A 72,089-nucleotide genomic window follows, 5' to 3' on the forward strand; every position below is an offset into this window, starting at 1 on the left:
TCTCTCGCTTAAAAATCCCACTATATTGTTGATGAGTTACAGAAGTGATCTTTGAAGGCCTAAAGTAATTTCCTAGAATCACCTGACTACAGACATATGTAACACTCCCATAAAGAAATAAACATTATGGGTGAGGCTCTCTTTTATGCCACCTGAGATAAAAGGTTAAATCAAAATGAAGTGGAGATGTGACCATAAAATAATTTACTCTCTGAAACAATGGAGTCGCATTCTGGAACACACACCTCAGAGGTGAGCTGGTGGTTGTCGAATTAAAACTATATTCAGAGTATTAATATTGGTCTGAGAATGGAAATTATTCAGGATCCAAACAGCAGTAATGATGGTATTGACTGTTATGGGCAAGATAAAGATTCTCCAAACCGCAGCACATAAACAACCATATAATTTACTGTGGGGATGAGCAGGAATGATTGGGCTCATTAAACAATAGCTCAGTAGTGTAGTGTGATGTCAGTGGGAACATGGCCTGAGCGTTTAGCCGCGGGTGGTTTGGCATGCAGGCGGGGGGTTAATATTTACTCAGAGTGGACAGTCTCAACATGGAAGAGCAAACGTTTGAAGAGAGGCCTGGCAGTGCACACTGAGGGGAAAGGGCAGGATGTTACATGGAGAGATCTTTATCTACACGTAATCCTAGAGGAAAGTGGAGACGTATGCACCCTGTCAAAGTTCATGCCTTTGTGTTGACGCTGTGCAGACATTGCTTTTCTCTTTCTAGGAAGATTTGCAAGGCAGTTCAACATTTGCATTTAAATAAATACTCAACTACTTACCATACAGCACCTGAAAATTAGTCTCCTGACACCTTTCTGAATACAAGTTAAGTCTTGGTTATTTATCACTTTCCATTCAAAAGTTATCATATTGTTAAGTTAAAATATAAAGTTAAAGTTGCAAAAAGACAAAACTGGACTTCTGCACTGATTATTAAATAAAGATGGCCTGACTATTAATTAAATATTTTCTTATTATTGTCTAATTAGGAACAAACCATTCAATGCAACAGTTGTACAGTTTATGTGTTTTATTGAGCTCTTAGACATGTCAATAATAAAAAAAAATCTAATTTATTACCATTTTCTCACAATTTAGCTAGGCCAATTTTCCCACCCATTAGGCTGCTAGTCACAGGTGATGCCACAACACAAGGAGGGTGAAGACTAGCACATGCCTCCTCCAACACATGTAAAGTCAGCCGTCACCTCTTTTTACACTGCTGCTGATGCAGCATTGCCAAGTAGCATCACAGTGCGCTCGGAGGAAAGCGCAGCAACTGAGTTCCGATACACCAGCTCACAGACGCAGCCTTGTGCTGATCAACATCACCCTAGGAATGATCAGGGGAAAGAGCGCCATCTACCCACCCAAAGAGACCAAGGCAATTGTCCTCTCTCAGGGCTCTGGCACCTGATGCCTGAATTCGAACCAGCGATCTCCCGATCATATCAATACAGTCTTATTTATTTAATCCAAAGTCTTATCTTGTCAGGTTGCAAGTGATATGTGGCATAGATTGTTCAATGCTCTTTATTGTGTTATGAAGCCCCTACAGTATGTACAAACCCTTCAAAAAACATGAACATAAAAACATTGTTACAGTGTAGTAGTAAGGCTTTCAATTAGATAAAAATTCATTGTCTCATTTGAATACATTAATATGCGCACTGAGGACAGCTTTACGAAATCTGAACCCCTTTCACTAATTTCCATAACAAAGCAGCTCTATTTGTAAAAGTGCTATTCTGGGTTGTTAAGGTTATTCTTCTTTATTGTTGTGGTTTTACAGTAGAATGTAATTTTAATTGGCCAGTGTTTCTACTGTAAATCATTACTCACATATTAACCACAAAAATGCTCAGTGCAATCAGCCTCCTCTCGCCTGCCGGAGCTGACTGGAGGTCAGGACAGGGAAGTAATGCTGGGAAAGAGAGTGAGTGGACTGTGAAAGAGAGTGAGTGGACTGGGAAAGTGAGCAGGACAATAAGTGAACTCTGATAATGACTGAGTTCATCTGGCCTGGGTGGAGCACCGGGAATAATGCTCAGTGCTCAGTGTTAAACCTCCCTCACGGCTTTATGTAACAGCTTTACTCAGCAGGGCCGACAGACGAGACTCAGTTAAGGCCCTCAGAGAGCAACCAACAGCTGCGCAACTGACCACCGCCAGGCCTCCGCTCTCCACCCACTTCTGCTTGTGGTCGTTCACTCTGGTGAAGGTTGTGAAGTCAAACAAAAAGTGGTTGTGTTCTGCAGAAAGCGTGCGAAGCTTGTGTGTGAAATGTGAGCCACGTCTCGTACACTGATAGTAAAGGGTATCCTGGATGGGAAAGGGGAAGAGACCTTTTTACAAGAAACAGGGGAGCTTCAGTCTTACAGGTTTATCAGCCTGACGTCTGACTCACACTGAGAACACAAGGATGTGTTAGAGCGTGCAGTGATGAGTAACGATTAATTCTGTCTAATCCTCTATCTCTCTTTCTGGCTCTATTATCTAATATTTGCTCAGACAACACACTTGAGTGACAGCTATGTTTCTAGCAGGCCAGAAAGTGAAAACTTTCATCACTAGCCAAATATCAGAGATGCTTTACGGCAAACAGACACTGGAAGAGTTAAGTAACGCAAAAGTAAAGTCCCTTCGATTTTCTGTTAATATGAAAACAGTAGTATTCCTGAGTTGGGAGAAGGCAAACTATTCAAATTAAAGATATCAGTATCCTGGTATGACCATCATTGCAGCATCCAATATTTTCCTCCTTAAAAGCTGAAACAGATTGGTCTGGTAGGTTTGTTAGATGTAATTGTGATGTAATCTTAATATTTTTTTTAACAGTATTTCATAAAGCCACTAGCATTGTGGACGACCCCACCCATCCCGCACACGGACTCTTCGCTCTGATGCCGCCACTACTAGACTCTGCAACAGCTTCATCCACCAGGCAGTCAGACTCCTCAACACACAGAGACAGAGCTGAACCCCACCCACCCACCACACACCCAACACACTTACACAAAGACTAAACTTCACCCACACACACAGACACCCACTCAGCACACAAAATGAAATGTCTTTATTCCTATCAGCAATATTTGCTGCTACTCCCAAAAAATATAAACTGTCTACCTCAGTAACTGCTGTGATTATTTATGTTCTATTTGTTACAGTATGTTAAACATCTCTGCACCTTATCCTCACTATGCACATTAATATACCATATATCGGTACTGCACTGTCCTGTTTTTAAATTGTCTCGTCTTTTGTATTTATTGTATTTATTGTATTTATTGTTATAGCTTTATTTTGCACTGTCGTCACTCCTGCACTTTATGTTGTATATTGCTTGTTGTTCTATGTTGCACCATGGTTCCGGAGGAACGTAATTTCACTACACTGTGTACCTGTACTCAGATGTAATGACAATAAAAGCCTCTTGACTCTTGACCTGACTAAATGAGCAAAAAAAAAAAAAAAAAAAAAAAAAAAAAAAAAATATATATATATATATATATATATATATATATATATATATATATATATATATATATATATATATAGATACTCAGTATAGATACTCACACAGCAATTTCCGTACATTATCCTGCATTAAAAGTGCTCATGCACATGCTTGGTTCAATTCTACATTCTCACCTGTGAGGTCGCCAAGTCCCCAAATCCCAAAAATTTAAGGACAGTCGCTTTAAAGTCTCATTCACGTCGATTACGAATTTTTAAGACTACAGGATAAAATTATAGGATTTTTAACATAGTCAAACCTTCACACCGACTCTGACATATTTTTGCCTTCAGTTTTATGTAAATGGGTCTCAACATACCATAGCTCAGTTTGGCCATAGCACAGCTTCAGTTTATCTATTTGCTTTCTGCTCCTTTTATTCGCTCTGTAATTTCCGCCTCTATGTGAACGAGCTCTCATCAGCAATAAAGAAGTAATAGCTTGTGCTTCTTTGTAAAACTTGAACAGGATAGGACGAACCAACGCAAAAGGCTAGATAAAGGGTTGTATTATGTTCGTCATACATGCCTCTAAGTTTTTAAATTTGATGTTTTGAAGTTTTTGATGTCTGTAAAAAAGGGATGCTTTGTGAAAAGGACTTAAAGGTAGCATTTTCATGCATGTATGTTTACTTTAAGTTACTTTAAGTACTAACGTGCTGCAGACAGCAACTATGGCTGGTTAAGAATAAAAGTTTGTAATTTTACAGCTCAAACCTCCCTTGTTCCATCACAGCATGCCTCAATCTACTTGTAGGTAGTATTCATGTTTGTTATCATTTATTGTACAGGTATATAAAAAGAAAAACTACTTATAGTACCTTTAAAAAGGTACTGAGGTACTTTGCTTGCCTCCTCTTGATGGACTGTGTTGTATTCTTACCATCCAAAAGCAGGAACCTCATCCACCAGATCCTGATACTGAGCTTCTTTAGATGGCAAATACAATTCCTGACTGGGAAGTTGCACACGAACACCTTCTCAAGCTGTAATTTTTAGTGAGAAACTGTCAGAGAATATTTGATATCTTTGACATGGTGGAGAAGAAGCCAGAATAAGTGTTGGATGGTATTTAATCCTTAATTTTAAAGCATTAGTACATGATTGTAGCATTAGATAAGAAGGTCATATCTGAACAGAGGTGGTTTCTGCTACGTTGTCAATTTATATGATATAAAACTAATATGATGGCATGTTCCTAATGGCGGTTCTTTCTCTACAGACCTTTTCTCTTCCTTAATGAAGTTGACACATTGAGCTGGTGGCTCCTAATGAAAGCAAAACATTATTTCAACATTCTTGTTTGTCTACATGAAGCAGGATGTGAAGTCCTGCAGTGTCAGTATTATTATAATAACATCAGAAGCAAATAATAAGAGGGAGTCAAAAGGAAAGTAAATGAAGGTTAAAAATGAAACCTTGGGCAAATTCCCACCCGCAGACTTCTGCATACTGATACTTCCTTTCTTAACTGTCTATCTGTGCCAGCTAATGTGGGCACTGTAAAATAGACAATGCATTTCCCTGTACATTTTACAGCAAATATTACATTATTTTTTTTTTTTAACATCCTTTAGCTGAATAGACCAAAATTTAAATTCCAGAAAATGTCTGTAAAAAGAAACTGTTACTATTTACAGTAATATTTACAAGGAAATGCATTTTCTTTTTTTAAATACACACACAGGCTGTTACTACGAAGCCTGGGAGGGGCCGTGGATGAAAAATAATTAAATCGAGTGAACAATATAGCAGTTTGTGCTCACGTTTTCTTTCATTTGAGTTTAATGATTTCTATAAATCGAGCGAACGATTTTTATGCGCACTAAGGCAAGAAACTTGGAGGTAAAGGAGCCTTTTCTGTGCTTGAGCTGTTACAGGGCTGCTGTGATGATAATCAGTTATCTACATTTATAACCTGCTGATCATTAAGTGTTACAATTAGATAATACAGTGTGCAGATTTTGCCATAGTGGTGTCATCGCCACAGAACTTATTACCATATCAAGTCAAAAATATAATGCGATGTGGAATTGCATTTTGATTCATTATTTGCTTCTAATGTTACTTATAATAATACTGATACTCCTGGACTTTAAATGCTGCTTCATGTACCCATTAAGCAACAGATTCATTTAGGATTCATTTAGGAAAAGTACATTACTGTTTTTAGAGACTTCTACAGATTTTCTGGCACCCCCGCAGTCAGAAAATGACAGTTTTTAAAGATATTTTTTCACTTTGTACTTTGTCTTATTTACAATTTTTTAAGGAAATTCCCGGTTATCTGTAGAAGTGAATACTTTCAGTATGAGCTCAGCTGTTTAACCTGCATGGAATTTTACATTAGCAGTGAGCATGTGTCCAACACTCATTCATATTCTCATAACTCATGTGTTTTATACTCACTTCTCACATAACTCTTGGCTTGCTGTTGCATCAATGACAGCTCTCAATTATTCCAGCATTTATAAAAAGTGTTTTTGTTTTTCTGGGACACATAAATATGTGTTTAATAATATTTCTCAATAGAATTACTTCTGTTAAAATGATCTCTTTTTTGTCACTTCAACCTTAAAATAAGAGTCAAAAATGTAGAAACAAAATACATTTATTATTATTATTATTATTATTATTATTATTATTATTATTACTATTATTATTATTATTATTATTATTATTATTATTATTACTATTATTATTATTATTATTATTATTATTATTATTATTATTATTATTATATTTTATTTTATGTATTATATTTTATTTGGGGTAACATTTTACAATAAGGGTATATTCATTAACAGTACTAATTATTAATTTATACTAGTTTATACATTATTCATTAATCATTAATACTTGTTTTTTTAACTAATGTTTTTTATTCATTATTGTTTACTGCATTCTTAAACATTGACATTTAGTAACGTTTATTAGTGTCTTATCTAGTGTCAAAATAAATTAACTGAGACATTTCTGAACCATTTAACAGTGTATATTACTATTGTAAGTACTGTTATTTGTGAACTTTTATTGTAAAGCATTTTTGAATACAGAGCTATAAATCTTGCTCAAAACTCTTATTTGTGTAGAGTGGTATGTCCAGTTGTCCAGTCAGGGGAATTAACCCTAATTTACATCATTATTTTATTTGTAGCTGATATTGATGATTGTGTTTTTATTGTCATTAATACTCAGTTCAGTACAGTTCTTCTTTATTATTTCATATCTCAGCTTTAGAAAGCCGGAGTCACAGCATTTGCTACAGCGAGGGTTAAGGAACTTACTCAAGCAGTCATAACCCTGTGACCAATAACCATAACACTGCTCCAACCACTGAGCCTTCTCTCATCTGTGCCTCACACTGTTCACACAGATTTTTCAACACATCACAATGTCTTAAGAAACAGATTTGTTTTTCCAATAAATACAGAAATCTCTAAATAATAAATTCATATTTCTTCTCCAATTATTATAGAAAAGTACATTTCAGATCATCAAGTGCAATTCCTGCATTATTAAAAAAATCAACTCAATTTTAGCGTTTACAAGCAAAAAACTTAAATAGTACCTACTTTTGACATGTGCATGTGCAAAAGCAAAAACTGTAAACCCATAAACTGTTTAAACTCAAATGAATTAAGCCTATTTTACATAAAAGTGGATATTTCTAAACATAATTCAACTAGTTTTAGTTAGCTGAACATTTGTGGGCACATATACATTCAAACAGAGATCTTTGAGTTGAACCAACTTATAATATCTGAGTTTAGTTTGTTGCCATTGGCAGCTTCTTTTCCATTGGTTTCTGGCACAGTCAATTTGCACATTTGGTGTGTAGTCATTCCCCTCTGGCTACCTTAGGTAAACTTGTAGATCGAATATTATGATTAACTGTTTGGTCTCTGTGTTGCAGGCTGTAAGAACAAGCATCACTTACTGAGCTGCAGTAACTCTGTGTTGGCTGTGCTCTCAATACTGTTCACTCTATGGCTAAATGATTTTGAGAAAAGATTACTAATGTAAGCTTGTTTTTTCTACTGCATCCTGTTAAGAGTCTATGTTAATGTTGGGCTATAAAAAAAACTACAATATGCATATACTGAGTGAAAACAACTTAATGTAATCATTGCAATAAACCTAAACGAGAAAGATAGACCAATTGTGCAATATTAACTTTTTCTTAAAAAGTTTAAGTTTTGACATTTTTTTATTGATTTGAGGCAACAAATTACCTCAAATGTTTTAAAAAGACTTAACTTATTAGGGTTCACAGCATATCTGTTCTTATTAAAGTAAAAAAAATGACTTAATGTCACGCTTAATGTCCTGTTCTGTGTCTCTCCTGCCTGTCTCTGTGTTTTTCCTGCTCTCCTGTTTGTTTATATACCTTTCCCAAGTTCCTTGTCTCCACCCATGTCTTCAGTGCTCCCACCTGTGTACATTTGTAGCTCTACCCCCTTATTACCTGTCCCCAGGTGTTTCCTGTTCCCTCCATGTGTATTTAAGCCCCTGTGTTTTCAGTGTTAATTGTTGGTTCTTTTGTGTTGGTTCAGGTTTTTACACGTAATGTTATGAGCCCCACATCTCATTACATTTGGCATGCAAATGTATGCAAATAGATTGTGCCAAAAGCCAATAGAAAGGAGCGGTCACTGGCAACAGACTGAGACTAAAGATGTCAGTTTAAATGTAAACAATTGTTCACATAACTCAAAATAGTTGAGTACAGTTTGGAAATATCTAAAACTGACATAAAACAGGTTTAATCTATTTGAATTCTAAATAATTGTGGGTTTAACATGTACTTTTTGTATGATTGACATTTGTATTTGTTGTAATATTATTTTAGTTCTTTGGAGTAAACAAACAATTACAGCTCAGATTTGTCGATTTTAAATTATGAGATTAGTTGTCTAAAATATTTGCTCTGTACTGTATATGAAAGAAAAGTTAGAAGCATCCGTGTTACATTAAGGGAGGAGAATGTTTTCTAACCGTGATCCACAAAAACTCACATTGTAAAAATGGGAAGATCCAGTCTGTCTGGTTAGTTTTATAGTTTTATATGAAGACAAGACAAACAGAATGGCGCTTTACAATCCGACATTTAATCCCCACAGCACATATCACTTCAGATACACCCTCTACCTGCTGCAAATTATATACAGTGCTTACTTTACTGTGCATTTTTACAGGTACTGTAATACTATATTCAGAGCTTGTCCACACTGTTTGGAATTGGGCGAACTGGACATAATTATGTTTGTTCAACGGACACCCGTGCTTTCATAAACTGATAGAGCCACTGGCGCAAATATTAAACAAGTGCAAACATGGTGTCGCTCCTGAAGAGGAGCCTGGGATTTTCTCCGCAAACAGCTGACTCACGCAACAGGTTTATAAAGGTAAAGAACAGAGCGGCTGCGGGACAGAGAGTGACGTCTTTTCAACCAGTAAATACAGTAAAACCAGGGATGAGAACCGGGATTTTATAGTTACTGTACACATATGACATGAGTTTACATAACATCCTGTATCCAAGCATCTTTTTTATGGGACAACACATGGATATAACTTAAGCTATGTTCACATTACCAGGCTGAAGTGACTCAAATCAGACTTTTTTTTTTTGCTCAATGTGACTCAGATCTAATTTTTAAAGGCTGTGTGAACATGCCAAATCCGATTTTTTTTCCAAATCAGATCTGAGCCACTTCCATATGTGGTCTTAAATCAGATATGTATCCGATCCACGGACATGCAACATTAATGTGAACGGTCAAATCTGAATTCATGCATCTTTTTGCTTTTATGCATGCACTACGTGCATCTCTTGGTGCAGCTGTGCAGCTATAGCTGCAAAAACAGCAAAAGCAAACCGCCTGGCCTTTTTACACCTCCTTGAACTGGGCATGAACTTCAGACCAGCTGTTTACTCTCCACTGCAGCAAAAGATGCTCCACATATGAGCTGCTAACTCATCCATTTCCCTTTATAAAGACGAGTTGCCTCTCTTATATGAGGTTTATTGTTGTTGGTGAAGAAGGAGACGTTTATACACATATCAATGTGAGCATGTAAGGCATTTTAAGGACAGATTCGTTTACATTAAACACAGATACAGATCACTTACTTTTGTGAATGTGAACCATCAAGATTGGATTTGAGCAATGTGGCTTGTAATGTGAACGTAGCCTTAGAGTTGCCTGTGTATAAAGTCAAGCATGGGGGTGGTAGCATCATGGTCTGGGGCTGTGAGATTCTGAAGCAGAGCATGATGACCCCCTGCTTTCAGAAACTGGGCCAGATGGGAGTTTTTCAACACAATGATGATCCAAAACACACCCCCAAGATGACACCTGACATGCTGAGAAAGCTAAAGGTAAAGGAGATGGACTGGCCAAGTATGTGTGCAGGTCTAAACACGATTGAGCACCAGTGGGGCATCCTCAAGCTTCATATTGAGAGTTTCAGCACAATTTGGACATGTTCACTGTGAGGTGTACTCACTTGTGTTTCCAGCTATTTAGAAATTAATGGCTGTGTGCTGAGTTCTTTTCAGAAGACAGTAAATCTATACTGCTATACAAGCTGTACACTGATATATACACTATAGTGTCTTTCTAAACTGCCTGGCTAAAAAAGTCACCACCAAAAGAAAAAAGGTCACAAACTTGAATATTTAGGTTTGATGGCAGCACACATTCGCTTTGCCATTGTTTTAATAAGCTTCTGCAATGTCACAAGATTTATTTTAATCCAGTGTTGCATTAATTTTTCACCAAGATCTTGCAGCAGCATTGATGATGGTAGAGTCTGACCACTGCACAAAGCAGCTCTTCTCCATCCAGCACATCCCAAAGATTCTCAATGAGGTTAAGATCTGGACTCTGTGGTGAACTCTCTGTGTGAAAATGATGATCTCATGCTCCCTGAACCCTGAACTCTTTCACAATTCCAGACCCATGAATCCTGACATTGTCATCTAGGAATATGCCTATGTCATTAGGGAAGAAAAAAATCCATTGATAGAATAACCTGGTCTATATTCAGTATATTCAGGTAGTCAGCTGACCTCATTCTTTCAGCACATACTGTTGATGAACCTAAACCTGCAGACCAACTGCAGCATCAACCAACCCCACATCATTTACTTAGTTAGATAAAGTTTTTTGGCCAGGGAGTGTATACAGTCACTATCTACAGTGTTGTCCCATGAAAATATATAATAATATATTTGCAGAACTTTTATTGGATACTGTACATGGTCTGTGCAAAAAAACTGTTCTAGTTAAGCTGGGAGTAATAACTGTGTTATTCTTCCACACTTTAAAGAAAACAATGTTTTCAAAAGTTCTCAAAAAGCTCCAGTTGTCCCAGTTGTCTTAGAGAAACATGTGGGGAACATGTGTTCTGTTACCTAGACCATATTTAGCACTCTCACGCAAGCAAGGCCAGCCAGGTCTGAGCACAGAACATCATTATTAATGACCTTTTAGAGCAAAGAAAGGGAAGTTAGGGTGAGTTAAAAAGTACTAGTCAAAAGTTTGGACACACCAGCTTGAGACTGTATGTTAATCTAAAGGCTCATACAAGCTGTATTTTGGAAGGACCATGTTTTTTGTACTGTGAACTTTTTTAGCCTGATTGAAAGATCATCCCAAGAGGTTTCCTGTAATGTTGCTAGAGTAAACAACAAATGTGTGCACAGGTGACCACCACTGAACGTGGTTTAATCTGGGTAGTGGGTCTTTCTCAGCAATGTAGTGAGCTATGCATGGCAGTGGTTGTTTAAATAGCAACGGCACTAAAATCAAATTACTTGCATATTGCTATCTTGGCAACAGAAAACACAGGTGCGCCAGTGACTGAATACAACCTAGGCAGACGTCAACAGTCTAATGTTAGCAATGTTAATTGCTATCCTGGCAACGCAGGCACACCACGCATACACACAAACTTACACGAACGTTACACACTCAAGGACACACAGCAGTGCACAAACCCAACATTTACAATCAACAATACACAGAATACAATGAGCAATTCAATTTCCTTTACTGAGAAGTGCTGGACACGTGCAGGTAGCCGCACCATTAAAACAGCAATCCACCAAAATCAGAGTGCACCTGACTCTTGAAGGGAATGGCTAGTGACACACTGATTGGTTTATTTCACATTATACCCAAAACACACCCATGATTAATTAAGGGAATTAGTACATGCCTTTTGTGCGTTTTGAGATGCACAAGGTGTACTTTTCCCGTGGTTACGATAGCAAAGACACACTGACACGCCCTAAATCAAGCTGCCTGGTGTGTGGTTGGTGGCTCCCCTACAGATCGTTAAAATAGGACCCCTGGACTGAAAATAGTCCACCAACCAGACATATCCAGCCACAGCACATCACAGTGTGTAAAAAAGTGGACTGTAAGTGAACACAGTGACATTGAGATGTTTAAAAACTCCAGCAGCACTGCTGTGTCTGATCCACTTGTACCAGCACAACACACACTAACACCTCATTCACCACCACCATGCCACGATTACTCACTGCAGTGTTGAGAATTATGACCCACCACCCAAATAATAACAGCTGCTCTGTGGTAGTGCTGATTATGCAGAATCTTTTAGCTGGTGCAATATCATAACTGACAACTGTGTCCATCAGTGTCTCTGTGTTTTTAGTCCCAGATCTTGGGTAAATTCTCCAGAATTCTTCGACGGTGAGATGGGTTTGTCACTCCAGAAGCGCGCAGGTCCTCCTCAGTAATCCCACTGTAGAGAAAAGCCACATTTCAGACACATCAGAACTTCAGAACAGATCCAGACACAGACCTAACTACATACTAACATAGACCTTCAGTAATGATAGCCCACTGATGCCATAATCTGGGCCAGTCTTAAAATAAGTGGTTCTTAAGTCTAATCCTGAGAAACTCCTGCCCTACACTATTCCTCACCCCACTACACCATATACAGCTCAAACCTCAAGACTGAATGTTCTGCCCAGTGCAATTATCTCACCTGAAGTAATCAAGGTCATCCCAGCCATTAAGACTAAGACCCTGAGTGTAGCGCTGCAGCCCCAGAGTACTGAGCAGCTCCCGTACTGTCTCTGGAGCTCCACGCAGAACCGACACCTGTGAACATCATATCAGCGGTACAGCGTCACTGTTAGAGCTTGGGAAAAGTGCATGTAACAAATAATTAACTAAAACAATGTGGAAAAGTCTGGCTTAAGCACTTTTTGTGCTTAATTTTCTTTTAAAATGTAATTTATGTAGACAATATTCAAATTCCAGCATCAGTAACAGTATTGTTTTTTTATTATTTGTCCTACATTGTAAATTAATACTGAAATAATCCAGACTATGAAGGAACACATAATAAATCATGTAGTCACTTAAAAGTGTTAAACAAACTAAAAAATACTCTGTAAAGCATTTATATGCTCTTATCTGAGGTTGGTAATAACTCTGATTATCTTATCCTGTGCAACAGAGGGAGCCCTTGCTCTTCCTTTGATCAGTTTTATCATAACATTTTTGATGGTCTTTGACTGCACTTAAGCAAAATTGCAAAGTTCTTGAAAATTTTCTTTACTTAGTTGAAACGTTCTTCACTATTTTACAACTGGTGCTCTCAAACTAACATTAAGAGACAAGAAATTCAAGTGACTAACTCTTGATGAGTTCGGCACAGCTGTTAACTAAATAAAGCTGACTGAGAAAATCCAGCCAAGATGTGAAAAGCTGTCTAATCTAAGAAAGAGGTGCTACTTTATAGAATCTAAAATATAAAACACATTCTGGTTTGTTTAGCACTTTTTTGCATACTAAATAATTCTTCAAAGTTGACTTTAGTAGAAAAAGTTAACTTTAGTATTAATCTACAATTCACAAACTTTAAAATGATGCAAAACCACGAAATAATGTAATATAATATAATATAATATTAGATAAATATAATATACTATATATATTAGAGAAGATAATCACATTTAAACCTAAACATCTAAATATATTTCAATGTTTTAATAGCCGTATTATTATAATTAATATACTCCGATCAAAGCTCTTCAAGTTATAATCTAATAACTTCGCATCAGTGTTAAAAAATATAATAATTAGATAATGATGTTAGTGGTTATACTACATTACACTAGACCAGACAGAGGCTTATCTTATCACCATTTTATGTAGAACAAATAATTTGAATAAAGAGCAAAGCAAAGATTAGCTTTACATAAAATGACATTCTTAATATTGAACAGGGCTGGCAGGGTGTGGGCCATAGTGGAGTCTGATGATGATGTTTTAGTAGTGAGGTGAATAATAAAATGGACTTGTGGACTGATGATAAACAAACAGATAATTTATTCTATCATCTTTATCTCTAAATCTACAATAACTCATGATAACAGAATGGTGATATGATCGCAGTAATACACTGAAGGTGAATGCTATAATGTGAAATACTAGCACTGATGCACTGAGGTCATAAGCACAAGGTAAAACGCCCAATATCTCATGTTATTGTATTCACTCTCATTAATTATTTCCATTCATTTTAAGAGACTCACTTTGTTGTTTTCCAGAAAAATCTACAGGGAAAAGTTTATTGCATCACCAAATTTCAGTCTTAGAAATTGGAGTGTTTTTTTATTTCCTCCCATCTAAGCAATTTTAAAGTCCTTTTAGGCCAATCTGTTCAATCAGCAGCCATCTCTGAACTGTGATTGGTCAGTTATCTTCAGTTACATGAGAACAGCCTTCCATCTATGTGAATAGGGAGAGATTGAAATGTTTGAAACATGATTTTTTGCCCTGTTTTGGCTACTTCACTTGCGCAGATCTCCACATATTGAATGATCCAATATCGATTCATATAAACCCGAATCGAATAGAAATAGCCCATTTTCCCCGTTCTTCTCGCAAGATCATCCTCGAGAGCACAGCCCTCTGGCTGGGATGAGCTGGAGCACAGGAGTCTCACTGTAGGGAGTTTCTGTAAAAATGTATGTAGTTTTCTTCTGTATTTTCACTGACTGCTGCCTGTGTTTATCAAACTAGTACATTAAACACTGTTTAAAGTTGTTTTCCAGTGTTATTTCCACCTGTACTTTATTTAAAGTAAGACCTGACTTGCTGAATCCACCGTTAGCTTAGCGGGTTAGCCATATCTCCGGGGAAGCCCCATCGGTGCTCTATATCAGCATCAGGCGGTCTTACAGTGTACCATGTTTAACTGTTAGACAGAAAAACTGTAGATTAACCTGTAACTGAGTGATTTAATGTGTAAATAATGGCGTTATGGTCGTGTTTTCTATGAAACACTGTCACTAATTCAGATTGTTTTGTCCCTAGTGATTATAGAAGGCCATAGAAGAGGCTCTTATAACGGGGAGCTGAACTCCGATCAGATCGGCTGCTTTTTCCTTTGAATTTAATAAAGTTTTCTCTCTTTACATTTTTCATTTTGCTTGTTGTGTTTTTATTATTTGAACCATCTGAACTAGTGGGTAAATTTCACACTTTTTCACACAAATAAATAAAAATATATGTAATAATGTATAGAGATGTGAAGCACGGTGTAGCAATGAACTACATTAAATGAAGAATTAAAAGAAGAATCTAACTGTTGTGTTAAGTCTATATAATATAAACACTAATATTTTAATAATGGAAGTGTTTTCCTTGTATAATTACATTTCATATTTAAACTACAATTTATATTGTAACTGAAATTTACCTAAATTAATTGATTTTGAATCGAATCGAACTGGGAAATCAGTGACGATGCCCACCCCTAGTTTATAATGTTAATACTGTACCTCTTTCTCCCAGCAGTAACTGGCCTCGGATGCTAAGGCATAATCATAACCATAATGCCTCGGCTGGATGGACCTGTAGCTTGATGGATACTTCTTCTCCGTTGGCAGAAAGTCCACCTCACTTAATGATTTGGCAATCTGTAGAGCAGTGAGTGAGTTATCACCAGTTGATGCTGCAGGTGGGTGTTCTACAACCCAGGGCACAGATGCCTCAGATCGAGGGACCCTGCTGGACATGTACGGGTAGAGTTTTGGTCCGTTGCGTGCCGGCACCGGCCGCTCCTGGTGCAACCTGGAAAAGTCTTTCTTCACCATCTCTTTGGGTGGCCTTTGAACATCACGCGCAAAGACTGAATGGTTCATGTACGCGTTCTGTCCTAACTTTTTGGCAGGTAATATGTTGAGTCCTGACTCTTGAGTTATGCTAGACCTTTGGATTTGTGAGTGGATGGAAGGATTGGACATGCTGTTCTTTTGGTTTTGGGAAGGGTTGGATGGGGACGGTCCGGGGAAAAGTTGGTAGGATGAAGCAGGTTGAGGGGTCGGTTGGGTGGACAGGTCTGAAGGTGGTGCGTAAGGTGGCAGAGAGCCAGGAATCTCGATTTCGGTGAAGTCAGACCTCCGAGCAGCTCTCCGGTCATGGCTGTGACCTCCTGTGACTTTAGGAAGTTGAATCGCTGAGTCCCTGATCCAGGCGCAGGACTCTTTGGGCGAGGGGTCGTCCTCTACTTTTCGCAACATGGGAACGCCCTCAAAGATGAAGTAGGCGGGGTTAGTGTAGCTGTTAGGAGCCACACTGCGGGGGACTGAAGGACCTCTGCAAGAGAGATTGAAAGCAGAACTGTAAAAAGTCAAAGGTTAGTAGAGGGAAGTGCTATAATGCTATGAATGAAAATGATTATGGCTCAATCCCATTTCACCTCTTGCCCCTGCTGTTCATACCTATGGGTAGGGTGTCTCGATTTTTGGGGGGGAAAGAGGGGTAGAGTGGAGTTTTAGGGCTCCATGGCCTTTAAATGTACATTTTTTAAAGGGCACACTCCAAGAAATCACAGGCAAAATGCCTGCACAAGTGGCCAAAGACACCCATAAATTTAGTATTTTCTCAAGAAAAAAATATGATAACCATTGAATTGTTGTAGTTTATTGTAGTTTCAATGTATTCTGGCCATTACTTTGCTAGTAATTTGTTTCAGTAGCTAGATAGCTGGCTATCTACATTTTCTATTCCACCCCAAATGGTGCAGCATTTACAGTGGTGCTTGACATTTAGTGAAACCTTCAGAATTTTCTATATTTCTGCGCAAAAAGTATGACCTAAAACTAAAACAAATATGCAATAATGGATCATTTCCCCATAATAAATAAGTGACGATAAGTATGATACTTTTCTCTCATTTGTTTAACTGCGTTCTCTTTATCTACTTTTGGGACTTGTGTGAGAATCTGATGATGTTTTAGGTGCATATTTATGCAGAATTATGGAAAATTCTAAAGGATTCACAAACTTTTAAGCAACACAGTACATTCTAGCACCTGAGGCTGCTGTAAACTGTATAATTCTACTACTTTTTCTGCTGTTGATTTGCAGTGCAGCCATCTTGGAATCTGAACATTGGGTTGGTGAGGCTCTCCAGAATTTACTAGTAGGAAATGCGACCTGTGGGAGTGTTCCAATTGATATTTCCTACTTGCATTAGTTACAAGGGGATGGATGACATTTAAAAACAAGAAGTAGGCATACAATTGTGAAATGGGATTGGGCCTATGTGAACACCCAGGATTTAACATTTTCAGCTCTTTTTTAATTTGCACAGTAAAGCAAGTGACTTACTGACTGATGGGGGCACTAATGGGGGCACTGACAGGGGCACTGTTGAGGGCACTGAGGGGGGCACGAATAGGCGACGATGACCATGGGCTCCTAGCTGATCCTTTATCATCCTTCTCAACGCAGATCCACTCTGTAACGGGCACATAAACACACATTTAATTTCATGCCAAGGGGTGTTATAAATAACTGAGCTGTCTGGGGTAAAAGCCAGAGGCGTACAGAGAGAGTGGCACACTCACGCTCAGCGTCCTAAAGGCCTCAGGATGCATCTGGACAAGGTCTGTTAGCAAGGAGCCAAAAGAGGAAGCCATAACAGATAAAGAAGAAAAAGAGAAAGCAGAGCAGAAACGACAGAGGAACCAAAAGAGGAAGAGCCGTGGTGGGCGCCCAGTGAGAAGGACGAATATAAGGAAGCGATAGAGCACAAAAAACTCAATGAAGAGCAAAAAGGACAAGAAGCCCAATCACCATAGACTCTCTCCCGGGTCCGGCGCCGGGTCGGTGGCACATAGACCTTAACCTGGCCTCTGATGGAACCCATCTCTTCACCCCTGTGGGTCAGACACGTCTCAAACGACTCCAGAGAGCTGCTTATTACCGTCTGCAGAGCCACACAGCATTCACCTGAAAACAAGCCAGCGGCACAAAATCTCCCATAACCACAAACAAACCCGTCACAGTCATGAGTACACGTCCAACAGAGCTGGTACACACCATATGACTCAAACCCGTCACATGACTTCACAGAAAGCAGCAAGTGCTGGTCTCGAAGATACTCCATGTCTGAAACAAGGGGGTGAAGCTGAGAAACAGAAAAGGAAAGTAAGTGTCTGAGACGTATTTTTTCCCAAGGCCACACACCTTGTGACTTCATTGTGTTACAAAATGACATAATTTAAGGCCAGATTCATAAAGAAACATCAATATTTAGTTGCTTGTACATGAACAAGGATTACTTTATCATTTATGCATATTTTATCATTTGTATGTTAGATTTATATGTATGTTAAATGTATTTACAGCACTTCAAACAAAAAAATTATACCAGAACAAACAATGTTAATTTTTATGGTATGACGCTGAGCTTTTTTTTAGTGATGGGACGATACACCTTTTTCAGCTCTGATTCGATACCGATATAAAACCGATATAAAACTGCCGATAGTTTATTATTAGTACATAGGTTACATAATAAGGTTGAAACAGACCACGCCGCCCTTTGAAAGTAATTTGCTGCAATGGCTAACAGCTAACCGGCGATGCTAACTGCATTTCCGAGCTGAATTAATTTGTTTTTTAATAACTTATTGATTTCTTAGTGTTGGTTAGGTTTGGTAGGATCTGTGGTTTGATATCCAATGTGGATTATGGCTGTAGTTCACTTGAGATAGTTACTTAATACATTCACAATGCCGGAATGCATTTGTCGGGCTAACTGTATTTCCGAAATAAATTAATCGCTGTTTTTAATAACAGATGGGTGTGTTTGTGCTGGTTAGCGTTTGTAGATCCTGTGGTTTTATAGGATATGTGGATTATGACTATAGTTTACTCCAGTCTGTAGTTAATACATTACAACATCAGAATGCAGCCCTCGAACGCTGACTGCTGTTCGGCGTTTCCGAAGTGAAAACGCTCCAGATAATTGAATTTTTTTGTAGACAAACAGCTAAAGTTTACTCAGTCAGCCACAGACTAAAGCTGCTGGGGGTTCAGGGTAAACTGTTAAACTGGAATCCGGATCAGTGTTTCAGATTAACGTTACGGCGGATTTATTGTCCAGTTCAAGCTGCGGACTGGAATATGGATCGGTAAGTGGATCGGCCGCGCTCGCCCGATATCCAGTTCGTCGAATTACGTCAATATCAGCCCTGATACCAATATTGTATCGGATCGGTCCCATCTCTACTTTTTTTTATAATGTTTTCCAACATTATATATGCTGTTGGATGTACAGATAACGAGCAGGGGCTTGCGCTTTCAAGATAGCAATGAACATCTGATGGTTGATGGTTGCCTAGTTTGTTTTCAGTTAGTGGTGCACCAGTGTTTTTCATTGCCAAGATAGCGATACGCCAGAAATTTACCTGAACACATCTCACTTACAGACCACCACACCCACCAGTGTAGATATATTTGTAAGCGTTGTTGCTATTTAAACAACATAGGTGCAAGACGTGAATAATAATAATAGGCTGTTGGCAGGGTGTAAGATAGCAATGAGCAATGTGAAGTGCCCTACACAGGGTGTAAGATAAGGCCTTTATGATCAGTTTACATTCTGCAGTCCCATGACTTTGAGCATTACAGTTTAGGATTTACTTATTGCATTTTCAGACAGAATGTGTGATTTTAAAGGCACTTAATGAACAGTTGAAGGAAGGGAAGTTAAAGTATGCTGAACCTTGGGAAGCTGTTTTGAAGACCAGCCCAGTTTGAGGAAGCCGGGCACCTCACAGCTCTGCGAGTCATTCTCCGTGGAGCGACGCGGCTCTAGACAGGAAGAGGGCAATAACAGAAAAGAAAACACGGAAAACACACATGTATCTTATGGCTCACTGACAATTCAACAAAAACAAGCCAGACAGGCAGATTTCAGCACATCTCTCCGGCTGATGGGAAATAGAGAAGAAAAGGCACCTCCTAGACAGCGAGAGTGGAACTCGATGAAGAACTTGGCTTTGCTGGAAGTCTTCACTATGGCCTCCACACTCTCCAGTTCAATCCAGGCCCGGTCTGAACATGAATCTGGATCCAAGACAGAGACGGGGCATTTGTTTAGCAAAAGAGTTGTAAAACCATTGCAATGTTGTCAGAGCAGCTTTCTTTAACACAGCACTGCCCTGTAGTGCCATGAATATCATGAATACATGAAGCATTATCAGAATACTGTGCCATTTGCCACTTAAAAATTACATTTTATATTTACACTTGGTTTTAGAGCACAATAACGGACAGTTCTGGTGGAAACAGAGGTGCACATTGAATTCTGCCGTGATTTGATCAGCCGTGGTTTTATGTTTTTTTGGATACAATCCGGGTTAGCACCCGAACATCCCTTTCAGACAGCTTCCTCTTACAGCATCCACAGTTAATCCTGTTGGATGTGGTTGGTCCTTCTTGGTGGTATGCTGACATTACCCTGGATACCGTGGCTCTTGATGCATCACAAAGACTTGCTGTCTTGGTCACAGATGCTCCAGCAAGACATGCACCAACAATTTGTCCTCTTTTGAACTCTGCTATGTCACCCATAATGTTGTGTGCATTGCAATATTTTGAGCAGAACTGTGCTCTTACCCTGCTAATTGAACCTTCACACTCTGCTCTTACTGGTGCAATGTGCAATTAATGAAGATTGGCCACCAGGCTGCTCCAATTTAGCCATGAAACCACCCACACTAAAATGACAGGTGTTTTAGTTTCATTGTTCAATCCCTGTGTAAGACTTCAGACTACACAAAAATCATATTTCCTCAACTTTCCTTAATCACTTTTTATTTAAAATTCATATTACTTGTCACGCATGTGTCAAACACCTCCCAGCTAACAGAAAACATTCCCACAACCTTAGCTAACATTATATAAAAAGTCTCTCAAAACTAAAAGCAAACATTCCCACAATAATGTTAATGTAATGTGCTAAAAACATTACACACAGTAACTTTGTTCAAAGTTCTCCCAATGTTTGGAAAAAAAAATGTTCCGACAGTAATGTTCATGAAATGTTCTTAAACTTTACATGACCTCGTTCAAAGTTCTCCCAATGTTATGAAAAAAATGTTTCCAGAGTAACATTCATGGAATGTTCTGACAACTTTGCATGACCTTGTTTAAAGTTTCCCTGATGTTCATAAAAAATGCTTCCACCATAATGTTCATTGTACATCTAAAAACATTACAAGACATTACATTACAATCTTCCCACAATAGGAATTAGAAATTAATGTAACATTATAAAGACATTACACAACCTTGTTTAAAGGAAAAAGACCTTCTTAGAACATTCTTAAAATGTTACTTGACCTTGTTCAAAGTTCCCCTGATGTTAGAAAAAAAATTCCACAGTAACGTTCACGTAATCTAAAACGTTACAAGACCTTATTCAATGTTCGCCCAATGTTAGAAGAAAACGTTCCTATAATAACATTGCTGTAACATTCTAAAAATGTTACACATTATTAAAAAAATACTTATTCCGTTTCCTTTGTGTTAGGCAAAAACATTACTACAGTAAATTTCATGAAACGTTTTTAAAATGTTACATGACCTTGTTCTAAGTTCCCCCAACAAACACATAACACTAGTTCTTAGGTTACTGCAGGCTGCAAAACAAGGTGGACAATGACAGGTTGGACAAGGAGTTCTTGTATATATTTAAAGATCATGATATTATTATTAAAACTAAATTAATTTAAAAAAGGTCTTCGAAACCAGGCAGCACTGTAGAGATGGCAAAAACCCTCACACCGTCCACATCAAAGAAAACCTGATGTAGAAGAAAATTTTCCTCTATATATGCAATAATATGTTAATTCAGAGTAAATATTGTTTTTATGCAATTAAAACACATGCTGTGAAACAAGAACAAAACATTTAAAGCAAATTCACTGATGATGTTCTCAGATTGAATTGCATATCAAGGAGAACTAAGATGCAGAAAAGGAAATTCAGTTATTCAGAGAACTGCATGGTCAGCAGCCTCCTGATAACCCTGCGGGTTCTTGCAAAATGAGGAACAGGGATGGAAAATGTGTACGAGCGTTTCAAACTGAAGTAGAAACTACAAACCTTGCCTGGGAAACTGTGCAGTCACACCAACGTGAAACGTTGCGAAAACAGGAGAATGGTCACTGGTCGAGATGTCATCAGTGCAACCTGAGATAAATGACCAGAATTATCACAGAAGAACAAATTAATCAAATATCACTAACAGTATTAACAGAACACTGTAAATAACTTTATTCCCAGTTCTAACATGCACTTTTGTGTTTTCCTGTATCAGAGAGTTGAATCCTACACACACTACACGCTCTACGAGTGACTTTGCTGAGGAGGATAAAGTGTGTGGACTGGCTCATTTTTAGAACTGCTACACAGACAGGATGTGACTTTGATGGTGGACCACAGGCCAGTGTGGCCTCTACAAACAAATTCAAAGAAAACCTTTGTAGTCTTTTGTGTTTAATTTTGGAACGCCACTGAAAGTTCAGTTCTATTTTTTTTAACCTATGATCATTTCAGCTATTTCTCAGAAACTGCAGTATCACTTTATTTGGATGGTCCACTATAGATGAAACAGAGATGCTCAACTAACTTTTAACTACATGTTTTTTAAAGCATCACTAGGTAGGATTTCCTTGATTTTTGATCTTTTTAAAGAAATAAAATTTACAGCTTGAAACTGTAACTGTCACTGCAGTGCGGCATTGAGTTGTAATAGTAATGTAATAAACCAGACTCTGTAAGTTTTCCGAGGCAGCCGCGACCAACGCTCGCGAGAACTGCGACCTGCTTTCCGACCTTTAGTTCTAACAAAACATTTATTACACTCTGCAACTCGAGCACAAAATCTCAATCCTATCTAGTGGAGCTTTAAATGCAATTTTACTGTAAGGTAAAAGTAAAGGATTCTCTGTTGAATGTAACCCTAAACCTGACTTTAATCTAAACTCTAATCTTAACATTTTACTGCTATGTTTAGGGATATATTTAATGTTTAGGTTAAGGGCTGGGTTTTAGGGTTAATTCATGGTTAAGGTTAGGTTTAGGGTAGGAGCTGGATTAAGGGATAAGTTCTATAAAAAATAATTTACATTCAAATGAGAGTTAAGTTGCATTTAGTAGACATTCAATTGTGAGGCATTTATGAGGCATCTATAATAGACCACCCAAATAAACTGCTAGTGATTAAGTGATAAAATGCTATCACTGCACTATACAAATTGAAGTGAATTTGTTCATGAAGCATATTGTAATTTTTTTCATATGGAATATTTCTGATGGTTCTCTTTTTGTTTGGTCCAGAGAACACATTATTCATTTATTTCTAAAAATATCTGGAATACTGATTGGTCTGATCACAATACACTAAGATGTGGTGGTTCATCCTAGAGTCCAGCAGAGAAGTGGATGCCACTCCTAGTTACGGTGAACAAGATTCCTTGAATGGTTTAATAATATTATTCACTGTTGTACAAAAACTATGCAAATCCAGACATCCCAAGTTGCAAAAGGTGATTTCAGGGAGGTTACCCCATCCAACACCCCGGGGGGTGAAACTTTACTTTTATATTAATTAATTTTACTTTTTTTATTATTAAATTTTGAGTATTCAGAGGTTAAATGAGTTTTATCTTTTTTCTTTCTGGAAGACCCTGCCTCTGCTTTTTTTTTTTTTTTGGTAAAAAAAACCTATATTTGACAAAAATTGACAGTTACAATATCACAAAAAATTGCACAACATCAAAAACATTTCATATCATATTACAATAATTATTAATATTGCCTCCGCCATGATCTGCTTTCTCTCACTCACTGAACAAATCCCATCCGGGAGGGGGGAAAAACACTGCCCGCCCACACTAACAACTGATTGGCTGTCTCACAGACACTTTGCAGAGAACAGGCCAATCAGAACCCTCTCTGTTTTCTCTCTCTCCTTCCCACACGCGATTAGAGAATAAAAGTCTGAATTCCGGGAGATTATATGTGACTCGCGGACATCAGGGAGCCACTACCGAAATGCGGGAGACTCCCACAGCTTCAGGGAGACTTGGTTTGTCTGCAAATCCAATCTAATCTTTCTTTTATGGGACATTGTTTTTTAAATATTTAAAGGTAACACCTTACTTGGATTATTTATTATTATGTGAATAATTTTCTATTGAATTTAACATTACACCTAACCCTAATTCTATACCTTAACAGTAACCTGTAACAGTAAAAATTAGGTGTAGGGTTAGATTCCTTTAAGAATCATTTATATTTATATTTAGCTGAGAGTTCTGTTGTTTTTAACAGGTTTTAGTTAAATGTTTCTTGAATGGTAGTTGAGAGTCTGTGAGTCCTCTATAATGAACCATCCAAATAAAGTGATATCTATTTAAATGTATGATGTGTAATTTGACTACAGGTTTTGAAGAGTAAAACTAGATTTGTTACAGACAATGTAACTCATGTTTTTTTTTTCTCTTCAATAATTAGTTTAGACTAAACCATCTTCATTAAGTCTTATATTAAAAAACAAACTAAATCCGGCACTCAGAGGGAGAACAATTGGCCTCGCTCCCTCCGGGTGGGTAGATGGCGCTCTCTCCCCACATAACTCCTGAGCTAATGTCCGGAGCCGAGCCGCTGTGCTTTCCTCCAAGCGCGCTGGCTGCTCGGTAATGCTGCATCAGCAGCAGCTCGAAAAGAAGCGGTGGCTGACTTCACATGTATCGGAGGAAGCATGTGTTAGTCTTCACCCTCCTGGTGTGTTGGGGCATTGCTAGTGATGGGGGGAGTCCGAATGAGTGGCTTGGGTAATTGGCCTTGTAAATTGGGGACTAAAAGGGAAAAATTAGAAATAAAATTATATAAAAAAAAAAACTAAAATAATTAGCAAATTGACAAAAAAAAATGTTTTGTTCATATTGTTTAAAGAAAACTTTACAAAAAAAAAGCTAAAAATTGCTTTTAAAGATTACCCGAAAGCAGCAGAACACACTTGTAGGAATTTAACTTACCATATGAAGTACACGTGATGTAAGTGTCTGGGTATGATTTCCACAGAACACGATCACACCATGACGGCCCATTCACTCGCACCTGAGAACAGAAGCAGAGATTTTAATACAACATTATCTGCCAGTGGAATAAATCACTTTCAGCTTACACACTGTTCTCAGAATGAGAAACATGAGACACGCAATGCATCAAATACACTATATTGCCAAAAGTATTCACTCGCACATCAAAATTATTGAACTCAGGTGTATAAATGAAGCAGCTAAGCATGCTGGGACTGCTTCTACAAACATTAGTGAAAGAATGGGTCTCAGGCTCTCAGGAGCTCAGTGAACTCCAGCACTGTGGTACAGTGATAGGATGCAGCACCTGTACAGCATCAAGTCCAGTCGTAAAATTTCACTACTCACTACTAAATATTCCACAGCCAACTGTCAGTGATATTATAACAGCGTGTAAAAGACTGGGAACGACAGCGATAGTGTAAAATAACAGAGCGGGGTCAGAACAGTAGAGCGTAGCAAGACTCATGGAATGAAGAGTTTACATAGCTGTGCATCTCCATCCAGGCCTCACATCACCAAACACAGCAATGCAGAGCAGCAGATATTTTGGCAATATGATGTATCTGACAACCAAAATTATTTGATCAAGAATGGGAATAAGCACAGTTTGATGTTTAGAATACGTGTAAAAATGTAACTGTAGTTTTATAATGTTTTTTTTGTTTGAAAAGCAAGACAAAATTTCATTTAAGCTAGCTAGCTACTTTATGCTTTGGTGAGAGAAGTGGTAAATCTAAAGAAAAAAAAACAGTATTCAGAATTTGATATTCAGCCAATGTTGCAGTTTGTTAGGCTTTGATTTTGGCCAAATAGTTTTAATTTGTTGCATCCTTAATTAAGTTAAAAAGTTAACAAGTTAAAATTTCTATACTTTTTAAAAAAATATCATATATATATATATATATATATATGATATTTCTGGCCTATTATTTGATAATATGGAAACATGCACATGTGATGGCCATAATGATTCTTAGATGGTTGAGCAAAGTTCACAGCGATGACTCTCTCTCCATGTTAAGATGTTCTTAATGCTATGGTGCTTTTGGTTTATTGCTGATGTTATAGTTTGCATAGCTGCCGACAGGCACGCGCTATAGGTTTGTGAACTGCTGCATGTTCAAGCAATGGCCAAAACATTGGGAGATATTACAGATTAGATTAATCCCAGGGTTTACACGCTGCCAAAGATGATCAATATTAAAAACATACCCTAATGAGGTATTCCAATTATGCATTCCACCTTAAATAGTGCAACAGACCCTGCTCTCTCTTATTAGATGATATATTGAATAATGAGTCTAACTAACAATTTAGAATAAAATCTTTTTACATGTTAATACATGATGCAAGGCTTTTAATGAGCAGAAAAGCAAGAAAACCAAGATAAGGACTGAGGAAAGTTCTACCCCACTGGTCTTGTATTTCTGCCACAGGTAGCAGTCTCTGGAGCCGCGCTCGTACCGGTAGGTGGGTGGAAATGTGATCTTCTCTTCCTCTGAGGAAAAGAACCAGCCAAAATCAGGAGGAAACACAGAACACAGACATCAGAACTGCAAATAGAACTGTATCTGACTTTACTGTGGAGTTTTCTGATATATAGAAAAAGAGTAGAGAAAAACGTACTGAAGCTGAAGAAGGCTTTTCGTTTATGTCGCTCTCTGGTTAACTGATCTGCACACATCAGCTCGTCAAACTCCCGCTTCGACACATGCTTCAGAATATCCTGCAGGAGAGACTCAAAGTTTCAGCTGTAGATTCAACATAGAAAAAATGCTGAAACAATAGAAGACATGTTCAAAAAATTACGCCATTCATTTCTATAGGGAAATAATTAACAATGGTTTCAAGAAAACTGTAAATCGGATCAGTTTATAAAGCACAAAGCATCAATTACGCTATTATTTGTATGGCTGTACCAAATTTGGTGATTGTAGCTTGAAATATAGGCTGCAGACACGTTTGAATTTTTGCCTAAAGGTAAATGCTTAAAAGTAAAGTTACTTTAGGCCACAATAGTTTTGTTCACATGTTTACTGTATAAACACTATTGCACTTATACAAAACTGTGAACAAGCACACTATTCTTAATCAGCACCTGGAAGTGTCAGAGATGGAACAGAGTCAATATCTTGAAAACTGTAAGCCGAATTAAACCAAAAATAAAGGGTAGAATAATAATAAAAAGAAAAAAATAAGTCTGCTGCAGTCACAGTAAAAAAAAAAATCCTTCTCAGAGAGCAGCCAAGGTCAGTGCAGTGGTTTAGAGGAGAGCTGGTCGTGATAACGATACAAAGAACCAAAAGAAACTGGGCTGCAAGGACGTGTACATCAATAGCACGGAGAATTAAAGGGAAAACAGTGAAAACAGAAAGGCTGAGCGACCTGAACGTCAAGGTCCAGCCGGTAATTGAGGTCTCCACACCAGAAGAGATGTGTGAAGCGAAGGCTGATGTCGACGGCGCCAAGCTGCCGGTCTCCCAGCGACAGCAGTCTGAGGATATCTTGGAAGTTCTGGTTCCTCCTGAAAGTAGAAATGAAAGAAACTGTGTTCAGCGCATTTTAGAAATGTAGATACATTTTAAGTAAGGAAATATATGGCTCATTATAAAACTAGGGCTGGGAAATATATTGTAATTATATATTTTATACAGAGAGAAATATACAAAAAAATTACCATATTTGTAATATCAATCTGTGTGTGTTTTATTTCTGAAATGAATGTGCATGGGTCAATGCAGTGGAAATGGTTTTTGTTCCAGAGGGATGAAACTCGAGTAAAGTCCTGTGCAAATTGTTATGTAGAAATACTGCAATTAAAAACACGGCATAATGACTTAACATATACATCTATATACATACACTTTATGTTTAAAGTGATCTTTTAATGATACTGTATAGTAAATTGTCATTCCTTTTAAGTATATTAAGATATTAAGTACAGTATATCATGTTTGTTGTCATATTGTTCAGCTCTAAAGTTAACTCTGTAGTTATTAAACAGTTTAAAGACATTAGTAGAGTTGATGGTAACAAAGAGGACAATTCCCTCCCTTTTGCCTTTTGTGCCTCAAAGGGAACATATAAATATATATTTTGCTAGGCCAATTGTCCCACCTAAAAGCACATGCCTCCTCTGACACATGTGAAGTTAGACTCCGCCTCAATCTGAACTGCTGCTGATGCAGCATTTTTGAGTAGCATCACAGCGCTAACGCTCGGAGGAAAGCGCAGCGACTCGGTTCTGATACATCAGCTCACAGATGCAGTCTTGTGCTGATCCACATCACCCAAGGAGTGATGAGGTGAAAGAGCGCCATCTACCCACCCAGAGAGAGCAAGACCAATTGTGCTCTCTCAGGGCTCCAGCAGCTGATGGCAAGCTGCATGAACGGGATTCAAACCCCTCTTTAAACAAGTTAGAATAGTTCTATGGGCTATACAACAAAACATGTTCATGAAGTTCTTTACACAAAATCACTCTCACATTAAGAGATCTCACCAGCTCTATTCTTGCCAGTTTTTGTCCCTTTAAGAATGAGCCATTTAAGAGCTCTGTCACGTTTATGCAAATAAGATGATGCTGGCCACAAACTCTTAAACTGACTCACAGAAAACAGATGGAAGGATTAGTTGGTGATAAGAGTCTTTATAAGGGCAGTCAAGATCCAAGTGGAAAAAATAAAAATGCACGAAAAAACTGAGGATTTTGTCAATAATTCACATATTATTGATGTATCCTTGACACTTCATACAAAATAATATTAGTAGTTTGATGTCTTTCACAGTCTTGTACTTGTTAAACACTAAAAACTGTAACACCCACGGGGGTCAAACTCCGCACCATGAGGACAACTTTATCACACCTGATTAACATGATAAGGAATGATCAAATTATCAACTTGGTAATGAATCAAATTATCCACATGATAACAAATTATAAAGAGATGTAGATGCGCATGTGGGTGCTCCAGCAGGTTGGTGTTTTTTTTTTATTAATTCAAAGTGATTTAATATAAAAAGCTTCATCATAGTGAATCCTGTTTTTTTTTACAATGAGGGTGATTAGAATTAAGGCTCATAATGTATACAACATATATAATATCTTGACATTTCATCACTATGTGACATTATTTATGAAAACAAAGGTTTAATTAACATTACTGATAATAGCAACAGCCTAGCAACACCTTGGGAACTGCTAGCAACACACACAATGCTGCTGTATGGTTCAATCATTCATCATGAATAAACCAGCAGAAATGGACAAATGCATAAAACCTTTTTACATTTTCTGATGATATTGGCTTATTTAGCTGTTATCCATTACATATTAATTTTGGAAATATATGGGTTTGTTTAATTAATTAAATTTTTTTAGCACATTTAATTTAACCACTACTCCAAATAAGGTTTAAGAGCCTTGAGCATAAGTGTACTGGGGTGCACAACTCCAGACTTGGAGGACTGGTGTCCAGCAAAGTCTGGCAGTTGCCAGAGCTGTACACCACTGATGAGCACTGTTTAAAGTTTAGGTTCATTCAGAAACTTGTAGGGTGTCTTCACCTGTTGAAAAACCTTCAAGAAAAAGTCTTTATGAGGAAATGTTACTTGAAGCACCACAGTTTAAAACTGAAGTTGAACGTTCCTATAGCAATGTATACTGTTCAGACTGAGGGACTGTTGAATAACCAGGAAAGAATTTTGGTTGAAAACGGCGCAGGATGTTGTGTGATAAGAGGAAAGTGCAGGTATGTGGGTGTGGGTAAATACCGGAGCGCTTTCTCACTGCCGGACGTCAGGTGACAGTTCACAAAGCCCATAGACGTCCCATTAAACAGGAAGGAGATGCCCACTGCCCCTTTGTTTCCTGTAAGAATTCAGAAGAACACACAATGCACTGCTTCTGTAAACTTCAGCTTAATGATCTGTTCCTTTTCTTTCAGCACATCTGGCTTCTGGCCATAAGAGTGAGCAGAGGAACTGAAGAAAAGGAAGAGAAAGGTGGGAGTGAACAGTGAACGAGAGGGTGTGTGTGTGTGTGAGAGAGAGAGAGAGAGAGAGAGAGAGAGAGAGAAAGAAATTTACAATGTATTTAAACCTTTTTAGGAATGACAGAGAAAGAAAGAGGGAGAAATAGGAAGCGGAAGAGAGGGAGTGAGGGATGGAGAGTAAGAGAAAGAGCCAGGGAGCGAAAGAGTAAAAAAGAGAGAGAGAAAGGAGTAAAGAGTGAGAACAGCAAAAAAGACAGAGAGTACGGAGTTTTTAAAAAAAATAACGCGTGACCACGACTTATTAAGATGTGGGAGCAAGATCCTAATGTGTGGCCACAACTTTTTAAAGAGTGAGAACAAGATAATTAATTTGTAGCCACAACCTATCAAGGCGTGGGAACGAGATCCTAATGCACGACCACAACTTATCAAGGCTTGGGAACGAGATCATAATGTGTAGCCATGACTTATTAAAGTTTGGGAATTAGATAATTAAGTTGTGGGGGCGACTTATTAAAGTGTGTGAATTTAGATCAATTAGGTAATGGAGATAACTTTTTAAGGTGTAAAAACAAGATAATTAAGCCCTGGTCATATAAGTCATCCACACTATTTAGTTATCTGGTTCCCATGCCCTAGTAAGTTGTACCCAGGAGTTAATTTTCACATTCCCATGCTTTAATGAGTGGTGGCCACACATAATATTTTTTTAGTCTCCTTAGGAGCTCCATAAGAGAGTGAGGGAGAGAGATGGAGAGGGTGGGAAAAAGAGGGTAATAGAAGGAGAAAGCAGGAGAAAAGAGAGAAAGAGAGAGGGAAAGAGATAAGAAAAGCAGAAAAAGCGAGCGAGAGACAGAGAAGGTGAAAAGGAGTAGAGAAAGAGAGAGTGAAAGAGGGAGAGAGAGAGAAAGAGAGAGAGAAAAAGGAAAGAGGAGAGAGAGAGGTAGAGAGAATCCTAGTGTACTGAGTGTGTGTTTGAGTGGTGAGGGTACCGAGTGTGTTCCCCAGGCCTGTTTTCACACTGGCTGTGTTGACCTGGCTGATGCGTCCCTCGTGCTCGGGTCTGGCAAACACAGCAAGCCTGATGTTCCAGAGAGACTGCAGCGCCACCTGCAGGACATTCACACACAGCACACACTCAGAACAACAGAACTACCAGTATGATCAGCTAGCTGACTATAGGAGGTATAATGTGTTTTAGAAAAGGATTAAAATCCATTTATCTATGATACAGGGTTACTTTCAAAGTTCTCAGTGCATTGTTTTAAATGTCAGGACACCTCAGAATTCTACCAATGAAGTGTGGAGCTACTTTGAGTTTGTTAATAGTGTAAAAATAGCCGTTCTTTGCATGGGCAAGTTTATGCCCCTATCAATAACATTGTAAGTATGTTGGGAGCATTGGCTAAAAGCACTGTATTTCAGAACGCTGGGGGTGAACAAAGGTGTTTCTTGTCCTGTACAATTTTTTTTTGCAAAAAAACAATGTGTTAAAGGCAGAAAAGATAGATAAACATAAGTATCAGACCCCTCTTGGATTTATATAGTATCTATCTATCTATCTGTCTGTCTGTCTGTCTGGGCAGACTGTGGTGGATAGACAACTTGGTCAAAGCATCTACAAAATAAAGTAAGCAGCTCTTGTGAGGTATTCCCAGTATGCTCAATGTTAGGCAGGTGGTACTAATGTTTTGGTAATATCGGTTGGTATCTTCACTGTATCTGCAAATATTATATGTCAAACACTAGAGATGTAAAACTCCTTCTTAACTTTTAGTGGAAGCCAATGTAAAAAAAACACAGAACAACAGCACTGTAAATACCAACTTCTGGTAACCCCAGGTGATGCCAATTAAATGCCTAATTGGCACCTGATTGGCAGCACCTGTGAGTATGGGCCCTACATTAAGCTGGTGTTCCATAAAACCAAGTTACAGCATTATTTGGAGTGAGCCCTGGTACCAGTATCTCCAAACTCATAAGTCCAAGTTCCATAAACAGGGACTGACAGAGACAGGCTTAAAGTAGGCATCTCAGGAAGACAACACCCCAAGAAGATCATCAAACACCAAACAAGTCAATGGCAGATTAATCAGCAGTTTGGCCCAATATTTCATGGGCGCGTACTGTGTTAGATTTAACACCACCTCCGCCAGTCTTCCAGCAGTCTCTCACCTGTTTAAAGTCCACCTGAGACACACTCCTGAGCGTGGCTCGGATATGCTCCACCCACTCTCGCTCGCCTTGTGGATTATCTTGAGTTCCGAATGTGTAGATGTCGTGAGGAAGTGAGGAAATGGACTCATCAGGGGTCAATCCCAGACCACAGCACGTCATCCACGACTGCAGGGCACGGGGTGGAGGTGAGCTGCCTGGAGGAACACAGAACCACAGTAACAATAATTCATTAACATCCTCATTAAATTATTATTACACTCAGACACAGTGTGGACACTTAATGAAGTGTTTGACATATACAGTACCAGTTTTTTTTATTAATACTAAAGTAATTCAGACTATGAAGGAACACATAAGGTAACTTAAAAGTGTTAAATAAACCCAAAAATACTCTGGGAAGAAGCATTTAGGTGATTTTATCTGGGGAGCTGTTAACTGTTAGATGTTTCTGAGGCTGGTAACTCTGATAAACCTATTCTGTGCGACAGAGGTAACTCTTGCTCTTCCTTTCCTGGGATGGTCCTAATATTTCCAGTTTCATCATAACGTTTTTGATGGTCTTTGCGGTAACAGCACTTAAGGATACTTGTTTCTTCACTTCTTAAAGTCATTTTTTTCTTTACTTAGTTCTTCTCATAATCTGGATTTGAACATTACTCAAATATTCACTATTCACTGTATACCTGTAACTCTACCTCTTCACTACTTTACAACTGATGCTCTCAAACACTTTATTAAGAGACAAGAAATTCAGGTACCACTTTAAAATAAGACTACCTTTATAAAGGGTTTATAAATGGTTTACAATTAATTTATTAATGGTTACTAATTAGGTTGTAAATGCCTTAAAAATCATTAATAATCAGTTATAACACATATGTAGAAAGGGAAACAATGACCTGTTTTTTGCCAAATAGTGAACTCACAGCCATCTATAGTGTTGCCCTTTCTACAAATGTGTTATAACTGATTATTAATGATTTTTAAGGCATTTACAACCTAATTAGTAACTATTAATGAACTAGTTGTGAACCATTTATAAACCCTTCATGAAGGTAGTCTTTTTTAAGGTGGTGCCAAAATTTAAGTAATTAACTCTTGGCGAGTTCAGCACAGCTGTTAACTGAAAGTCTGAATTCCAGGTGACTGTACCTCATAAAGCTGACTGAGAAAATCCAGCCAAGATGAGCAAAGAGCATTCTACTTTAAAGAATCCAAAATATAAAACATATTCCGGTTTATTTAACACATTTTAGTTTAATAAATCATTCCATATGTTTTCCTTCACAGTATAAATCTACAATGCAAAAATAATAATAATAATAATAATAATAATAATAATAATAAAAACCCCACTAAGTTTAAGGTGTGTCTAAACCTTTAATCGTTTCTGTACAGTATTTCAAGCAAAAAGTGTCTGAAAGGCCTACCCATGTTCCAGGTGCCCACAAACACAGAAATGATGTCAGGCTCGCTCTGCTGGGAGTGGGTAGTCTTCATCAGCTGCAGCAGCTGACAGAAAGCCTCTCTTTTCTACAGAAGAGAAGATCAATCAGTGACTTTATCTCAGAATAAAAACAAAACAAAAAAAAGAGATTATGGCTGTTAAGATTATTTGATTAAAATTAATGATAAGTTCAAATATATCTTCATGATAAATTTGCCATGATTATAAGGAAACTGGCATTGATTATATTGATAATAAATGTGTTATTAATGTATACATACATTTTAAAGGATTTTATATTAAAAGGCATTATTTTAACATTTTAATACTTTTAGTTTCCTTTTTAGTTTACCTGAACCTCAACTATTAGGACAAATGTACTGCAGGATTTAATTGTAGTTTAATATGTTTATTATTGAAAAATGAAGAGAAAACAATTAAGAGAAAACAGATCATAATCTGATATTTATTCAAATAAATTATTGTTGTTGTTATTATTATTATTATTATTATTAGATATTGTTTCCAAAATAAATATACATTTTTCATACAATAAGCAAAAGAAATGTACTAATTAAAAATGTATATTTATTTGGGAAAAAAAAATAATAATAATAATAATAATAATTTATTTTTCTAATTTATTTATGTTACTATGAAATATTTCCTTTAGGTCTGGAAACATTATTTTAACTTTTTTTCAACATTTCAACCATTCAAGACTGTAAATTTGCTGCCAGTGTTAAATCAACACTCTTAATGTTAAATTAGCAATGCGAGAGTTAAATTATATCACTCACAGTATTAATTTAACACTAAAAGTAAAAAAATACAGTGGGCACTGTGTACTGTGTACTGTGTATTGTTTGTATATATTTTGCTAATTAATCATAACAATAATTAATATGTTACTTTATTAGTCCAACCTTTAAGCTCTCGAACAGCAACTCTCTGGGGGGGTTGTGGTGATTATCCACTACCATCCTCAGCTTCGCCGGGCTGCTCTGAAACTTCACCAGCTGCAGAACTGCCACCAAAACACACAAATTTACACAGCATATCAGTCATTCAGCCTAATTATTAATTACTCTGCTCAAAACACACATTTATTAAAGCTAATTTTAAAATGCTGAGCTGTATAAACACGTACATCACCACACTGTACTGAAATTCAGCCATAAAGCACCAGATCTGGAGATTCTTCAGTAGAATCTTAATCTCTATTAATGAATTGAGAGAGAAAAGAGAGAAGATGAACTCACTCCTGTCATGTGTGAGAGTCTCTACACCAAATGAACCGACTGTCTTATCAAAGAGCAGCACCCCGTTCTCCACGTCCACAGAGACCATCTGCCTGCCGTACCTCACCACCTTCACCTGAACAAAATGTAGAAAATAAAGCATGAGACAGTATGAAAAGTCTTAGAATTAAAACAATGATGAGCTTTATCAATGTTTTGAGTATGATGACAGTATTGTTAATAAATGCTGAGAACTATAATACAGAAATACAGCTCTGGAACCACTTCAGTTTTTGAATCAGTTTCTCTGATTTTGCTATTTATAGCTATATGTTTGAGTAAAATGAACATTGTTGTTTTATTATATGAACAGACAACATTTCTCCCAAATTCCAAATAAAAAAATATTGTCATTTAGAGCATTTATTTGCAGAAAATGAGAAACGGCTGAAATAACTAAAAAGATGCAGAGCTTTCAGACCTCAAATAATGCAAAGAAAACAAGTTCATATTCATAAAGATTTATGAGTTCATAAATCAATATTTGGTGGAATAACCCTGGTTTTTTGCTTTTGGATAACTTTATGCCTTTACTCCTGGTGCAAGAATTCAAGCAGTTCAGTTCAGTTCAGTTCAGTTCAATCTTCCTCTTGATTATATTCCAAGAGCTGTATATAATTTGCATGTTTACATTATTGTAAACCGAATCATGATTGTTAATACACATTTCAATTAGCACAATATCAGTATTTATAAGATTTAAAAATATATGAATATGTAAGAAAAGCTAGATTCCCAAACATCCATATGTTCTAAACACGGTAAAAAAAATATGCACAAACAAACTTATAATAAAGTATGTAATTTAAAGAGGTGTGTCTAAACTTTTGACTTGTACTGTTTACGCTGCACAGTTATGCTGGTGGTGGAGAAAGGGTGAAGAAAGGGTGAAGTCTTGCCTGAAAGCTGTGTACAGGTGTGGGTTTAGTGTAGGTTTGGTGTTTTACAGGTGAGGCTGGTTCAGGTGCGGGGGCCGGCTGCACAGATAGATTGTGATTGGTCACGGCCTCCTGCAGGGCTTTAAGAACCTAGAAAAGAAATTACAAATATGACAAGATAAACAAAAAACAAAAAAATAAAATACTGACAAATGAAATAAGTAAATGAATAAATAGTTTTTAGGTATACCCTCTTTTCCAGAGAGGACAGGAGGTTACAGAGGGCCGTTATCTTATGGAGAAGAGTCTCCAGGTTTTCCTCGTGATTCCTTCCCATATTCTACAGCACGGAAGAAACGACAGCACAAATTGTTAGTTTATTGTTTAGTGAATGTACAGATGCAGGTCTAAACCTGAGTTATTATATGGTCGTTTTCTGATGAATCAATGTCATCTTGCCTGGAGTCGGACAATTTTAGGGTTTTGCCCACTCAAAAACATCTGATCCTACTAATCAGATTGTTACTAGTCCCATCCTTTGAAGATATGGATGTAAAAGAGATTGACCAAGACTATAACTGGGTTTTGTAAATGCTCAGTTTTTTTAATAGCTGCAGATTTCAGATGTCTACATATGAATAAACGTAACACTGTTCTATCACAAGAACATACAGATTTACAGACACAATACAATTCAGTCTCTGTGTGAAAATAAATCTGTATGACTGACTGGTGTGTTTAACTACAGTACCTCCATTACACACACACTAAAAGACCCTACTTTTATACTTTAGATTTTATTGTATTTTTAAATGTATCATTATATCTCATCCTTCTTTTGTAACTTCTGTGTACTATGTATACCTGCTACTGGATGTCCAGAATTTCCCTCTGGGATCAATAAAGTTTCTGTTTGTCTGTTTGTCTGTCTATCTATCTATCTATCCATGCATCCATCCATTCTCCCACCTATCACACAGTGATACAGTGTGAGCGCGTGCCCGGAGTGGTGGGCAGCCAGTGCAGTGAGGGTAAAGGCCCAGCTATTGATCCCACAATCTTGTAATGGATGGCCCAGTGCTCTAACCACTGAGCCACACTGCTGACACAGAGGTGCAAATGCACACACAGCTTGTCTAGTGCCTGTAGAGAAGTATTGCCAATAGAATAGGACTATATGGAGCAGATAAACCTAGCATTGAGCATCTATCTAAATCATCAAATAAAAAAATAAAAGAGAATGGATGGAAATCTTTGTTTTAAATATCTGGATTATAGATATAACAGTATACCCATTTAATATCACAATTTCACAAAAAGTTCACAAAAGTACTATTTAGCAATACAGTTTCAATTTTTTATTATTACTAAAACCACATATTCATGCTGAATACTGTAGGAGACAGCAAAACAGGAGTACTAAATGCAAAAATGTGCACAGAGTGTGATTTAAAAAGTGGATTTAAGCCACAAGAGGGAGCCATTTATGCATTTACCAATAAAAAAGTTTTTTTGTATATTACTAAATTAATCATAAGTAAAATTGTAAATGCACTTTTTTCAAGCTAATAACTCTGTTTCAGTTAGAAACAATTTAAGAGATGGTCTTTACCTGGATTTTAGGGCAGGTCAGGGGGTAACTGGGATGGTCAAACACTTTAGCCAGAGTCTCCAAACTGGACATGGTTTGATCGATCTCACTGCAGGAGGATCAAATGTTACAGATGATCATCCACCTCAACACAGTTAAAGTTCAGCTCTGCAGTAAATGAGTAAATTACTGCAGCGCTGTTAGTGGTGATGCAGGCGGTGGTGTGGTACCTGTGCAGTTTGTGGCAGGTGGTGGAGAGGACGCACTGGAGGAAGTGCAGGCCTGATCCTCCTTTCCTCAAACTCTCCAGATCCAAAGTAACATCACCATGCAGGTACTCACTCAGCATCGCCACCATTTCAGACGCAACACTGTTACACAAATTGAATGGCTGTGAGCTTTAAAACAACTTTAAAAACATAGTATACAAACTGTTCCTCACCAGAGGAAAATTAAGTTAATCTACAAACATAACTTTAAACTGTGTTTTTGCTTTAAAACAACTTGATTATAACCCCAAAAATGACAAAGCACATTGCAGCTGCATTTTATACTGACATGCAAAAAGTCATGGGGCAGCAGCATGTCAACTGATCACCTGTGTATAAGTAGTGAGATGTTATCTTGTGAGTGAGGTTGCAGCATGCCCATGGCAAATGGCACATTCTTATAAATCCATAAGTCAGTGGAGTATTCTTTAACTACTATAACACATGTTAAAAGTCAAGTCAAGTCAAATTCAAAATTTAATTAGATAAAATCAGTGAGCAGCTCATTAATGCTTTTTTCCCATGATATCTGGCATGTCATGTTCACTGGATGGAATCTTGGCATCTTTTAAATCAGAATCATGTATTAAACTTGGTAAGTTGCCTAAAATGATTATATTTATGCATCTAAGTGGGTGTTTGTATAAACCCTAACACTGTATTAAATACATTAGACTTAAAACGAACACACTAAATCTTGTAAAGGTGTAAATGAAGGGTGGAGTAACCTGGGTGTGGTGATGTCCTGCAGTCTCTGCAGCAGAATCTGCTGAGCTGTGGTTTGGGCTGAAGGAGCCGGCTGGCCTGCAGGAGGCGCAGGAGCAGCAGGAGGAGAGACGGACGCAGGGCTCCGCACTGACCCCTGAGCCGGCTTCTCATCATCTCCATCTGCAGGGTACACGTTATACAAACCACAATGACAGACCCGTAAATCCTGCTTCCGAACGCTCTTCACAAACATTACAAACATAAAGCAGCTTTATGGAATATTTAAATATGAGTATTCATGTCTGGGAAAGATTTCAGCTCGTTTTTGGGAAATACCCGTGGTCGTCTGCAGCAGTGGTAAAAAGCACGGTGACTGTTCACTCACTGTTTACTGAGAAGGCTGCTGTATTTAATAGTGTTTTTTGGCATCAACACACATACATTGCATGTGTGCATGAGTCAAAAGTTTTAGAACGTCCTCTTTTTTTTCACTAGTCCACTGGTAAGGGTGTACAGCCCAGGAAAATCTGCTTTCCTTTTTTAATTATTTATAGTGCATTTTACACCTAATGTTGTTGAATAGCAGCTTTACAGAAATGTGGAAGCAGCACAGAGAAAAAGAAAAAAATACCTCAGAGCTGGAGGAGGAACAAACCTTGGGAGGAACCAAGGCTTACATGTACCTATATGTACTATTACATGTACTATTATGTATTATAAAGGGGGGACCCATCCTCCTTTGGTCATTATATTTCTACATGGGTCTAATACATGCAGGTAAATAGCCTTTACAGCTAAAACTGAATCATGGTCCAGTGTTAAGCTTTGCTAACAGGTGTCGACTCTCAAAACCTGGTCTTCTAATGCTGTGGTTGACTGGAGTATCACATAGTCAGTTCTATGCCAGAGCTTTTCAGTTCTAAAGGAAAGAGGTCCACATTTATGAGTTCTAGTTAAACCCAGTCCAGGAAACCCTATGACCCTATGAGAGCAGTCTAAACACGCAATGTTTTTGAACTATGCAAAAGAGAGCTGTAACACAATCTATCGTACACCCTGCACAAGGTGCGTCGCAATGCTCTTTGCTATCTTACACCCCGTCAATATATCTACACCGATGGGCGTGGTGGTCTGGAAGTGAGGTGGGTTCAGGTAAATTTCTGGCGTTTTGCTTTATATTTTTCCGGTGGAAAACAGAGGTGCTCCACTGACTGAAATGAACCTGGACAACAGTCAATCATCAGGGTCCATGCCTATAGGTGCGCCCAGCACGCGAACACCCCCACTCGCTAAACACACACACAGATGCACTGCAGAGCACAAACCCGACTTTTAACTCAACAATAAACAGAATAAAGAATAAAATAACATTACTGTTCCCTTAAATGAGCTGATGGTGTACAAAAGCGCCACATTGTTAAGATATGCACATACCAGTATCAACCAATCAGTGTTCCTGAGACACACTGATTGGTTTATTTCACATTACGGCCAAAACACACCCATGATTAATTAAGAGAATACGTTTTTTGCGCATTTCAAGTAATGCAAGGTGTATTTTTTGTGCCCTCTCGATACCAAAGACACACCGACACGCCCTAAATGCAGCTGCGCAATACACAATTGAATGGTGTGCTATAGATCACTAAAAATCATGCTTTCACACAAGCATGGTTTGTTAGTTACCAGTAATGGTTTGGACCTGATCTGAATTGTTTGCATAATTTTTAAAGCTTGATTTTGTTCCATTGCTACAGACCAGCTGTAAGTTTTAAAAAGAATGAGAACCCAATATATTTGACATAGTAATGTCCTCTATTCTTTATTTAGACATTATCAACCCCAAACTCTTGCATTTATTATTTAACTGTGTGTGTGTGTGTGTGTGTGTCTCACCAGAACTCTCTTCAGCTGTTTCTGTCTCTGGTCCTACTGGATACAGCAGTGGAGTCACTAGGCCTTTATGGGGTTGCTGGTACCGCAGTACTAAATCAGCCAGCGTCCGGAAACAGTTCACCTGCACTCCCTGCGTGGTCTAAAAACAATTCAACAAAACAGTCATGTGTTTATGTGAAGGAGATATCAAAAAAGCAGTATAAATGGATTTGCTAAATTAATACGACCCAAAAAAGTCAGTGATTTGATTTGATTACACAAATTATAACTTGATTCAAATATTGCTAAGCTGATTGTGGCTGAATGTGAGTCAGGTTTTATCATTCTATCCTAAAGTGTACAAAACATTTTTACTTGATTTAAAAAAAAAGAAATTAGACAAATGTACATAATATTATTCAACTTTCTTACTTATTTCATTAATTATTTAATATAAATATTTTTTTGGGTTTTTTTCTGCTCAAGGTTAAATGATAAACATAAAGTTGTGCAGCAACTTGTTTTGTATTTTTTTCTGACTGGCATTTAGCCTTAAGAGGCTATAGAAACAAAATGTATTTGATAATATACTATACTATAATATACTATAATATAATATATAATTATACATACAGTAGTATGGATAGTATACTATCTATATATACAACTGTAACGTACCAATCACCAGCAATTACCTTTGTTAAATATCAAAGATATTTGTTAAATATTGTATCTGTTATTTTTATACATAGAACACTTAATCATTGTTCATAATATGATCTAACATGAATGTGTTAATCTAATTAATATCAGTTATTACCTGAAACAACTTTTTATCTCTTGTTTTTAATTTACATTCATTTTATTAACTCTATTTTAAACTCATGGATTTAATTTGTATCAGTTTATTTTTAGCTACATCCGGCTCCCACACACACACACACACACACACACAGACACAGACACGCAGTCATGACTCATAAGTACATGCAGTATAAACACATCAGGATTAGATCTTTATCCAGCATTTTCCTGCATTCCTTTCGTTTCACTGTCCGCACAGCTAGTGGTTGTGCTGGTAAGCCTGGAATTGTTCAGAATGTTCAGTTCTGCAGCAGCAGCTTCTCAGGAATGTCTGAAGAATTTTCTTAATGAGAAACAATAAAAAGGTCCTGCAGTTCTGCTACACAGCAGCTCTTTATATAAGCGGAGCCTCCAGTGATCAAGGCAAAGGAAACTGCAGTGTGCAAAATCTCACACAAAGAGAAGAACCTTCAGGAGAACCTATTGATCCTAAAGATTATTACCCAACTTCATCATACAAAGGTACCAACTCATTCCAAAGGTATTGGATTGAGCTCCGTCATTTCAGAGAACACAGTTCCACTGCTCCACAGGTCAATGCTGGGTGCTGGGTTTATCTGGTTCAGATAGTCCTATTCTATTGGCAATACTACTCTACAGGGACTAGACAAGCTGTGTGTGCATTTGACAGACAGACAGACAGACAGACAGACAGACAGACAGACAGACAGACAGACAGACAGACAGACAGACAGACAGACAGACAGACAGACAGACAGACAGACAGATAGATAGATAGATAGATAGATAGATAGATAGATAGATAGATAGATAGATAGATAGATAGATAGATAGATAGATATGGTCATCTTTGAATTGTCTTGCAACGGGTGCAACTTAAAAACTTCTCTACAGGGACTAGACAAGCTGTGTGTGCATTTGCACAGAGTTCAAGCAGGCAGGCAGGCAGGCAGACAGACAGACAGACAGACAGACAGACAGACAGACAGACAGACAGACAGACAGACAGACAGACAGATAGATAGATAGATAGATAGATAGATAGATAACATATATGGTCATCTTTGAATTGTCTTGCAATGGGTGCAACTTAAAGTTGAGCTGAATGTATTCATTTAAAGGGTTGTCCACAAATATACAGAATATTTTACTTCCCTCTGATAGGCTGTAGAAGAAGGACGATGATTATAATACTGTATTTAAGCATTTCAGTAAAAAATTAAGAAAACAAAACTAAAATAACTGAAAAGTGTTTAAAGTAATAGATATAACTGTAACTACAGTTCAGCATGATGTAATCAGACCCGTACTCAAGCAGCTGCCAGAAGACCTGAACAAATACTGTGTACCTGGCAGAAAATCAGACTGTCTGGTAGAATGTCTGGATTTCCATACGCGAAGAGAAAACTCACCCTCACACACATACACTTATCATCATTTTATGACGAATTGACCAATAGAAATGCTTTAAAATGACTTGGAATTAAGTCATATAAATTTTATAAAGGATACTTCTTGCTCAGTCACTCACTCAGTGTGTGAGAACATCCTGCTCTAGACAGATTTACACATTTCCATTTCTTAATGATGGACTTTACTAACCTCCAGTGGATGTTCTGTGACTTGGACATATTTTTATATTTTGTAGCAACAATATAGTGTATATTACATGCAGAAATTTTTAAAAGTTTTAGACGCTTAAGCACATTACTCAAAAAATGAAAAAAAAAAACATTAATTTTTTATATTAATATCAGATTTAAAAAAAACAGAAATATAAGTAAAAGTAAAAAATAATTTCTAATTTTGACAAAGTTTAATAGCAGATTTCTCCTGAAAGCTCTTAGACAGTGCACAAGTGGATGTGTTAAATTTTACTAGCAGTTCAGATGATTTAACATCATATATCATGCTGATATTTTGAGAACTATAAATAATACTACACTGATATTAATTACTTTTTATCGTTTTTATTTGCATTAATTCTAATATTATACTTTTAGTGAGCTAATAAGCACGTAGTGTAATTTCCACAAGTGCCTAAAACTTTTGCAGCGTGCTGCATACTGTGGTAAAAAGCAACATCACAAAGCAACGCTGCAACTAAAACATGCAGTTTCCTGAATGGCTCTCCTCGCTTGGTAGAAGAAACCATTCTGGCAGATTCAGCCCACATTAGCTGCCAGAAAATCTTCAAATAGTAGCATTTTTTCCTCCAGACGGGAAGAAATGAGCCGTCTTGAAAAGCGATTAAAAGGGAAGAAAGGAGCAGTGGGAGAGGCTGGATATTTGGAAAATGTCTGACTGAAAAAAACTGCTCCCACTCTTACTTTTAAAGACAGAACCGACCACAAAGCAAAACTGAGAGAGAACGAGTATGTGAACGAATGGGTGTGTATTGCATTGTGGGGTTTGCGATTCATTAGCACATAATTAAAGCACATTGTGGGGACCAGAGGCACAGTGTGATTGGTCCCCAACAAGTTTTAGTGTATTTTTAGACTTTATCAGACGCTTAAAAAAGGCCAAGCTGAAATGTGTAGTGTGTGTTTTTCCTTGAAAGACACCACCAAGAAATGTGTGGGTGTGTGTGTGTGTGTGAGTACTGGTGTGCATGTGTGTGTGTTTCTGTGTTAGATTAAATTCAGAAATGCTTTTATTGGTTTGTGGTGTGTTTTATTTCTGTGATTGTTGTGTTTTCCTCAGTGTGTCTTTAATAAAGAACAGAAACTGAACGGCAACAGACCTCCAGTTCAAAAACACCAAAACCCTGCACTGAATATACAGTATATCATATATCCCATGACTTTTGACATGTTGAAGCTAAAGAATGCTGTGCTGACTTGCAGGATATGTGTGTGTGGGAGCTCCTGCACTGAATGTGGATGTGATTTCTGTGTTTTCTTGTGTTTTCACATGGATAATCTAGACAGAAGCCACCGGTCACAATCATTACCACCCACTAAACTTTGTCCACAAGATAACACTTTACAACTTACACAAGTGTGGCAATTCCAAGCCATTCCCGTGAGGTAATACTTCATGATGCCCACACAACTTCAGCAATTTAAAGTCTCGTCCTTCCAAACTCCTAAAACTCATAATCCACCAGTACTTTGCTATTAGCACACTAGCCAGTGTTCAGTCTGTCTAATTCACAAGATAACACCCCACAACCTATATAAGTGAGGGCATGCCCAACTCATCCCCTGAGCTAATGCTTCATTATCAATTTACAATCTGCTGTCTCATGACTTTTGGCATGGTCTGACTCGTTTAGGAGATCCCACAGGCATCCTGCATATCAGTGCAGTAGCTGTAGCTCAGTACAGCCGGTCACATGTTCAGTACCAGTCAAATGTTTGGACAATGTGTTTTCTTTCTTTTGATGTTTTTTTTTACATTGTAAATTAAATATTAAAGACTATAATAAAGGAGATCTCCGGTGTAAAATTGACTTTGGGTGTGGTAAAACATAATAAAAAGTACTTACCTTTGTTGAATAGCCCACCTCCGCTCTCCTACAGCTTTCTGAGATACAGTAATTTTGTGCTTTTTTGCCCAGCATTCATTAGGTCATTATCAGTACAGTGATGGTAGCGCTCGGAGCTGAAAGCTGGCGGCACAGGTTGTAAACAGTGTTTTAAGTTAAGTTAAATAAGTTATTAAGTTATTAAGGGCTCTCCATATTCTACCAAAGAGGTGTGGAGCTACTTTGAGCCTGGATAACGGTGTAAAAAGCAATTTATTGGTGCGAAATATGCCCCGAAGTGGCCTTTGTACAGAGTGCTGGGCAAAAAGCACCAAATTACTCACTTATTACTCACAAATTACTTATCTCAGAACGCTGTGGGAGAGCGGATGTGGGCTTTTCAACAAAGGTTAGTACACTTTATCATGTTTTACTACACCAAAAGTCAATTTTAATCCAGAGTTCTCCTTTAAACCTATACAGGAACAAAAAGTGTTAAATAAACCAGAATATGTTTTATACTTTAGATTCTTCTAAGCATCACATTTATCTTTGAGGACAGATCTGCACACTCAGATCTCAGTGTCTTCATGAGGGAGAGTCACCTGGAATAGTTTTCTCAGCGTCTTAAAGGAAGGAGTTCCTGGAGGTGCTGAACAATAGCTGCTGCTTTTCCTTCATGCTGTGAAGCTCCAGCTCATCCCAATTAAATCACCTCAAATCACCATCTCAGTTCATCAGATTTAGATCAGGGGATTAATGTGGAGGAATAACCCCTTTTTTTACTGTTAACTTTGTAATTCTATATGTGTCCCTTAATTGTTTTCATGTTTTTAATATTAATGTACAATGTAGAAAATAAATTATATAAAGACTAAATTACAAATTAATAAGCATGCATAGTCACACTCTCTCACACACACCCGTACAAAGTGCCCATTCCAGCCATTCTGCCCTGGATACTACATGTGGGTGTCTGAGTGAAACACATCATTTACTCACAGAACTACTGAGGTCATTCTGCAAACATGCCGACACACGGAGCTACACACACACACACACACACACACACACACACACACACACACACCAAGCACTGCTGTCACCATCGTAACAGACCAGAACATGTTGTGAGTACAAGAACTACACTGTTCCTCCTGCAGAACTTCAGCTCTGACTGCATGCAGAATTGAAAGCAGCTAAAGGTCACAAATAACAACGCTGTAATCTCTCATAGTGTCAACAACACTAATTGCAACTGAAAGTGTTTTTCTATAAACAAAGAAAAAAAATATGTTTTGTAATGAAGTGTTTACTTTCTGTAAATTAACTATTTATTTAATTATATTTTTAAATAAGCAACCTGCTATTATTCAGAGGTAACTTTCTAAAGATGCAAAAATGTAAAAAAAAAAATAGACTCCTTTTTGTGCAACAATTATGATATTTTCATGTTTTTAATGAGCAAAAATTTTGTTACACTTTTTTAAAGCTAACTCTCTGTTTATAGATTTAGCCCAGGAAAAAAATAAGAGACCACCTAAAAGTGATGGGTTTCTTTGATTTTACCTAATTGAAAACCTCTGGAATATAATCAAGAGGAAGATGGATGATCACAAGCCATCAAACCAAACTGAACTGCGTGAATTTTTTCACCAGAAATAACGGCATAAAATTATCCAAAAGAAGTGTGTAAGACTGGTGGAGGAGAACATGATGCCAAGATGCATGAAAACTGGGATTAAAAACCAGGATTAATCCACCAAATATTGATTTCTGAACTCTTAAAACTTTATGAATATGAACTTGTTTTCTTTGCATTATTTGAGGTCTGAAAGTTCTGTATCTTTTTCGTTATTTCAGCCATTTCTCATTTTCTGCAATTAAATGCTCTAAATGACAATATTTTTATTTGGAATTTGAGAGAAATGTTGTCTGTAGTTTATAAAATAAAACAACAACATTTATTTTAATCAAATATAAACCTATAAATAGCAACATTAGAAAAAATAATTTAGAAACTAAAGTGATCTCTTATTTTTTTCCAGTATTGCTGTCAGGCTAAATAACTTGTATATATTTAACATGTAAACTTTTTAGCAGAAGGAAATAACCTTCTTAATTTTCAAGGAAGGTCAATGTCATTTTGAATCATTTTGAAGCATTTCTATTTGTTCTATTTCCATTCATCATTAACTTGTAATATTATGTAAAGAATATATATTCTCAAACATACAGTACATATGACTCAAACACATATTCTTAAACATATATTCTCAAACAAAGATATACTCTGTGCCCTATTCAAATAAAGATTAAAATTGCAAAGATGTTACCAGCCTTGCCAATAGGGACTTTGCCTCCAGCTCAGCCATGAGAATATGAAAGTTTGATCCAGGATTTCAGTATCTTTCAACATAGCAGTTGTATAGGTCAAAGGTCAGGTTGTGAAGTTGTGGATTAGTATAAGATCAGTTAAATTAAACACAGCCATATTCTGACTGTTTATTCTACAGCTGAAGAATCTAAACAGCAGTGTGTGTATAGTAGTTTCATTTTTGTGGATTATTGACATCTAAAGTTTTTGCTAAAACCGTGCAATCTCACCTGAACAGCCAGCAGTCCGTCTGCATCAGGAAGGATGCGGTAAGTGTGGACATGGCGATGGAACCTGCAGAGATAACAGAAGTTTGGTTTAATGGTGAGGAAGAGAAACTGCATGACCAAAAGTGTTACCACTGATCTCAATACAACAATGGAGCTGTGAAAAACATAACCTGAAGCTGGAGATGTTTCACCCTGGGAGCCTGACATCCTATTCAGTGACCACACTATACAATACTATGCTATGTTCACACAGAGGTTGAAAGAGGCCCAATGTTGAAATTCATGCAACCTTTAGGAGGAAAAAGGTTTTGAGGAAAAGAGAAATTGGATGACAGAAGTGACTAAATTGTTTAGTTGGAGGATAGTGAGATAACAGATTAATATTTGGACCTATATAAATATTAAAATGCTTGTTAAATGGCAAAATATGGTCATAGGACATGGTTACAGTATTAAAGAAAAATAAAAAAGCTTCAAAATGACGTTTAAAGGAACCAAGCATGCAAAACAAAGGCGTGTCTGTGGCACAATAATGTGAATTTTTAACAGCAGGCTCAAAAAACATAACTTAAAACTGATCATTTTAAACTAGGTGGATGTGATGTGGTCTCCTTTCCGAGAGAATGAATCCGATTCCAGGTTATGTTAATTCAGAGAGCTCAGTCAGAAACTTCACTTCCTTGGTTTTACTATGAGTGAATGAGCTACTGAGCTCTGAGTTTCCCCTTCTGAAGTCTCCATTGCTCCACCAGTCGCTCGCATCAGTAAAACTGAGCCGGATCCTCTTTTAGAGGCTGTACGTGTGACGTAAGTACGTAAAGACGCGTGACGTGACCAGAATAACTGCCGCAAAAAGTGACCCGACATCCCAGTTTTTAGAAGAATATATTAGGCATAGCAGGGATGGTCGTTCCAGCACACTGGTACCATTAAACACAATATTTTATCCATATTCTTCTCCACGCGAAATGCTTCTGCTTTCAGTTTAGAAACTAAATAATACAGACTGCCACTTTAAATAAAGTAGATGATGTCTGGTGGCTAGTCTGAAGAACAAGGATTAGTCTCGGATTTCTGATTTTTAAGATCACCTGATTTACCAAACCAGCTGCAGATACTATGAAAACTAGTAAAAATAACACTAGATTCCATGAGGAAAACTTTTAAGATAAGTACAGTACAGTAATTACGATTTAATGAACAAAGGGTGATGTAAAAGCACTACTTTTATGCTATGTTATATATTCTATGCATCTATTCTAATATTAATTGGAGGTTAGAGATTGAAATAATAAACATTTACTGCCAAACCAATAAGCTTTTTAATGGTAATTTTCATAGGTGCCTAAAGCATTCGCACGGTACAGTAGATCACATTGAAAACATCGTCTGAAAAACTTAAATAAACATCAAATTTGGTGAGAAAATTGCATTTGGGCCACTTTCATCACCTGCTGTGTTCATGTAACCAACATAGCAGAGTGACCAGTATACATTCTGGTTGATGCCCTGCCACACAGTGACCCAGTTTCTACCCTCTGTGACCTTCATCTGCCGTCCAGTTATTTCTGTCTCTTGTTTTTGCAGTCTTCGTCTGAGCGCAAATGAAGCAGAAAATTGCAGCCATTCAGGCATTCTGATGTCTGCGCAGGCCAGTCATACGGCCATGAGGACAGATTTAAAACACTGTGACTCTACAGAGAACAAGCAAAGAAAAGAGAGAGAGAGAGAGAGAGAGAGAGAGAGAGAGAGAGGGATCAGGCAGAAAGATGAGGTTCTGAATCAGACAGAGATACAACAAACAGCATAAACGAATACAAAAAACTAAAAGAAAGAATGAAAAACTGGAGGGGAGGGGGGGGGTAAAGAAATGGCTCAGGCTTCAGGAATGTTGCTGGCGGAGATCGTAGTAAGAGAGAGAGCCGTGTGGTCACTGGAGCTCACTCGCTCATCCAGTGTCCAGGGGGAGGAAGGGGGCGTCTGAAGCCTGAACCATGCTGACCAACTGAGGGACAAGGAAGGCTTACATTGGCACCAGCAGCAAAGAGATGATACTAAGTCTTCTAAAACAATGGTTTCCAATACTAATACGAGAACCCAGGTCCTTCCACCACATTCACTTCTCCAACTTCAAAAGGATCTCTTCAAAATTAAGAACTTTATAGGGAACATATAATACGTTAGAATAGGTCTATGGGCTATACAAAAAAGGACATGATGTTCTTTACACAAAATCACCCTCAATTAAAGATAAATATCTCAACAGCTCAATTTTTTTGGAGTGTTTATAAGGGCAGTCGAGACCCAAGTGGAAATACTAAAGCATTCAAAAAGTGAATTTTGCATTATATGCCCCCTTTAATATTAACATATTTCCAGCAATACAGTAAGACTCTGGTTACACCTGGTCACTTAATGTGACTAGCATCTGGATTTTATTATAATAAGATCTAAACCACATGGGTTTACACTTGGTGGTCAAATGCATTTCCAGTTAGTCAGACTGAAATAAATATCTTCTTGAAGAATCTCTAAACTTTTACTCTCTCATTAAGAGGAAATAATCTTGAATGTGCATGCTTATACAAACTGAAAACTCCATGCCCCATGCCCACCTATCATCCAAAAAAGTGTTTTTGTGTTTTTAATAGAACAGTGTGTCATTTGAAACATATACAGCTCTGGAAACAATTAAGAGACCCCTGAATCAGTTCTGAATCAGTTTCTCTGATTTTGCTATTTATAGGTATATGTTTGAGTATACATTGTTGTTTTATTCTATAAACTACAGACAACATTTGGATGAAATAACAAAAGAAGACGCAAAGTTCAAGTTCAACAAGTTCATATTCATAAAGATTTAGGAGTTCAGAAATCAATATTTGGTGGAATAACCCTGGTTTTTAATCACAGTTTTTATGCATCTTGGCATCATGTTCTCCTCCACCAGTCTTACACACTACTTTAGGATAACTTTATGCCTTTACTCCTGGTGCAAACATTTGAGCAGTTCAGCTTGGTTTGATGATTTGGCTTGTGATCATCCATCTTCTTCTTGATTATATTCCAGAGTTTTTCAATATGGTAAGAAACTCATAATTTTAAGTGTTTTTTTCAGCTGTATATCTATATTTTTATATGTGTTTCTGTACATTCCTTTTTAATTGTAGTAACACAATAGTATCTGCAGGCTAAAGTAAGCAGAGGTGTATAGAAACCTGATGTGAAGGCCAGACAGAGGAACTGCTAACTCCATCACCTAGACACAAGCTAAACACACAGTCTGCTGATGGACTGGATCACACTGCTTTTTATATACAGTTCTCTCATTTCATTGTGTTTGATGAGGATTGCTCTGTGTGTAAAAGTAAATGGACAATTTAAATGGATGTAAGGGAAAGCAGCCAATAAACAAATGGGTGTGGTCAGGGGCGTAGCAGCAAATTCTGGGCCCTGTACACCCTCTATGTTAATGGGCCCCTATCCATGCCAGTAAACAAAGGAAAGTGAGCGAAAATAAAATCAGGATTTTCATGGGCCCCTCTCCCTACTCGGGCCCTGGGTAGTCAGGTCCACTTTTCCCCCCACTACCACGCCCATGGGTGTGGTGACTCTCCCAGTCTTAGAGAAATGAATCCCAACAACAGTCCTGTGGGTTTGTGGAAGGCAAGAACATACTGAGAGAGAGAGTCACATCCTGCCCCTGTGAGGTAAAGGTAATTTCCACAGTGAGACACGCAGCCACAGCCTGGTGAGGAACCCTCTGAGTGATAAAAGCAGCCTGTGCTTGGTGATATGGAGTCAGCATAACAGGAGTGAATGTGCTTCAGGAGTCAGCAGTTTCTCAGAGGAGAGATTTACAGGATGGGCGATCAGCACAGTTTGCTCAACATGCTTACTACAACATGCTTACTACAACATAGCCTCTAACCAGAGAGTAGAATTAGGTGTAAACAGCTTAGTCTACAGTAAATGCTGCACTACAGACTTCCAGCTCTGGAACTGAAGACTTTTAAAGTTCATGCATGTTTTTGTCAATGAAATGTGGTCTGCTCAAATAGACTGTAATGCCACATGTCTTGTCTCATATGGAAATGTCCTATAGAATGTCCTATAGAAGATAAAGAATGCTGCACTGATGCCACCAATCACAATCATTGCTGAGGATGCATCAAAATAAAATATTTTTGCAAAACCAAGCAAATACAGAACTTTTTAATTTTGCTACATTTTTAGCCAAACAATGTCTATAAACCGTCCTTCTTGAGTCATTATTTGACACTTTAAATGCATCCACACTGATGACATGTGCTGCATTTACAAAAAGTTCCTCACTCCATGTCAAAAGTCTTGAAAAGTATTGATATTTCTTACTCTGTAGGTGGAAGTATAGATACTGTGGTTTAAAATACTTCTTTATAGTTGAAGTAATATGAACTCAAGCTTTTTACTATTTAAGTAAAAGTGTTTATAAGTACTGGTTTTAAAACTACTTAAAGTATAAAAGTAAAAGTAATATAAGTGGACAAAGTGGACAATCAAAGAAAGTTCAGAAAGTTCAGATAACTGTGTAAAAATGTAAGAAGTAGGAGTGAAAAGTAATCTAAAGAATGGTTAATCCAATACAGTATAAATAACCAACATTTCTACTTAAGTAAAGTAACAAAGTATGTGATGAAGAGTTCTGTGGGTTTGAGAAAGATGAGGACATACTTCCTTTAAAATGCCTACATAGCCGACATTTTAGCTGCACTTGCAAAGGTGTTTTTTTTGCCATTTTTTGTAAAAAATAATATATGCTGCTGAATTTGCATTACCACACAATGTCTGGCATCACGATCAGGCCTTGCTCCAACTTTCTTGATAATTCATGTCGCCTTGCTATGAGCATGCTGCCCAGTGTTTAATCAACCTCAATCTAAAGATAACACTTCACAATTTAGACAGCTAACACGTTTAATCTACAGAACATCAATCCATACACTGCTGTCCCAATGACTTGATGTCAATGAACTTCTATCCCAAAATGAGCTCCAGATGTTTAAAAAGTCATCATGTTGTCAGCAGCACAGCACAGAGAACCGGTGGGTGATGGTGGTCTGCATCATAAAGCTACGTATGACTCTTTATATGAATGGTAAAGAATGAGTAGATATTACTCACAGCACACACAGAGCATAGGCGCCAGGCACCGACTCGCTGTCACGCACCAGGAAGCTGCCGTCCCGCCCGGCCCGAGCCAGCAGCTCCTCGGCCAGCACCCGGCTGATGTCCCGGTGATACCACGCTATCGTCGTCATCACGATGAGCAGACACGGCCACCACTAGAGAGGATGGAGTCTGTGTGTCCAGCTTCCAACCAACAGATACACAGATAAGCAAACAGCCTACTTAGGTGGCCACAGTAACCAAGGTACAAACTAGCAGAGTGACCGACACATGTAGCAGTTGATGTCAACCAAACCATGACCCAGTTGCTATTCACTGTGGCTTTGTTCAATTACTGTCAGCTTATTTCTGTCTCTTTTGGGTTTTTAGGCCTCATCAAAGTTCAGTCATTTTTGTGCATAAGAATAGTGTTGGGTTTTCAATGACTGTAGATCAACCCTTTAACATCATTACCAAGAAAGAAACTATGGAATATTTTGTTTTTGGCCAGTTTTTGTAATAAACACTACTATCAAGTATTTCAGATGAATCTTTGTGGTGAAATCATGAAATGAAAAACAGAGTAATGATGTATTCATTCAGTAAAATCTCTGAAACTGAATTATGCTAAAAAATAGCATGCTTACCTTTAAAAAGTTCGGCAAAAACAATCCATATGTGTGGAGAGATTTACGGAAGAGAATTGCCAGACACAGCTCTCTAGTGGACATTTATTTGTAACCTAATAGTCCTCCACCAGTTGGTAGAGATGGCACAATCAGGTATAGTGACTCAGAATGTGCTTTAGTTGAGTAGAATGTTAAAAAAAATGGCAATTCCAATGTTCAAAAACGAAGAAAAACAAAGAACAGGTGGTGGACCCTGACCCCACCTGAGATGTTAGGCCTCCACAATCCACAAATCACATATCCTCCATCCTCAGAGTATTCCAGATATTCCAGATACAAAAGCAGCAGCAGCTTCAGCATTCATATCCAATCAATTAATTCCAATCCCAACAGCATTTAGCATCCAAATACAGCAAACTCAAGCTCGCCATCCCACCAGCTCATGCCACAGCGAGGGTACCTCTGCTCCTGCCTCACTTTGTCATTCATTGGGTACCCATCGAACCTTTGACTTGATTCGTTCAGGCGATGGATGATGTCCTGGGAAAGACCTGGTCTTCATCCAGTACTCTATCCAAGATCCTTTTAGCCTCTTCCAGGCTTTTTGAGGGTCCGTCCTGAGCAAAGCTGACCCTGCAAAGTCTCAAAAATAGTCTCAAAAATAGTGCAGCCTAGGTATCGTCCCCGTTCTGTGCAAGAGACCAGAACGAAAACTCTGCAAAACTCGTCCAAGAAGAGGAACCAAGAGCAGACTACAAAAAAAGAAGTTTGTGCAGTTTCTGGTTTGAGATCTGAGAGGGCGGCGGAGCAGAACCTCGACCACCAAAATTCAAATGATTTTCCACTTTAACTTTAGCCTTATAAGGGAACCAGGCAGGGGCAGCCTCTGCACCCCTTTTTAGAGGTTAAGCTGTTGTCTTTTAGCTGCAAACTCCTCCAGCAATCAAAAGTCAGTGCAGAGAGTCAATGCAGCCAGTGCAGCAGTCCAACAAGAATCCAGTAGTCCAACTGGACATGCTTGGGCTTCAAAAAACCTGCCTCACTGTCCCGTCTTGATGCCCGCCCCCCAAAAATGTGCTGTCGCAGAGAAATAAAGGGGAAGGGGCCACGGCTAACTCCCCCAGACGGCAGACGGAAGTGTTTTACATTTCACTGCTCCAGATGGTGAGAGAGGAAGAGAGATGAGAGAAAGAAGAGCCAAAAAAACAAAAGCAGAAAAGTGACTTTAGTTCATCTTCTGGTCTCATCACTGGGGTGTGAAACCAAGCCCAGTCCTGCCCACTCAGGATCTCTCTCATGCATGCCCAAAACAAAACTTAGAAAAGCACAGAAAAAAAAATCCAGACTCTCGAGGACAGGGAGGAGCAATGCCAGCTTTTCTAGTGTATCTGACTCTTCTACTAGCTTTGCATTAGCTGACAATAATGTTTTTCTCTGTCATTTTTCTTTCTCTATACTTCTTTCGCTCTTTCCCTTGCTCTCTCTCTCTCTCTCTTTCCTTCTGCCTCTGTTTGTCTCAGGAAGTTGAGGGAGAAGCCTCCTCCTCCATATGGATATGATCATCCCCCCTTTTACCCTCTCTCTCTCTCTCTGTCTATTTTTCTCTCTCTCTTTCTCTATACGCTTCTGTCCCGTCCTCTCACAGCTGTGCTCCTCCTCCTCTTCACCCCTTTTCTTCTTTTTTCTTCTTCTCCAGCTCACTCTGAAGCTATTCCTCCATAGGCAGCTGCCTCTCCCTGACTCTTCAGCCCAGGTCCTCACTACTCAGCAAAACCCCTCAGTCTAGCCCTCGACCACCGAAGCAAAAACAGCAGCAAGGCGCCAGCACACTCTCAGCGCACGAGCTCACACATACACAACCCTCAAACTTCTCTTAATTGTCCACAACCCATAAAAGCCATGCTTTTTTCCACTCTTAATAAGTTTCATGAAGGAAATGATTAAGGTTTAAGCACCCAAAGGCGCCCACCTCGCACCAGTGCCAGCCGATGCCCACAGCCATGCCAACATGCCAGCTTCTATTCTGTCTACTCTTGTGTTGTGGAAACAGACCACAGAGGGCCAGATGAGGGTATAAGTTATTTAAACATGGTGAGACATGGTGGTATTATTGCCGTACAGCACCCCCTTCTGTTGAGATGTAGAAGAAAATAGAGGTGTAGTTTCTCCAGGTCTGAGTTTAATGCTTTAATGTTTCTGACGATAAAAGAAGGTAGAATTTGATTTACAGATGATACTGAAGAGCAGAATACTGTTTACTATTAAATATAATACATCTAGGAAAACCTTTGACTAGAAGTAAATCCATTTGAGAGTAGAACAATTGTTTAAAAAACATGGCAATTATGCATAATGCATATAAAATTACGGCTCCAATATTTCCTGACTTGTAGTTGGTTGTATATACAGCTATGGAAAAAAAGAAAACACCACTTAAAAATTAGGAGTTTCTTTTATTTTACCAAATTGAATATAATCAAGAGGAAGATGGACAATCACAAGCCATCAAACTAAGCTGAACTGCTTGACTTTTTGCACCAGGAGTGGGACAAAGTCATACAAAAGCAGTGTGTAAGACTGGTGGAGGAGAACATGCCAAGATGCATGAAAACTGTGATTAAAAACCAGGATTACTACACCAAATATTGATTTCTGAACTCTAAAGTATTCAATATTTATTGTATTCAAGTTCAGCAAGTATTTAATTGTAAAATGTAGTAGTGAAGTACTGAAAGTAAAAGTACAGTACTGTGTTATTAGTGTAGTTATTACAGAAAGCAGTGGAACGTTCTCAGAGGGAAAGGCAGAACAGGAGCAGCGAGATCACTTGATTCCCTCAATGATGAGCAGCTTCATCAAACCCGGTTACAGTGCATCATCATCACCATCATCTACCACTCTGACTTAAGTGATAATGTGAAAAACGTTGAGTAATTCCTAAAATTTTTATAATCGTGAAGAGTAACGATGCAGCACATAAACAATGAATAAGAGCAAAAGTAATAAACTCATTCAAAATATGTAGTGAAGTAAAAGTGGAAGTAGGAGGAAAAAGTACTCCAGTAGATACAGATACAGTATTTTAATACTTAGGTACAGTAGTGAAGTAAAAATAATACTCCAGTAGATACAGATACAGTATTTTATTACTTAAGTACAGTAGTGTAGTTCAAATAATACTCCAGTAGATATAGATATAGTATTTTAGTACTTAAGTATAGTAGTGAAGTAAAACTAATACTTCAGTAGATTATTAAAGGTCACCTTCCGTCGTTTTTTCTTTCATTTTAAAATGTCTAGTTGTGGTCTCTAGTATGAATGAATGACATGTGAGCCGTTTTTGTAAAAAAAAAGTGCTCAGGTGTCTCTGTATAGCTCTTTTTTAATGGACTGTTTTAGGGGTGTGTCCAAAATGACCGGATTCCAGCTTTGCTCATGAATATTCATACATGCAAACAGAATGCAAATATCTCTCCTCTGATTGGCTAGGAGCACTGCGACGCCCCTCCACCGCTCTGCCGCCCACTGCCTCCCACCTCCTAACTGATGAGCGTGATGTTGCGTCGCTTCAGCTCCGCCTCTGGGAGTTTCTCGAGCCAAGGTGGGCTGGTCTGTGAGTTTCTGCCTACGTAGGCAGAAAGATAATTCAAAATTCACCCGTTTTTCGGAGGGGGGGAGGGGGGATTTCTTTGCTTAGCTCCTGCAGACAATGGGGGCTGCAAAACAGTTTAATGTGCAGGTGTACACATTCAACTCGGAGAGACCTACTGTATTCCACAAAAAACAAGAAAAATCGGATTTTCGCGGAAGGTGACCTTTAAGTAGTTTTTCTACTTTCTTACTGTACATCTCTGTGTCTTTGCTCTATATTAATAATACATGATCTGAAATGTGATTTTTTTTAATGAGAAGAAATTGCAGAGGGGCAAAATACTTTTTTAACTACACTGTACACACACACACAAGCAAAGGAACAAAAATTGTGATTGGTCCGTTCTCTTGTGCCACATCAACACACACATTTCAAAAAAACGTTTGTGGTGGGTGGAGCCACTCTGATAGGTGAGAGGTGTAATTCTAATGAGACAGTGTGTAACATATGAAGCTGCGCCAAATTTGAACCTAGTGCTGAATAATGCTCCATATATCACTCTATAAATTAAAACCAAGTGTCACTAAAAGTGACAAGTTGAGCCCACGTCTCGTCCCTGCACTTCTGCAGTAACAGTGTCCATCCAATTAAAAATCAGTTCTGTTTACACAACACAGAACCAGATTACCTTCCACCCCTGACCACAGGGATAATCTACCCTCTACCCTGCACACACACGCTCACACACACACACACACATGCACAAACACACAGCGCTCAGCAATGAACTCTTTCACACTCTCACTGCTATCAGCTGCTTCCTGCCTCTGCCATCTGAGGACAATACTGCCTTTGATTGTAAGGGCTGGTGCCCGATCGAGGCGTCCTCCAGGGCATCGGAGGACGCGCCAGGCCAGCGCCGAGGGTTAGTTGGCTAATTATCAACACCTGCTTTCAACAGCTTATAAGCAACGCCAACTAGCCACTCGGCGCTGGATCTTTGAAGCTCGTGAGAGCGAATCTATGCCCGTTTTTTCGAGTGAGCCTCGGCTCTTTTCTCTTTCTCTTCCTGCTGTCCCTTTGGAGAGAGTTTTGTTCAGCAGTTTTGTTTTGTTCCTACAACCTTCTGGGCTGGAGAGCTACTGCTCCCCAACCCGTTACATTGATTGAGCTTCACAACTGAACAGCAAGCAACATACAGTAGAACACAGTGTCTACCAGGTGACCGCCAAGCTCACCTGATCTACTGTAGTATCCATATTCTAGTCAGAAATATAAACAGCATCATACAAAATAACAATAATGCAGTAATCATTTTGAGGGCCAATTAGTAAGTCTAATAAGGCTGCATAATAGAGGACATCCTAGATCAGAGGTCACTAATAGGCGGACCTTGGTCCGGGTCCGGACCCAAACCGATAAACTACTGAGAAGGATTTAATTCTAACAGTGTTCACTTAAAATGTTAGAACGTTTATTGTCTTTCTGGTTTACATGCTTTGCAGCACAGTAAACTTACAGACCAAACACGTGTGCTGTAAGATCACCAAAAGCTCTCCTCTGCCAATCAGATCTGTGCAGATGCCAGAGCGCGGAGCCACACAGGCGAAGAGAAGGCGGTGAGAAGTCGGAGAATAAAGCGAGAAAAGATGAGAATGCAGATGGTGTGCACCAGACAATAGTGCAAAATAATCCACTTTACTCCACCTGATCAGTTTTACCACAAAATAATAAAGTCTGATACAGTAATAATATTAAATAAAATAAAACTGCTGTTTTAAAAAAAAAGCTGATATTTTGGCCAAGTTCAGCAAACATTTCTCCATATATAAAATCGTATATTGTATGATTTGTCATACATGTAATTATCATGACAGGCAGGTCTAATGTAAATAAAATTAAATTGAATAAATATAGCATTTTTAAACAAAGTTAACATACAGATTCACATTATTAGACTCGATAAGTTCAGGGTGTCACATCTTTTGCCTGTTTTCTGTCTATTCTCATGTCTGTTATTCTCACGTGACCCGGCTTCTCTGTGTTTCTTCCCTGGTGTTTTTCCACTCACCTGTGTCCATTTGTAGCTCAGCCCCTCATTAGTCAGTCCCCAGGTGTTACCTGTTCTCTTTCCCGCCTTGTGTGTGTATTTAAGCGTCTCTGTCATTAGTGTTAGTTTGTCGGTTCATGTGCGTTTACACGTCTGTCACGGCTGTGTTAATCCCGTCTGTTAGTTGGTCTCCCTGTGTCCCTTCTGTTTGGTTTATGTTTTGTTTTCAGTTCTTAAATAAATATTACTTGTATTAGCGTCCGCTCTCCTCGTCCCGTCCTTCACACAGCGTTACACAGGGTTTCCATTTATTTTATGATAGGTTGATAATGTAATTAGTGTAACAGGCCTATTTAAAACAATACATATTGTTGAAATATACTGAATAGTATGTGTAATTTGTTTTGTCTTTCAGTTGTTGATGACATAAAAACACTGACAGAACTACTATATGTTTCTTCAGTATACAGGATAAAACACTGAATCATAACACAAGTTAAAAATGGCGACAGTTCGGACCTTGACCTGGCGAAATTTTATCTAACTGGACCGTACTGAATTCTAATCAAATACCCCTCTCATAGATGATCTCATTTCAGACAGTGCTCAATGTGTTAGCTTAATGCTAACATAGTACTAGAATCTCATAGTGGGGCTCTGTCCATTATACCTTCAGTGAAAGTTCTACTAGGAGACTCTAATGCTATGTAACCTTTACCTTGACCAATCACCAGGTACCACTCATCTCTTTATGTGCAGACAAGGGCTCAGACTCTACAAGACCTTGGCCAAAGTGAAGCACAGGGAGGGTTAGCCAGGGGTGAGCTGGCATTAGGCAGGAAGATGGACAAGGAGAGGGTCGGCATAAATATAATTTAATAAAAAAAGAAAAAAACTTTACATCAGAATACACAGAATATACTCAGACATAAACAAAGAAACATTAGCATCCGTAACAGATGTGCAACATGTACAAGACAAGACACACAGGAGCAATAAATACAAATGCTGGGAACAGAAAACACCTGGAGCAGGTAACAAGGGGGCGTGGTTACAAGGACACAAGTGGAAACACTGATCACTGGGGCAGAGAGACGGGAGAACAACACAGAGCTATGTGTTAGGGAGAACGTGGCTAGGAAAACAAAGAAGAGAAGACAGAAAAAACATAGATAGATCAGGAAGGACTAGGAACAGGATAAGAACGTGACACAGTTTACTATTGAATTGTTTATACTTTAACATTAAAGTAAAAATAAAATCAAACTAAATATTTAACGATAGCCTTAAATGAAAAGATTTGCTATTAGTGTGTTATGACCTACAGTTCTTGGGTTATCTCCTTGAAAAGATATTTCTGTCATATATGTCCCATGTCCCAATATAGGTACAGCTGTTGGCTCATGTCTATATCAGATTAAGTTATGTATGAAAAGAGCTACCTACATAAACACCTTCAATTTTTTTCTCTTTTGCCTGTATTGTAAAAGTCACTGAGATCACTTTTATTTTTCTAATAATATTCTGATGGTTGATATGAAGATTACACAGGAATTGATAATAGACTGAAAAAAATCAATTGACAAAATATATGTAAACTGAGATGTATTTGCTCATATTAAGATGTCTTAAAATAAGCAATTTTAAAAAAGTCTCAAAAGGTTCTAATAAAATAAAAATCACAATTTGGACCAAAGAGTCAGAATAGCTTTACCGGTAACTTTTTGTGTGTTTTTCAGATAATGTGGCAATACTCAGTAAGACTGCTTAAGATGATTATTAATACACTTAAAATGCTTACAGTAGTGAGACAAAAAATAAGATTTATTGCCTTGAAATTCTATTATTATATTATATTTCTCTTGCTAAGTTTTTTTTTTTTTTTTTTTGCAGCATATAATTACATGAGTGTGATAATAAAGTGCTCAGTGAGTATATGTTTTTTAAAAGGTTTGCTATTTTTAAATACTTTGAACAAATTTGGTGAGCTCAAATATGTCTATGCAGTTTAGACAGAAGTTTTAATTATTTTATATTTTTTTATATTCACTACCAGTAGTGATGCTTCCAACACTCCAGCATGCCATGCCTTCTCCGATACATGTGAGGTCCAGACTCCGCCTCTTTTGCAACTGCCACTAATGTAGTATCTCTAAGCAGACAACGCACTCGAAAAGAAAAAGCCGGATCCCCAGTTCTGATACATCAGCTAACAGAAGCTTGTGCCAACCATCATCACAGTGATGTGGAGTGATGTGGGGAGAGAGAGCAGTTTACCCACCCGGAGAGAGAATGGCCAATTGTGCTCGCTCGGACTCCGGCTGCTGAGCCACTTGAAGCTTCCTTCTGATGTATTTTATAAGGATGTAAACCAGGGGTTCTTTACCTGGCCTAGGGGTCGTAACATACTTTCAGGGGGGTCGCGTTTTCTCAGCTAAATTTGAGACGAATCAGATTTGGGTGTCAAACTTTGTTTTTCTTTACTGAATCAAACAGACTCATTCTCAGGGTACCGAATGCTTAAAATAGGTTCCTTTTTTTATACATTTTTTTTTCACTGAATCAAACTGACTCATTCAAACTTATCACATTAAGTAATCAAACTTCTGGAGCCTACAAGGGGGTCGCACAGTAAAAAAGGTTAAGTACCCCTGATGTAAAATATAACACAACTACTTTGCTTCTTTCTGATAAAAAAAATACAAATATAAATAGTAAATATCATTGCCGGAAAAAAAAAACCTTGATATTACTAAATACAAGTTGCAATGCAAAGCAAAGATCCAAAGATGAAACTGGTGGTCAACAACAGCACTTGAATAACTGGTATTCATATTTTGGTCAGTGTAAATAGAAAAACAGCATATTTTGTTGGTCAGTTTAAATCAGGACAGGCTGACCCAAAACTGGACATCTGTGAATGTCTTAAATCATTCGATGCTCACTGAGGACATTCATGAATTTGCTCCAGCCCAACAGAAAGCACTTGATGGTTTGATCTCACAACGAAACGCTTAACTGCAGACTGAGAGAAGCTCGTACTGTTAGGCGTAGATGCAGGAAACACTGATCAGCAAATTAGGTTTATTCCAAGAAGCCTGACAGTAAATGCTCTGCACTGTGCAAAATTCTAGGAAATGTTTATGGACATTTTCTTGTTTTTCTCAGAGAGAAAGAGAGAGAGAGAGAGAGAGAAGGAAAGAGGAAGAGCAAGAGAGAGAGAGAGGGAGGGAGGGGTTGTCAATGGGGTTTTACCAATCGAGGAGAAAGCTGGAGGTGTTTGAGTGAACTCCAGCTGACCTTTACGTGCACGTACCGGGGATAAAGGGAATAATAAGATGTGCTTAAAGGGATCACTAACATTTACAGTGCCATCTGCACTTGGCAGTATTCATACACGCCTGAAGTCCCTCTATCCCTGACCCAAGTTCAGTTCCATATGTACAGTGTCCCAGTGCTATGGGCATGCCTGACACACCCCCTGACATTTATATTGTTTTAATTTCAGAATAATATACAGTACCAGTCCAAAGACTTTAGAACACCCCATTTTTCCCTTTATTTTTGCCATTTAAGCTCTTTAGGTCCCGTCAATAACCTGCAATGGTACAAAATCCAATATAGAAAAAATTGCAGTATTTTTGCAAATTAACTATTTCATTTTAGTATTATAAAAACTAAAGAAATATTTGTATATTCTAAAAGTTTAGTATTGTGCAAATGTTTTAGGCACCTGTGGGAATTTCAGTAGAGAAAAAGCTTCTTATCTTGGCAGTAAGTGTTTTTTAGCTCAGTAAAATACGAACATTACAATAAATACATTAAAACATCTCCTAATCTCTACTCCTTATCTGAGTTTAATAGAGTTATTTCTAGTTCTCATCATATTAATCAACACCTGTTTTGGTAAATCGGTAAATTTGTTAAATCAGGTGAGCTGCTGACGGAACTGAACATAATATACACATGCTGGCTGAGGAGCATCCAGGAGAAATCTGGAATCTCTACACTTTGTTCTTCAGCTTGGTTCACAGGATTTAACATACTTAGTTAAAAATGAGAATTCCTTGTTACATTTTACTGTATGTATGTTTATTTGCATCTGTTCAAATCATATGTGGTGCTTTTTTCAGGTAAAAACACTCATATAGCTGAGATAATGGGATAAGTGTAATTTGCTTTGGTGCCTAAAACTTTTGCACAGTACTGTATGTTGCAAAAAAAACTATATTATTCTTAAAAAGGGGGTGATTTTCAGTAAACAATTGATATTAAAATACAATTAAACATTGCTATTTCCATTGCTATTTTAAACAATTAGAATAGCAATGGAAATAAACTGAGTTTTGTTCATTGTTAATTTCCAAAGCCTTTCTCTTTAGTAGTGCTGGAACAGACTGTGTTACTGCACATTCTACTGCAGCATTTACACACAGCACATTCACACTTTAATCATCATATTAACTATAAAAAGACACAGAAACACAGAGAACTCTGTAACTATTAAAAGTACAAGTCTTTTCTTTAGAAAATTACAGATGAAGCCAGAGAGCAGTACTGAGTACTGTTTCCTACACCTTCAAAAGTCTCTTGTAAGCTGAAGAAAACTGCTACAGGAAGAGTCACGTCTGGCTGACCCACATGGAAACAACAGCTTTAGCCTTTAGCTCAGATTAACATCATTGGACTAAGTCTCAGTTTCAGCAGTGAAGATAGCAGAAGAAGAATAGCAGATTATATTTCTGAAGTTGTGTGGACAATTAACATTCCTCAATCTACAGCATCAAGTGTGTACCAGAAATACATCATATAATGCATTACCACCCACAGTGGACTGCACTGTCTTCCTAGAATTGGTGTAATTAAAATGCTGTTGCTGGTAAATGAAATTCACATATATAAATCAATGCATAATTCTCAGGTTGTAACTTGTTGGAAGCTTTATAGTAACACAAGATTACAGGCCATATGGACGGGGCCTTCAAGCCTGTTGTATACCATCTGCTGAGGCAGCTTCCAAGGGAAAATCCAGCAATCAGGCATGATCCTCTCCCACTAATCTCCTATAACCAGGAAACCGTGATGTCAACAGTCACTCACATTAATGACAGCACATTCATTCATACCTGTCAAATAAATTAATCAAATAAACATATAAGGATTGGTTTCATTTTTATTTATTTTGTTAGCTTTTATTTAGCTGGAAATAATCAATAAAATACATGAAGGGACAGCAACATCACTCAAACCGTCTATGACATTCAACCAATGATGGATTGGTATTATTGTCCCAAAGTTTGCTAAGAAAACCTTTGCAACATCACACCAACACCTACACCAGCCTGGACTCCAAGGCAGATAGGCTTGGTCATGAAATTCTGAAAGTGTTCTGCTGCTGTCATCTGTGTTCAAGTGTAGTGTGTGTAGTGTGTGTCATGATTGGCCACCACAAAAGCTCCCTATAAAAGAGCCTGGAGAAATCTGACCTATGAAATGTTTGATGACCTGGAAAGAGATCACAGACAAGAACCCATTCTTATTTTCTGTTACAGCCTGAGCCTAGCCCAGATCTTAACACGTGAAAGGATGCTTAGCATTAGGCTGGCATAAACTGTCAATTAGTTACACATTGAACTCTGAAGCTACATGAAGTTTGGAGGTGTGTAGTGATGAACTAATCTGAAGCTACATGAAGTTTGGAGGTGTGTAGTGATGAACTCTGAAGCTACATGAAGTTTGAAGGTGTGTAGTGATGTACTCTGAAGCTACATGAAGTTTGAAGGTGTGTAGTGATGAACTAATCTGAAGCTACATGAAGTTTGGAGGTGTGTAGTGATGAACTAATCTGAAGCTACATGAAGTTTGAAGGTGTGTAGTGATGAACTAATCTGAAGCTACATGAAGTTTGGAGGTGTGTAGTGATGAACTAATCTGAAGCTACATGAAGTTTGAAGTTGTGTAGTGATGAACTAATCTGAAGCTACATGAAGTTTGGAGGTGTGTAGTGATGAACTAATCTGAAGCTACATGAAGTTTGGAGGTGTGTAGTGATGAACTAATCTGAAGCTACATGAAGTTTGGAGGTGTGTAGTGATGAACTCTGAAGCTACATGTAGTTCGGAGGTGTGTAGTGATGAACTCTGAAGCTACATGTAGTTTGGAGGTGTGTAGTGATGAACTCTGAAGCTACATGAGGTTTGGAGGTGTGTAGTGATGAATTCTGAAGCTACATGAAGTTTGGAGGTGTGTAGTGATGAACTCTGAAGCTACATGAAGTTTGGAGGTGTGTAGTAATGAACTCTGAAGCTACATGAAGTTTGAAGGTGTGTAGTGATGAACTAATCTGAAGCTACATGAAGTTTGGAGGTGTGTAGTGATGAACTAATCTGAAGCTACATGAAGTTTGGAGGTGTGTAGTGATGAGCTAATCTGAAGCTACATGAAGTTTGGAGGTGTGTAGTGATTAACTCTGAAGCTACATGAAGTTTGAAGGTGTGTAGTGATGTACTCTGAAGCTACATGAAGTTTGAAGGTGTGTAGTGATGTACTCTGAAGCTACATGAAGTTTGGAGGTGTGTAGTGATGAACTCTGAAGCTACATGAAGTTTGAAGGTGTGTAGTGATGTACTCTGAAGCTACATGAAGTTTGGATGTGTGTAGTGATGAACTAATCTGAAGCTACATGAAGTTTGAAGGTGTGTAGTGATGAACTAATCTGAAGCTACATGAAGTTTGAAGGTGTGTAGTGATGAACTAATCTGAAGCTACATGAAGTTTGAAGGTGTGTAGTGATGAACTAATCTGAAGCTACATGAAGTTTGAAGGTGTGTAGTGATGAACTAATCTGAAGCTACATGAAGTTTGGAGGTGTGTAGTGATGAACTAATCTGAAGCTACATGAAGTTTGGAGGTGTGTAGTGATGAACTCTGAAGCTACATGTAGTTCGGAGGTGTGTAGTGATGAACTCTGAAGCTACATGTAGTTTGGAGGTGTGTAGTGATGAACTCTGAAGCTACATGAGGTTTGGAGGTGTGTAGTGATGAATTCTGAAGCTACATGAAGTTTGGAGGTGTGTAGTGATGAACTCTGAAGCTACATGAAGTTTGGAGGTGTGTAGTAATGAACTCTGAAGCTACATGAAGTTTGGAGGTGTGTAGTGATGAACTAATCTGAAGCTACATGAAGTTTGGAGGTGTGTAGTGATTAACTCTGAAGCTACATGAAGTTTGGAGGTGTGTAGTGATGAACTAATCTGAAGCTACATGAAGTTTGAAGGTGTGTAGTGATGTACTCTGAAGCTACATGAAGTTTGGAGGTGTGTAGTGATGAACTCTGAAGCTACATGAAGTTTGAAGGTGTGTAGTGATGTACTCTGAAGCTACATGAAGTTTGGATGTGTGTAGTGATGAACTCATCTGAAGCTACATGAAGTTTGAAGGTGTGTAGTGATGAACTCTGAAGCTACATGAAGTTTGAAGGTGTGTAGTGATGTACTCTGAAGCTACATGAAGTTTGAAGGTGTGTAGTGATGAACTAATCTGAAGCTACATGTAGTTTGGAGGTGTGTAGTGATGTACTCTGAAGCTACATGAAGTTTGGAGGTGTGTAGTGATGAACTAATCTGAAGCTACATGAAGTTTGGAGGTGTGTAGTGATTAACTCTGAAGCTACATGAAGTTTGGAGGTGTGTAGTGATGAACTAATCTGAAGCTACATGAAGTTTGAAGGTGTGTAGTGATGTACTCTGAAGCTACATGAAGTTTGAAGGTGTGTAGTGATGTACTCTGAAGCTACATGAAGTTTGGAGGTGTGTAGTGATGAACTCTGAAGCTACATGAAGTTTGAAGGTGTGTAGTGCTGAACTAATCTGAAGCTACATGAAGTTTGACGGTGTGTAGTGATGAACTCTGAAGCTACACGAAGTTTGGAGGTGTGTAGTGATGAACTAATCTGAAGCTACATGACGTTTGGAGGTGTGTAGTGATGAACTCTGAAGCTACATGAAGTTTGAAGGTGTGTAGTGATGAACTACTCTGAAGCTACATGAAGTTTGAAGGTGTGTAGTGATGAACTAATCTGAAGCTACATGAAGTTTGGAGGTGTGTAGTGATGAACTAATCTGAAGCTACATGAAGTTTGGAGGTGTGTAGTGATGAACTCTGAAGCTACATGTAGTTCGGAGGTGTGTAGTGATGAACTCTGAAGCTACATGTAGTTTGGAGGTGTGTAGTGATGAACTCTGAAGCTACATGAGGTTTGGAGGTGTGTAGTGATGAATTCTGAAGCTACATGAAGTTTGGAGGTGTGTAGTGATGAACTCTGAAGCTACATGAAGTTTGGAGGTGTGTAGTAATGAACTCTGAAGCTACATGAAGTTTGAAGGTGTGTAGTGATGAACTAATCTGAAGCTACATGAAGTTTGGAGGTGTGTAGTGATGTACTCTGAAGCTACATGAAGTTTGGAGGTGTGTAGTGATGAACTAATCTGAAGCTACATGAAGTTTGGAGGTGTGTAGTGATGAACTCATCTGAAGCTACATGAAGTTTGAAGGTGTGTAGTGATGAACTCTGAAGCTACATGAAGTTTGGAGGTGTGTAGTGATGTACTCTGAAGCTACATGAAGTTTGGAGGTGTGTAGTGATGTACTCTGAAGCTACATGAAGTTTGGAGGTGTGTAGTGATGAACTCTGAAGCTACATGAAGTTTGAAGGTGTGTAGTGATGTACTCTGAAGCTACATGAAGTTTGGATGTGTGTAGTGATGAACTCATCTGAAGCTACATGAAGTTTGAAGGTGTGTAGTGATGAACTCTGAAGCTACATGAAGTTTGAAGGTGTGTAGTGATGTACTCTGAAGCTACATGAAGTTTGAAGGTGTGTAGTGATGAACTAATCTGAAGCTACATGAAGTTTGACGGTGTGTAGTGATGAACTCTGAGGCTACACAAAGTTTGGAGGTGTGTAGTGATGAACTAATCTGAAGCTACATGACGTTTGGAGGTGTGTAGTGATGAACTCTGAAGCTACATGAAGTTTGAAGGTGTGTAGTGATGAACTAATCTGAAGCTACATGAAGTTTGGAGGTGTGTAGTGATGAACTAATCTGAAGCTACATGAAGTTTGGAGGTGTGTAGTGATGAACTAATCTGAAGCTACATGTAGTTCGGAGGTGTGTAGTGATGAACTCTGAAGCTACATGTAGTTCGGAGGTGTGTAGTGATGAACTCTGAAGCTACATGTAGTTCGGAGGTGTGTAGTGATGAACTCTGAAGCTACATGTAGTTCGGAGGTGTGTAGTGATGAACTCTGAAGCTACATGTAGTTCGGAGGTGTGTAGTGATGAACTCTGAAGCTACATGTAGTTTGGAGGTGTGTAGTGATGAACTCTGAAGCTACATGTAGTTCGGAGGTGTGTAGTGATGAACTCTGAAGCTACATTAAGTTTGGAGGTGTGTAGTGATGAACTCTGAAGCTACATGAAGTTTGGAGGTGTGTAGTGATTACTGTAGTGACTCTGCAGAAAGTTGGGGAATTCTGTGCACTATGCTCCTCAGCATCCGCTGACCCTGCTCTGTTATTTAACACTGACAGAGCACAGAGTCGCTGTTGTTTCCAGTCTCTTCCACTGTGTTATAATAATATCACTGACAGTTGGTTGTGGAATATTTAGAAGTGAGTAGTGAAATTTCACGTTTGGACTTGTTGCACAGGTGCTGCATCCTATCACGGTACCACAGTGCTGGAGTTCACTGAGAGCCTGAGAGAGACCCATTCTTTTAAATCACAGTTTTAATGCATCTTGGCATCATGTTCTCCTCCACCAGTCTTACACACTGCTTTTGGATAACTTTATGCCTTTACTCCTGGTGCAAATGTTCAAGCAGTTTAGCTTTGTTTGATGGTTTGTGATTATCCATCTTCCTCTTAATAGATTCAAGAGGTTTTCAATTTGGTAAAATCAAAGGAACTCATAATTTCTAGGTGGTCTCTTAATTTTTTTCAGAGCTGTATATAGTGTAAATACATATAAACCGTGTATATTATACTATACATGCATGAAGAACAATTTCAATTTTGTGTAGTTAAATGGATCTACATGAATTACTGAATTGAGGTCGCCTATTTATCATGCCAACTGGTGTTCCATGTCCACCAATCAGAAGCACAGTGTCAGCCAATCAGCTAACAGTGTTATCCAGATTTCGTGACTCCTATAGTAAAGTTACGAGTAAAGAAGGCTATCGTAGGTTAATCAAGGCTACAATTTGGGAACTTTGCCTAGAAGGTGTAGACTGATTAGGGACAAGACCTTTTATTGCATTGCTTGTAATTTAACACCCTGCCCATCATATAATACACCTATTACTTATATTATAATTCCAGTATAGTAGTATAGTATAGTGTGTGTATAAACGTGTCACTCTTTTTATAGGCAACATAGTGCTTATTTTTATACATGTTATAGGCAGGAAACAAAGACAGTTAATTAAGTAATAGGATTGGCTCTAAGAAGACCTCTCCACTGTATAACAGTGTGTTTACACTGAGGGAGGGAGCGAGGAGAGCGTGCAGCATAAAGGCAGATGGTGGCAGCAGCCGAGGTGACTTACACACTGTCAGAGCGAGCAGTCTGACGGATTACAGCCACAGCACAGGAGCAGAGCGCCAGCCAACGGAGGTAAGAGGAGCCCGGCCAAGGGTCTAACTCTAATACAATTACTGCAACTCAGAGGGACAGCCCAAAAGCAGTGGACATGGTGGATTTGGGTAGAAGACAAAGTGATGAAAGCTAGAGGAGTGAATGGGTTCATGCAGCAGATGAATAATATTGTAATAATGTAGTTATAAAATTCGCATAGCATTAGATTTGATTGTTGGATTACCTGCCTGTTATTTGGCAGCACTGTGGGGTGTATATTATTGTGTATGGGGAATATAGTGTACATAGATATTTGTATTATTAAATATCTATATTATAAAGTGGTGGTGTGGAAGAATGTAGTGTTTTTATATCTAAATATTGCAAATTAAAGATTTGTGTAGGTAAAAGTAATGGTATTGCATGCTGGAGAACAGTATAGTATTGTGCGAAATGTATAGTACATAGAAAATGTTAAAATGTAAAAATGTTACTGGTATAGTAATGTATAGTACATACAGTATAGTGCAAAAGTTTGGAAATGCTGTTTTTTTTTCACAATACACAAATATCCTTGGCAAATTCAAATGCACATTATCTCTGTCCACATTTGATTGTATTGGATAGTGATGGAGATATGATGGAGATCTATATAAATATATACATTACATATATTGGCAGAATATTTAGTAATAAGGAAATTTCACGACTTGACTTGGCTTTGGCAAAGTGTCCCTGTCGTATTAAAATATATTTCATCAATGTTATATTATCTACAAAAAAAAGCTCTCAGTTAACTGTGTAAAGATCTGAAAGCGAAAGTAATCAATGCCCACAAGGCAGGGCAGGGCAGGGCTTATGAGAAGCTGGCCAAGCCTTTCCAGCTTACCCACAGTACCCTAACCAACGCTCTGTATATAAGACCTCTCTGAAACATCTCTGAACTCGCATCTGTTTGCTTAGAGATAAAGGGGGAATTTCCAAATACAACGCCTAAATGATTTTTAACTGCTACTAAAAAAATATACAAGCTGTCCTGATTCTGTACACTGTAAAAATCCAACTTCAAAATATTTAAGTGACTATTTTATTAGGTTTATTGAGCAAAAAGCCTTAACAGAGGTCCTTTATAAATAAAATGTAAATAATTAAATAAATAAATACATGAAAAACAATCATCAGACTTTAAGGAACGTATCAATAACATATTGACAGTGAAGCAGCATCTGAATATATTTAGTAGATCACAACAGCATTAGGGTTAGGGTTAGATTTGAGTAAGGCTGTGCTAAGTTTACGACTGCATAACATCTTCCAGATATTTAGCAATGAATTCAAACACTACACTACTGCTACTACACTACATTGTTGGTGTATTACTGATACTCATTTACATTTACGAATAATTTTAGGTTGAGTCAGCAAAGACAATATATGGAGAAATGTCAGACCAAGTCTTTTTTGTTGCACAAGATAAACATTTTTACAGTGCCAACAGTTTTCTTACTGAATAATAATTCATAGTCCTGCCTCTTCCTGAAATTTAGGCTGCTTAGACTTTTCAGTTTGGGTTCGAACCAGAGTAGCAGGTGTGAAAAGGGCTGAAAACCACAGTTCAGACCAAAGAACCAGAGTTTCTTATTCCTGATCTACTGATGAACTGTAGTCCGGTAAATCTGCGGTATTAAAAAAACACTTTATAGATGGTTTCAATCTTTCAGATCAAATACAGGAAGCTGAGTCTGATTTTAAACAAACCAGAGGAAAAATGAACTGGTGTTGTGCCAAAATCCGACTCCCCTTGGCAAAGTGAAGCACAGCACGCAGCAGTATGAAGACAAACGCTTAGACTGGAAATTAATTTATTTACTGTAACAGTAGATTAACTCTTATTTATAAACAGATATAAGGAATCTGAGGAGAATCTTTTACACTTATTTTTGCTGTGGGGTGAAAGCGTGTAAATGAAGGGGAGTCGGATTCTGACAGAGAGCTAGAATTCAGCACAACACCTGAAAGCAAAGCATTTCACTAAACTCATAACGAACATTTTACAAACCAGTTATTAACATGAAGTATAGAGAGGCTCCGCCCACGTAGCTGATGATGATGAGAGGCTGTAGTAAAGTTCTTTAGTCTGCTCACAAAACTGCAGTGTGAAACCAAATCTACCTGGAACAAATGTACAGAATACAATGTAACAAACACACAAACCTGTGTAAAAACATCCTGAGATTCTGATTGGTTCTGTTGGCTGAAGTCACACAAACTACTGGTGTCACAAAATCATTTTAAACTCGGGAAGCCTGCAATTGTTTTGGTTGATTTTATTATCTTTTATATAATTTCTGGTATGTTTTTGAGTTATTTTTAGTCTTATTTAATTCTTAGCTATTTTTTTTTACATTTGGGTTTGTTTTAGCAGTCTTTTAACCTTACTTTTAGAGTTTCTTTTTTAGTTATTGCTTATTATTATTTTTTACTCCTTTATGTTCTTAGTTTTCTTTATTCATCTGTAGTTGCAGACTTATGTTTTTTATTACCTTTGATTTTCTTACCTATAATTTTATGAAAATTCTGGGTCCTTTTATTGATTTATTTATTCCTTTTTTGACAATCCCTTCCCTCTGTACTGGCTCGGCTACGTTGTAAATGAGAGCCACCCTCAATGTACTCAGATTTTAAATTGATTAGGTTGATTGGTTGACTGATTGATTGATCAGAACTGTTCTACATCAGCAGCATATTTTAATTAAATAGAGGCTGGGACGTAGGAGGCATGTGCTGGTCCTCACCCTCCAAGTGCCGGGAGTATTGCATGTAATCGGTGGAGTCCTAATGAGTGTGTGAATTAATTGGCCCAGCTAAACTGGAGAGAA

The 72,089-nt window shown here is 38.0% G+C and overlaps 2 protein-coding genes across 4 annotated transcripts in view; one reads left to right on the forward strand and one right to left on the reverse strand.

Moving 5' to 3' along the window:
• Window positions 1-8,587: 8,587 nt before the first annotated feature.
• inppl1b (inositol polyphosphate phosphatase-like 1b) lies at window positions 8,588-54,485 on the reverse strand. Of its 3 annotated transcripts, XM_022684272.2 has the most exons (28): window positions 52,947-54,485; window positions 52,315-52,503; window positions 47,152-47,215; window positions 40,269-40,407; window positions 38,393-38,552; window positions 37,626-37,766; window positions 37,417-37,504; window positions 36,055-36,144; window positions 35,826-35,954; window positions 34,888-35,002; window positions 34,552-34,652; window positions 33,609-33,711; window positions 32,176-32,372; window positions 30,993-31,110; window positions 29,780-29,876; window positions 27,392-27,530; window positions 26,633-26,732; window positions 26,416-26,504; window positions 24,941-25,022; window positions 22,002-22,088; window positions 19,851-19,958; window positions 19,615-19,703; window positions 17,925-18,012; window positions 17,679-17,834; window positions 17,211-17,340; window positions 15,377-16,217; window positions 12,568-12,683; window positions 8,588-12,318 (listed from the first exon to the last, which is right to left on the reverse strand). In XM_022684272.2, exons 2-28 carry the CDS (start codon window positions 52,449-52,451, stop codon window positions 12,225-12,227), a joined length of 3,798 nt encoding a protein of 1,265 aa, XP_022539993.2. In that variant the 5' UTR covers window positions 52,452-52,503; window positions 52,947-54,485; the 3' UTR covers window positions 8,588-12,224. The 3 variants fall into 3 exon arrangements, with proteins under 3 accessions (XP_022539993.2, XP_022539992.2, XP_022539991.2); XM_022684271.2 differs by having other exon boundaries at window positions 15,377-16,193; window positions 17,679-18,012; XM_022684270.2 differs by having other exon boundaries at window positions 17,679-18,012.
• A 14,627-nt stretch (window positions 54,486-69,112) lies between these two features.
• arr3b (arrestin 3b, retinal (X-arrestin)) overlaps window positions 69,113-72,089 on the forward strand; it is a 13,243-nt gene continuing 10,266 nt past the window's right edge. The window contains exon 1 of the mRNA XM_022684273.2: window positions 69,113-69,249. The gene's annotated coding sequence lies outside the window, so the exon portion shown is untranslated. The remainder of the gene's footprint in view (window positions 69,250-72,089) is intronic.

This window comes from Astyanax mexicanus, chromosome 10 (genome assembly GCF_023375975.1).
Source record: "Astyanax mexicanus isolate ESR-SI-001 chromosome 10, AstMex3_surface, whole genome shotgun sequence".
Taxonomy (NCBI): domain Eukaryota; kingdom Metazoa; phylum Chordata; class Actinopteri; order Characiformes; family Acestrorhamphidae; genus Astyanax; species Astyanax mexicanus.

What these genes read in the sequence shown, in the direction of transcription:
- inppl1b (XM_022684270.2), bottom strand. Translation starts at nt 52,451, where the DNA reads ATGACGACGATAGCGTGGTATCACCGGGACATCAGCCGGGTGCTGGCC. An exon ending in AGGCCTGGGGAACACACTCG is followed by an intron (nt 29,877 to 30,992) that starts GTACCCTCACCA and finishes GAATTCTTACAG; the next exon opens with GAAACAAAGGGGCAGTGGGC. An exon ending in TGCACAGTTTCCCAGGCAAG is followed by an intron (nt 19,959 to 22,001) that starts GTTTGTAGTTTC and finishes TCTTGGATCCAG; the next exon opens with ATTCATGTTCAGACCGGGCC.